General features: G+C 35.6%; 1 long non-coding RNA gene across 2 annotated transcripts; it reads left to right on the plus strand.

The window, feature by feature from the left end:
• Positions 1 to 5,497: 5,497 nt before the first annotated feature.
• LOC126952007 (uncharacterized) lies at positions 5,498 to 52,317 on the plus strand. 2 transcript variants are annotated; one of them, XR_007724764.1, is made up of 5 exons: positions 5,498 to 7,141; positions 8,733 to 8,802; positions 15,864 to 15,990; positions 31,890 to 32,026; positions 51,521 to 52,317. It is a non-coding gene; the product is annotated as an uncharacterized LOC126952007 (long non-coding RNA). The 2 variants fall into 2 exon arrangements; XR_007724763.1 differs by lacking the exon at positions 51,521 to 52,317 and adding an exon at positions 37,840 to 37,950.
• The last annotated feature ends 19,772 nt before the right edge of the window (positions 52,318 to 72,089 follow it).

Raw genomic sequence — 72,089 nt, forward strand, 5'->3', positions numbered from 1 at the left:
GCACATTGCTCTTGAAATTCAGATTAAATACATGCCCCTTTCTGCCATTTGAAAAGCTGCTCCTGGTGTATAACTGAGTCCTGGTAAATTCTAAATGCCTAAATATGGGAGACTAAGTGATTTTGTGTCCCAAGCTGACCAAACATGGAAAAAAGACAAAACAGATACTGAGGGATAAAAGGAGGCAACTGATTATTTTATGCTTATTCTTCTAATTTAGTTTTTTTACTCTTTTCCATCCCGTTCTGTTCCTTGAGATGCTAAAAGTATCCCCTGGGCTCTCTTTGCCGGTAACTTCTAGTTGTATTTGACCAATGGCAGGGAAGGAAATGGAGGAGAGTGTGAGATTATTTATTAATTCCCGATATTTTCTCTCTGCTAAACCAAAGTTTAGCAGTGGTGGTGGTACTCTTTCGAAGGCCACAGTTGTTCTTCATATGGCTGCAACTCTAATTTCATGTAACAGCATCTCCTTCTCACCCATTCAGACTTAAAGCTATTGTTGACTTCCCCCGTTTCTATTCCTTGGAATCTTCAGCATTCTCTTTTGTTACTCTTAGCCATCTTTATACCTCTATAAATAGTTCCTTTATTCAATTCTCAACCATTACTACTTTGGGTATGCAAACAGTTCCCCCATCCCCTAGAATAAATGACAGAGCAGAAAGAAGATCGTATCAGGTCACATATGGACTTTTTAGTAAGAGATAAATAAAATCTATCTCTTTTAAAGAAACTGTCACTTTAGGGTTTTCTGTTATGTGCAGTCAAACATTGTCCTCAATGCTGTAACACCTCACTTTGATAATTCCTCCTTTCATTGTTTGGAAAGTGCTGTTCGCCATTTCTTTTTTATTGGCATCGTCCTAGCACCCATTATGTCCCTTGGACACCTCTCCATCCTCTGAATGTCAATAGATTTAGTGTCTTTACCCCTCATTTTGAGTTAGAATTTCTAACTGTACCATTATCTTCCATTCATGTACCATCTACTGTTCTTCATCTAAAATTTAGCAAACATATCCTGAACTCAGTAGTTATCAATATATGCTATTGATAAGAATGGTACTTACCCCATTTATTTAGGAAGAGTCAAACTTCACAGCCTTCTAAGTAGAGAAGACTTCAGTGGTTTAAATATTTTCATTCTGAATTCTTGCCATAAGTGTATTTTATGAGACGATTATTTTTCCCCTGACTCTGCTTGGAAAGTCAGAAACGAGCAACATGGAAGAATGTCACTTTAGAAACAAGGCGGAAGAATATCATGGGCAGATGCTTTAGCAGAGAACAAATAAGGGATATGGCAAAGTCCCAGTCCCTGCTTCATCTTCATCTATGGTCACGTGGTGGGCCAAACTTTGGAGTCTATAGCTCCCGAAGACCTACCTGGAAGGTATAATCTGTCAACATCTGCTCACTCGACTCAAATGAAATGTCCTCTTATTTAGTCCCAACTATCCCTCCAATAGCTTTAGATAACAATTGCCAGCCTTTCACTGCATAGTGATTTTGTCTGCGTGTGTGTGTGTGTGACTGGCACATATTTCATGAGACTAGAAGCAGTAGAAGGGTCAAAACTTATCTTGGGCATTTTTGTATCCTTAGCAACTAGAGCATGCCTGGCTCATAGCAGAAAGTCGAAGAAATAAATCCAAACAAACAAGTGAATATATTCAAGACCTCACTCAAAATCACAATTCTTCATCACCTTCAAACCTGCCATAGTGTTTGCTCCCTCTGTGATTCCATAATAATTTGTATATGATTCTCTTACAGCATTTTCATGTGACTTCATAATTATATATGTAGCCTGTGTAATGGTCAAGCACAATAGCTATACTGCTGAATGTTTAAACCTTGGGCTTTGAATCACAACTCGACTGCTACATAGCTATCTCATCTTAGTTAAGTTGCTTAACATTTCTAAGATTATTTCCTTGTTAATAAAATATATGTAATTTATTTTTACACAAAGAAAAGATTTATTATATACCAACATCTAACAGGTGTAGCTATTGGCAATAGACTTAAGAGAAAAAGAAAAAGAAAAAAAGAAAAGGAAAGTATGGAGATGGGGAAGAAAGAAAAGGTGGACAAATTGCTTGTCCTCATGAATTGTGCATTACAAATATGAATTTATTTATATTTTTCTATGCCCAATTCTACATCTCCAAAGCAAACAATATGATTTCATATATTTATAAGTAGTCTGAAGAAAATAAAGCAAGGTAAGGGCATAGAGCTTGACAGAGATTTCAGAAAGTCCTGATGTTTATTGGAGAAGCTGATTTAAGGATTGAAGTCCCCCAAATCATTAGGGTTGTGCAAAAAATTCAAAAAAGTTTCTTCTTCTCAATGCATGGTAGGATTGCACTTTCTTTTTTTTTTTTTTTTTTTTTTTTTTTTTTTTTTTGAGACGGAGTCTCGCCCTGTCGCCCAGGCTGGAGTGCAGTGGCGCAATCTCGGCTCACTGCAAGTTCCGCCTCCCGGGTTCACGCCATTCTCCTGCCTCAGCCTCCCGAGTAGCTGGGACCACAGGCACCCGCCACTGCGCCCGGCTAATTTTTTCTATTCTTAGTAGAGACGGGGTTTCACCATAGTCTCGATCTCCTGACCTTGTGATCCGCCCACCTCGGCCTCCCAAAGTGCTGGGATTACAGGCGTGAGCCACCACGCCCGGCCAGGATTGCACTTTCTATCTTCTTTGTATCTGGTTATGGCCTTTTCAGTCCATGAAAGCTGGACAGAAGGGAGTTGCATGCAGAAGCTTTGAGAACCAACTCAAGATTTGTCCCATCTTCTTCACCTGTAGAAATTATTTGGAAGCATTTACTGAGAAGTTCTGGCCTTCATGTTAACCCAAACTGGACAGCACACAATTTGAAGATTGTTTTAGTACTGTGTAAGCTCTCCTGTCTTTACTGATACAAGCCTTATCACAATGCCTGAGCCCCAGAGACTGCTTGATAAATTCTTATTATCATCGTGGCTGACATTATTATTATTATTGATTTTATTATAGTAACATTCGTATTACCTATGTAGAAACGTAGTAGAGGATAAATATCCTTCTCTTGAATTGGTTTTAAGGCAGGAAAATGCAAGCCTTTTGATCCTATCTTTAATTAAAATTACCTGTCAGAGGCGGCAGAGTGGCAACACTTAGATCCAAAGAGGAATCCCTAGTGGGAAAAATTAAATGTATGCTTTCAATGTTGTATTTTAATTGATTGGCACTGTAAAACTGGATACATATATTTTTAAGCTATTTGGCTTGGAGACCTAATAAATCTAATTATCAATGCAGAAAACTTTAAAAAATCAAGTATATAAGTAAAAAATGTTAATTCTTTGAAATACTATTAAGAATAGTAAAAATTGTCACAAAATGTCAATATAAACTAAGAAATATTTTTAGGCACAGCTTAAATTATAGAAGAAAGCATTAAGTAACTTAACTGGACAGAAATACCAGTTTTAACTGAAATGTACTTCAGTTTCATTTAAACCTTTGCAAGGGAATCGTAGGAAAAAATATAACACATAACTTTCTCTGGTGGCAGAAATTGCTAACAGCATCACAGTAAATCTTGTGTGAAACATGTAAAAACAGATCTGGAGGGGTAGGGAATGCAAAACACGTCGGAAGCAATTTTTCAGTGAATAAAATTAAATCAAAGGAGAAAGTAAATTTATTGGAACATAAATATAAATGATAAAATGAGAACTACATTTTATAAAATAAGAACATGTTTCTTCATAAGTATTTCAGTGGTATCTACAAAATCAAGTTCATAATTTTAAATTCTATAAGTGGAATGCTAAATATCCTATTTCTGATGCATACTAAAAACTAGTGAATTTGGAATATTATTTATTTTCTAGAGCTCACTATTTGCCACAACAATAGCTGCAGGGAAAGCTTAATTGAATTTGCATATGTTAGTAACAAATACAGTACAATCACAATAGTAGCCTTGATAGGCTTGACTTGAAATCGTGTGCTTTGACAGACTTGATTTGAGAATATGCAGGTAATACTTTTTCTATGCCGTAGAAATAACGAATGCAAATTCCTTGCTCCTAGAACTGAAAAAGAAGACATTATTCAATTGACTAGGACACAGAGTTACTGTCCTTTTATTGTTTGACATATTAACCTAAATAGAACAGATTTGTGAAATGTGTTCCAGTAAGAAAGAAAAACTACCTTTTGCTTCACTTTGAGATTTATTTATTTATTCAGAGCTCATTGTACTGATTGTGTGCTATCAGGAGAAGGCTTAACCCAGAAGCCAAGTTTCCAACAAGCAGTTTCTAGATATCACATGGTTTGGTTTGTGTTGGTACTAAAATAAAGCACATGGAAGTAGTATCGTGTAGTATTTGCCTTTCTTTGCCTGACCTATTTCACTTACCATAATATTCTCCAGTTTCATCCAGGTTGTTGCAAATGGTAGAATTTTTAAAAATATTTGAATAATATTTCATCATATGTATTCATTCATCCATTGATGGACATTTAGGTGGCTTCCAGGTATTAGCTATTGTGAATAATCCTATTATGATCAGGGGTATACAAGTATCTCTTCAAGATCCCAATTTCGATTTCACATTTCAAAAGAGGAATTACTGGAATATATGGTAGATCTACTTTAATTTTTTTGAGGAACCTCTATGCTGTTTTCCACAGTCATTGTACCACGTCCCGTCCTCTGGGAGAACTGAGCGGTATTAGTCAAAGGGTACGAAGCTTCAGTTGTGCAGGATGAATAAGCCCAAGAGCTCTGCTCTGCTGCGAAGTGCCTATGTTTAGTAACACTTTTCTTTATACTTGAAATTTTGCTAAAACTGTAGATCTCATATTAAGTAATCTTATCACAAAATAATAATAACAATAATAAAGACGTGAGAGAGAAATGTTTGAGGTAATGAATATGTTTATGGTATAGATTATTGTGATAGTTTCACAGATGTATATTTATTGCCAGATTTATCAAGTTGTTTATATTAAATATATACATCTTTTTATGTGTCAGTCATGTATCTCAATAAAGTGGCATAAAAAATTAAAATAAAATAAAACACAAGATCATACACAAACTAGCCTATCAATAAAAATAACCTAATTCTTAATTTTGCATTAACAAACTTATTTTAATTATCTGTATATCTATTTCACTTGATAAACAGCTTTTAGGTTCCAAAAGTTAAATATAATATTTTAAAGTAATAAATCATAAAATATAACAATTTTTCATGTGGTGCTATGGATATATATCATATATTAAATCATGTGTGGTATGTGTATGTATATATGTCTTAAATTTTATAATTTATATATTATATTGGAAATAATAAGAACAAAATTTGAACTAATTTAAATAGGATAAACATTGTTTTCTTTTATTCTGAAGTGAAAATATAGATCAGACCCTTTTCTTCAGTTCACTGAGGTTTCCTCAAATGGCTTGACACTACTGAATTAACAAAGTTAGACTCTCCTCAATTTTTTAATGTATTAAAATAAAAGTCTCTTCCACTAAAACATTCACTAGAATTATCAAATCTTCACCAGTGAAGTGCAGTCATTAGATAGATGGATGGGTTTTTACTCCTCCTATCATTTTTAATTGTCATGGAATTACATTTATCCTCCCTAAACCAGTACAATGTATGCTTTTCTTGGTTCAGTAGAAAGGGATGCATCCAAGGAAAGATAAATTATTCCTTTATCACCAAAACATTTATTAAATGTCTATATTTTTAGGGGGCTGTGCTGAGTGTTATAAATGGGAATTAATTAGGCTAAATTCCTGCCTCTATCTCTATTACAACAGAAGATAGACAACAACGTTGCAAGAATTTTAAGGCCATTCATTCAACATGGGGATGCGTTCAACATGGGGATGCAAACAGATAAGTTTTTACCATGAACATTTGCATCCTTGAGCACAGTATATTAGTGTACTGGGTGAAAAGGGTGATGCATGCCATGTGATTAATTGCCTCTCACCAAACATGGTAAGAAAGATCCCTGCCAAAATCCTATGACTCGACAGAGTGCTGTCCAAATGAGATCATGATAAGAAGGAGTAGGCACAGTGGGTTTTTTTTTTAATCATCCATATCCAATCTCAGAAATTACTAAAAGAAAGGGATTTCCAGCTTGCATCTGCTTTATACATTTTAAAAATCCTTTATATGCTGTGGGGAAAAATGTTAAACAAGGAATAAACTAGTTATTGGCAAACATCACAGAGAGGCACACTAGAGTAATGGAAACGTCTCATACTCATAGAAATTTAAGCACATGCTTAGAGAATTATACACATTTTGTATATTACATATACTCAATGCACTAACATATTATTTACTCTACCTATATTCCCCATCTCTACATGGGAAGATCCTATTAATCTTACCACATCTCTCTCTCAAACTCATTCCTTCTTCATTTGTTTCAGGACAATCAAATTAACATAAGTTGTGAATCATTTTGTTCTCGATAATTACAATAACCTCCTAGTCATTTTTTTGATTTTCCATTATTGTATTTCATACAATATTGCTTTTGAGGAAGAAACTCACTTTAAAGCAAAAAAAGTACAAGAATGGGCTCATGCTCATGGATTTCACTGATTTTACTATGTACCCCACCAGTCTGAAGCAGCTGGCTTGATAGAATGATGGAATGTCCTTTTGAAGACTGAATTACAGCACCAGCTAGGTAATAATACCTTTCAGGGCTGGAGCAAGATTCTCCAGAAGGCTCTGATTCAGCGTCATTATATGGTACTGTTTCTCTGATAGCCAGGATATATAGGTCTAGGAGTCAAGGAGTGGAAATGGGAGTGGCATCACTCACAATTACCCTTGGTGACCCGCTAGCAAAATTTTGGTTCCTGTTTCTGCAGCTTTAAGTTCTGTCAGCCTAAAGGTCTTAGTTCCACAGAAACAAATGCTTCTACCAGGAGACACAACAATGATTTCATTGTATTGGAAGTTAAGACTGCCACCTCGCCATTTTGGGTTCCTCATGCCTTTGAGTCAACAGGCAAGAAGAAAGTTGTGGTGTTGGCTGGGATTATTAATCCTGACCATGAAGGGGAAATTGAACTAATCCTCCTCAATAAAGGTAAGGAAGGGTATGTCTGAAATCCAGGAGATTTCTTAGTGTGTCTCTTAGTATTATCATACCCTACAATTAAAGTCAATGGAAAACTGTGACAATCCAATTCTGGCAGAACTACAAATGGCCCAGACCTTTCAGGAATGAAGGGTTAAGTCACCCTATCAGGTGAAGAACCATCAACAGGTAAAGAACCAAAATACATATATTTTTCTCCTTGGCGGTAGAAAAAAGATACCCCTTTGAACATGATTTTCTTTGAACATTCATTAAGTATCAGTGTATTACAAACCAAAATATTCCTTAGCCTTTATTTATTTCATTTGGCATCTAACCTCATAAACTATGGTTTGACAGATGATCCAACCAAATTATTGTACATTTTAGTTAAATATTTTAGGATAATGGTTCATAAAATAATCATTGGGATCAACTACTCTGAGCTGAGCATCTAAAAAGTCTTGGTACAAAAGTTCTAAGCGATCATATCCATTCTGCACCGTAGGGGAAGTAATCACAAATTTATTTCGGTAATGTCTATGTTAGTCAGTATTTTTACTTTCCTGCTATTCAGAAGACTGAATATTAATAAACATAAATATTTGTGATTGTTAGAACCAAATGCAAAATGAAGCAATGTTGTTTCTACATTTTTATGTTGAAAATAAACCAGATTTAATTTTTACCCTACATGGGATAGGAGAGAATACACAAATCAATTTCATTCTGAAATGAGACAAAGAGATTCTGGCATTTGTTAGGACTGTCTAAAAGTAGAAAAAAAAAAAAAAAACTAGATATTTGCTTTAATGGGATAATACTGTGTTTTCATAGGTACCACAAAGCTATTTCCATAGCTTTCAGTGGGGGCATATTGTTTTAATCGCCTCTATAGTGACTGCTATGGTTTTGTCTTGGTTCACTCACATTAAGTTGCCGAATCCCTATTTGTGTACATAGACTTGCATTTATAAATATATGCCTGGTGTCTGTTAATGACCTTCCACTGACCAACTCTGCACAAATATCTCTTATCTGAACATTTAGAGCAAAGTTTGGTAAACAGTGCAAAATTCAGGAGAGAAGACATAAATCAAAACTAAAATAATAAGTTCAAAGCCTTGAACTCTTGCAATATATTGTTTTTCAATCTTGGGAGTCATTGAAATGATTACAGAGACCCAAACTATTTGAAATGCATGTCTAAAATCTAACCGGGATGCAACCACATTTGAGTAAAAGGCTATTAAAATGATGAAGTCATTATATTGTATCCAAGGATAAAAGACATTGTAAATATTTAGTCTTTCACAGTCACAAACCACTTAAATGAATGAATATAGTCTATTCAATGGTTTCTGGTTCTAATTGCCGCCAGGAAATGTCAAATTCACATGCTGTCCCAGAACACAAGATTTAGCTTTTGGATTTTTAATTTAGCTAAAAGATGTGTAAAAGCACACAGTCATTCAGATCTCTATAGGCTCCAAATCTGTGTAAGATTATATACAAATAATGTTTAAGCTAGCATTGGCAATCACATTGGCTAACTAACTTTAATGTAATTAATTGTATTTTTGTTTTTTATTTTTTTTAGGGAGAAACAAAAATAATGAAGGATGAAAATTTGGAGAGGCACTATTTTCAGTAATAGTCTTATAAATGAGGTAAGGCTCAAAGTTGCCAAAATGGAATCTGGAAATAAAGATTCATCAGCCTTATGTCTAAAGTAAATCATAATTGTTCTGAAAATGATTAACGCTGGGTGACAGCCAATGTTCCTTTGATAAAATAGTACTTAGTCTGATGCTACAATTGAGTAGACAGGAAATGGCTCACCTTTTGGTAATGAATTAACTCTTTCGTACAGGCCTATAGTAATTCCAAAACATAAGTTACAAAAATGGCTCAGATGCCAGGAAATTACACAGAGTTTCCCAGGATAGCAGACAATTGGGTGTGTGCATTTTCTTTTTACTTTTTTATTTTTCTTTGCTTTTTCTTCTTATCAGTATATTTGACAAACAATGTACCTATTGCTCAAGGAGCTTCCTATAATTTCTTTGCGGATTTGGCTGCATCAAAGTAGAAGTTAGTAAACAACAACATAACAGTAGTATTCAGTGACTTTTTACTTTGAAAAATTGCACAAAATATTTTTAATAACTTTGTAATAAGGTGGGATCCAGGCAGATCAAATTCTCATAATTTGTCAAAGGTAGCCATTAAAATTGTAATAATGTATTGGAATTTCTTGATTCCTGGAGTGCAAAAAACTATTAAGCTGGGTTTCTGTCATCATACAGTGTATTTAAATGCTTCTTTTAGACATGTCTTTGCATTTCACACCACACTTCCTATATGCAATATTGCCAAGCTCAGTTTCTTTCTTCCCATGGGCATAACTTAAATGCATCTAGAAAATGATCTGAACTGTAGAGTGCATATCATTTTAAACTGGAGAGAAGAATAAAGCCTTGGAGACAGCACAGTATGTGGTTGTAGTAGTCCAAGTTAAAAATGACCTAAGTATCAACGAGGGATTTGAATGCTAGACTAGTGTGGTTATTAATGGACAAATACTCTTTCCTCAACCAAGGAACTGCTTCTATTCCTTGTAGTTATGGGAATAGGAAATGGAAAGAGACAACACTTTACTGGCAGACACATTACTGACCCTGCAGAGGCAGCAAGAAAAACGAGCAGAGAAAGCTTCAGAGAAGAGAGTCCTGACAAGCAGAATGATTGCTTCAGGAAGTACAGGATTCCTTGGACATGATGGTGACTGGGTTGGGTAACCACCTAACAGAGTAGAATGGATCAATCAATGGGTTGTTGAATCAAATCATCCTAGAATGTTGAAATCACTGGGAAAGAAGCAAAGGCATCCTGATTCCTGCCATTTCTGACTCATGGGTATTTGAGAGAGCCAACCTCTCACTTCACTTAGGACACATTGACAGCCATTTGCTAGCCATATATCTGGCATGGTCTTGAATTCAAATATTCATTCTGTAATCAGAAAATGTCTTGATGTTTTGCTTTCATAAGTATAGCTATCAAAATAATATATTAATAAAATGCAGTTTTTAGACCACTGTAACTCTTCAAGACAGTTCTTAAAATAAATAAAATGATTAGGAGGTTTTTAAGTTACAGATTTTAGCAAATATATTTAAGTTAGAAAAAACAAACATTAAATATATGTTTTCAGATTTATATTTAGCTTATTTCACATATCAACTTTGCTAACTTATAACAGTAATCAAATTTTATGAAAAAACATATTTGGAACTAGGTTCAATACAATCTAATGCATAAAAGACACGAAGGAGAAATAAATAGTGGAAGAACATAAATACAAATGATTAAATAAGAAAGCAAGCCATGTTATTACAGGCTAAATAATACCTAGAAATGGTCCCCACTTGAAAGCAGATACTTTGTTTTTCCTCCTCTCTCTTTCATTATGCTAGAGGGAATCTAGAGCATAGTTGACCCTGGAAACAAAGACAAAATTAAAGGAGTCAGACAGAGGGAAAACCAGTACTCACCTCTGCTATCTTGAACTTGAGAGATAAGTAGAAAGTTTCTGAAAAAAGATGACTTTTATAGAACTGTGTTTTTTAGATGCTTAAAATTCTTCCACTAATCATGCATTCTTCCACTTGTGATATATTATTAAATTCTAGAACAGAAATTTATCAAGGCTTTCTGGGTCTTCAAGAAACAATTTATATAAATGAAACTGCCCCTGGAAAGGATCATAACATAATCAGCAGACACTTGGCCAGTTTTCTTTATAATAATGTAAGAAAATCTATGTTTGCTGGTAAGGAAAAATAAGATGGTCTTCTAAGGAGCTGTGAATAAAGAAAATTAGGTACCTGAATTGGGAAGAAATGAAAATAGAAAGGTATCAGAGATGGGCTTTCCCTGGATCTATGCCTTTTCTGCAGGTTACTTCACTCTACGTATAAAGGGGTCCAGCTCTAGCTGTTCTTCCCTAATGATATTATTGGCAGTCAGCTGAATGTCTGCACAGAGAATGTCACAGTCACGGCAGGATTTTTTCTGTATTGAAAAAGCAGAAACCAAGTTCTTGGCACTCCATCAGAAGAGATGTGATTTCCTAACTAAAGCAGAATGCTCAATCAGAAGAGTTTTTGGAACTTTTCCCTCTGCCATGGAACCTGGTGAATGGTTTGTGTTTTTCCAAAATTACTTGAAATTTAGCTGCTGGGAGGCTATGCCGGCCGTTCCAATTTTTCTTTCAATTTTGCATTTTATTGGATGCTTCCCTCAAGTCTTCCAGCATAGTTCAGTCATTAGTCAGAGCTGGAAGGTTTATTATTTATTTTGACAGTCACCAGCCTATTTTGTCAAACCATACACATTACTGCTCCATTTGACAGGTGTTACTCTTAAAATCCTTCAGTTTATTTTCCCCCTTTGTGTGAGGCTTCTATGTCTACTGTCTTGTTTACTTTCCCAAAGGAAGCACAATACATTTTCTGGTTGATAAAAGCTTGATTTTGTTGCTACTTTTCGGTGACAGATTAAGCAGCCATTGGTCAAAAACTTTTTTTCTTGATTTAATCAAAAATTTGGTGAAGTGTTTACACTAGGAACCATTAGGAAATAAAATAAAACAAAGAAAGAATAGTGAATGTAGTGTAGGTAGAGGCAGAAAAACATTGCCATTTTACCTGCAATGTGCGTACTGCAGGGGATATCGAAGTTAGAATTTCTTAAGAGCTCTAAGGTTAATTGTGTATTACAAACTGCCATAGAAGAAAACAGAGGGAGCTCTGATGACATAGAAGAGAGCACTATCCAGATTAGAAAGTCAGGTAGGTCCTCCTGGAGAAGACGACAGCTAAATTGATTTGTGAAGATAAATAATAATGCAGACAAAAGGAGATGACAGGATGGGCAATCTGTGTGGATGCCAATATAGGAAGGATGGTGAATCTGATTTGAATATATTGCTTATAACATATCACGAAAACATTTGTGTGTGTGTGTGTGTGTATATATATATATTTTTTTTCTGATGTTTGTGACTCATCTCTGTTACCCATTTAGTTCTCTAATTTCCTTTTCTGCTCAAATGTTATGTCTTCAGGAAGCCTTCTCTGACCACCCAATGTAAATACTTCTCTACCACTTCCTTGGTAGCTCTCCATCTTTAAGCCTTGCTTCGTGTTTCTCTTTTCCTTTCTTTTCTTTTCTTTCTCTCTTTCTTCTCTTTTTTTTTTTTTTTTTTTTTTTTTTTTTTGAGACAGAGTCTTGCTCTGTGGTCAGGATGGTGGGCAGTGGTGCAATCTTGGCTCACTTTAACCTCCTAGGTCTCCCAGGTTCAAGCGATTCTCCTGCCTCAGGCTTCTGAGTAGCTGGGACTACAGGTGCACACCACCACACCCAGCTAATTTTTGTAGTTTTAGTAGAGACATGGTTTCACCATGTTGGCCAGGATGGTCTCGATCTCTTGACCTCGTGATCCACCGTCTAGGCATCCCAAAGTGTTGGGATTACAGGCACGAGCCACCGCCCCCAACCTGCTTTATGTTTCTTATGGGAATGCTTCATTGTCTGTCAAGAAGGAAAGCAAATATTTAATAAACTAATTGTTGTTAGTCCCCTTCTGATTCTTAGCTGTACTGTGCAACACACTACTTTAACGCTCAGTGGCTTAAAATGCAACCATTTATTAGTCATGATTCTGTTTTCCAAGAATGAGAGCAGGACTTGTCAGGGATGGCTCATCAGTGTTCTGTGATCTTGGCTGCATCTACTCATTCAGGTGGTAGTTGGGGTATAGGATCAAAGGTGACCTTACTCACATGTCAGGAACCATGGTGCTGGGCTGCTGCTGGGGTCCTTTTATTCACATAGCCACTTTCTCCAAGTGGATAGCCTAGACTTCTTTTCTAGAAGCCTTAGGATAGCAAAATAATGAAATAATCAGGTTCTATGTCTCTTAAAGTCTAGGCCCTGAACAAGCACAATCTCACTTCCACCACATGGTTAAATCAAATCCAAAGCCTATCCAGATTGAAGGAGAAGATAAATAAATTCCATTTTTTTTAAAAACATGAGGAGTAGCATGTACCTGCAGGCAAGGGAGGGATTGTTACAGTCATTTTTGCCAACTATTCTGCATACTCTCTAGAATTCAAACTGCTCAGGGACATAATCTAGTTGTGTGGAATCAAGAATATAGTTGCTCATTTATTGACTTTTCATCATGTCCACATTGAAGCACAATTAAGTACCATATTCACATCTCCAGTCCTGATTTATTTTTTATTGTGACAGGTTCTTGCTCTGTCACTCAGGCTGGAGTGCAGTGGCACAATCCTGACTCACTGCAACTTCAGCCTCCCGGGCTCAAGCCATCCTTCACCACAACCTCCCAAAAAGTTGGGAAGTTGGGAGGGACTACAGGTTTATGTCACCATGCTTGGCTAATTTCAATTTTTTTTTTTTTTTTTTGGTTGCCCAGGCTGTTCTCAAATTCCTGGGTTCAAGTGATTCTCCCACCTTGGCCACTCAAAGTACTGGAATTACAGGCATGAGCCACTGTGGTTGGCCCTCAACATATTTTTAAACTAGAATTTTTAAAAAATGGTCTCTGTTTATTGGACATTTATATTTATATGCCCTAGCCTTGCTTCAGAAACAATAATATAACAACAAATTCATCTTTCCTCCCATTTTATTTTTTTCTTCCAATTTTTTCTGCTCTGTAAATGGTATTCTTTCAGACTTTTATTATCACCAAGGATTTAAAATGTGAAGTTACCTTTCTCTCTCTCTTTCTGTCTTTTGTTTTTGCAATCAGATGGACCCAAAATCATATTTGAAAATTGGTTCTACTATGTACTGACAATGTGAAATTGAGTAAATCACTTAACCTTTCTGAACCTATTTATTCTTCATTTAAAATTGACAGAATATCTTCATCTCAGGGTTGTTCTGCAGATTAGTTAAAAGAAAACTTTGTAGACAGACTGAAGAAGATGTTAAGCACTCACTAAATGTAAATTTCCAGCTTTTGAAAGTTTTTTTTTCTAGTGATTATGTTCTCCATGTGCTATTATTAACATTTTATAGATATTCTATGTCTCTACAACAAAAGAGTAAACTCCTTGAAGACAGTGACTCTAGAATTCTTAGGGTAGGGTCCTACATACTTAGAATTTGGAGGATGATAAACTCTGTCAAATGAATCACACTAACATCAATTAGAAAGCATGAACATTTTGTGGGGGAGAGTAAACATAAACTCACTGCTTTGTTGAAAATTAGGCAATGTAGGCAATGTATATTGTCATTTTTATTGTTGTTAGTTTGCATTCTACATTATGCTGTGTTCTCTATAAAGCAAACTCTCTTTTAAAAGAAAAGTCCGTAAGAAAATAAGAGGGCTTGTGTAAGGGGAACTACTGATTTTGACAGTCAGAGGAGAGTTTTTAAGACAAAATACCAGATGTTGGAGTGATTTTGGTAATGACATCCCTTTTAGCGTTGCATGAAGATCTTTATACCTCCTTTTTAAAAGTTCAATAATATCACAGCAATACATTTTTAAGCAAATATATTTTAGAGACCAAATGCTTTTTTTTTTCTTCTCTGAAATATGATTATTTCAATTACTAGTAGCAACAATTAATCACTGACTGATTCATCAGCTTGCAGCTGGGATTATAGAGCTGACTTCCTTTTTTTTTTTTATTCCTGTTCTACTCTGCTCAGCAGGGATTGAGTGATAGCAAACTAATAACCTTTCCCTACCCTTAGTACTTTTTCTTAATACTAGCAAAGAAGAAAATTTTAAATATTTTCTCAAGTTCATTTTTAGCCCACACAACTCATTTTTATTAAGCTTTACTGAGATATACTTGACAAATATTTTATCTATGTATATAATGATGTAATGCTTTGATATACATATATGTTATTAAATGATTTCCAAATCAAGTTAATTAACATATCCATCTACTTATGATTTAGTAAATTTCAAGTATACATTACTATTAACCTTAGTCATCATGCTGTACATTAGGAATCCAGAAATCATTTATCTCATCATTGCAATTGTAAACTTTTTGTAATTATGTATCCCCATTATTTATCCCCATTTCCCACACCTCAATCACCTATTTGCAATTATATATCCCCAATATATTCCCATTTCCCCAACCTGAATCCCTGGTACCCAACCTTCTAATCAGTTTTTATGAGTTCAACTTTTTTAGATAAGTGAAATCATGCAGTATTTGTTTTTCTGTGTCTAACTTATTTCACTTAGCATAACGTCTTCTAGGTTCATCCATGTTGTTGCAAATGACAGAATTTCTTTCTTTTTTAATGCTGTGTAATATTTCATTGTATGTATATATTTTATACATATATACACACACACTAAAATGTCTTCATTCATTAATTGACAGACACTTAGGTCATTCTCATATCTTGGCTATTGTAAATAATGCTGCAAGAAACATGAGAATGCAGAGATCTCTTTGAGATAGTGATTTTATTTCCTTTGAGTATATTCACAGAAGTGGAATTACTGGGTCATATGGTATTTCTACTTTTATTTTTTTGAGAAACCTCCATACTGTTTTGCATAATGTTTTTACTAGTGTATATTCCTCTCAATAATATATGAGTTTCCTTTTCTCCACATTCTCACTATACTTATCTTTTGACTTTTCAGTAATAGCCATTGGCAGTGGAGCAAGATGGTGGAACAGAAGCCTACAACTTTTATCCCCCCGTAGGAACACAAAATTTTAACAACTACCTAAACAGAGGAAAGCACAGTCACAAGAATTAAGAATCAGGTAGGCCATCACAGTACTTTGTTTTAGCTTGATATTGCTGCAAGAGAGGCATTAAAGAGGGTAGGAGAGACAGTCTTAAATTGCCAACACCATGCCTCCCCCATCTCCCAGCATGGTCCTGTGGGGCAAAAAGAGTCTGTCTCCTTTAGTGAGAAACAGGGCAGTGACTGAGGGACCTCACACTGAACTTCATACTGCCCTGTCACAGCAGAAAGAAAAGACATGCTGGGCTTAGCCAGTTCCCAGGCATGAAGGGAGCCATAGACTGGCCCTAGACAGAGGCAAATTGCCCATTCTAGTGGTTGCAACTTGAGTGTATTGGCAAGCCTTGCGAATGGAGGCCAAAGTTCTCTGGTGTCCTAGCTAAACCAGAAAGGCAGTGTAAGAAACAAGGACTGCAATTCTTAAGCAACGCCTAGTTCTGGGTTGGGCTCAGAGCCAGAGGACTAGGGTGGCACATGATCTGGTAAAACAAGAGCTGGGGCAGCCAAAGGAATACTTGTGACACCATTTTCCCAAATCTAGGCAGCACAACTGATAGCAATGAAGGTGACTCTTTCCTTCTGCTTGAGGAGAAGACAGTAAAGAGTAGAGAGGACTTTGCCTTGCATCATGCATACCAGCTCAGCCACAATAGAATAGGGCACTGGGCAGGGTTGTGAGGCCCCCATTCCAGAACTCTAGATCCCAGACAACATTTCTAGACACACCCCAAACCAAAAGGGAATCTGCTGCCTTGAAGGGTAGGACCCAGTCCTGGCAGGATTCATCACCTACTGGGGCTCCTTTAATCAGTAGGTCCTGAACAACCAGCAAGGATACCCAGGTAGTACATGATGGACCATGGGCTGTGAGACATGTTGGCTTCAGGTGAGACACACCACATTCCCAACTGTTGTGGCTACAGTGAAAGACTCCTTCTGTTTGATAAAAGCAGAGGGAAAAGTAAGAGGTCTTGTCCTGCACCTTAGCCACAGTGGGATAGAGCAACAAGCAGGCTGTTGGGGTCCCTAAGTCCAGGCTTAGGCTCTCAGTCAGGTTTGTGAACCTTCCCTGGGCCAGAAGCCTAAGTCCCAGGTCTGGTAGCATTCACCACAAGCTGACTGAAGAGCCCTTGGGGCTTTAAGTGAGCATCAGCAGTGACCTGGCAGAATCCCCTGTGGGCCAGTGATGGCAGTGGCCACAGGGAAAGGCTCCTCTGCCTATGAAAAGGGGAAGGAAGAGCAGGATAGACTTTGTATTGTGGTTTGAGTGTCAGCTTGGCTACAGTAGAATAGAACATTAGGTAAATTTCTAAGGTTTTTGACTTCAAACACTGGCTTCCAGACAGAATCTCTGGACCAACCTGGGACCTGAGGAAACTCACTGCCCAAAAGGGAAGGACAGAAATGAGGCTGGCTTCACTACTTGCCAATTGCCAAGCCCTAGAATCTTGACCGAACATAGGTGGTAGTTAGGTAGAGGTTACAGTGGGCCGTCGGTGAGATTGAGTGCTGTGTTGACTTCAGGTCTGACCCAGTGTAGTTTCAGTGGTGGTGACCACTGAGGTGCTTGCATCTCCACAGCCCAGTTTCAGGTGGCTCACCACACACACAGAGAGACTTTGTTTGGGAGAAAGTAAGTTAAGAGAACAAGAGACTCTGCCTGGTAATCCAGAGAATTCTTGTTGATCTTATCCAAAAATCACCAAGGAAGTACCTCTTCTAGTCTGCAAGAACCATAGCATTATTGGACTTGGGGCCTAAATCCTTTCAAATACTTGAAAAATCTTCCCAAGAAGGACGAGCACAAACAAGCCCAGATTGCAAAAAATACAATAAATACCTAACTCTTTAATGGCCAGACACCAACAAATATCTACAAGCAACAAGACCATCCAGGAGAATATGATCACAGCAAATGAACAAAATAAGGTACCAGGGTCAATTCTAGAGAAAGAGAATTTTTCTGACCTCATGGAGGTCACAGAGATATGTGACCATTCAGACAGAGGACTCAAAATAACTGTTTTAAGGAAAATCAGAGAAGTTCAAGATAACACAAAGAAGAAATTCACAATTCTATCAGATAAATTTAACATACAAATTGAAATAATTAAAAAGAAGTAGAAATTCTAGAGTTGAAAAATCCAGTTGACACACTGAAGAATGTCAGTTGTCAGAGCCTCTCAATAGCAGAAGAAAGAATTAATGAGCTTAAAGACAGGCTATTTAAGATACAGTCAGAATAGACAAAAGAAAAAAGAATGAAAAGCAATGAAGAAGGCCTACGAAATCTAGAAAATAACATCAAAAGGGCAAATCTAAAACTTATTGGCTTTATAGAGAAGGTAGAGAAAGTGATAGAGGTAGAAGGTTTATTCAAAAGAGTAATCTTTTTTAAGAAAACCTGTTATGTCTATAGTCTGAAATTATTGAATATTGCATTCTTAAAAAACACACATTCATAACAATTGTACAATGTAACTTTCTATTTCACTCTAAAGCATAAAAGCCAGAAGATGTATTTCTCAGATTTTCAAATGACATTCCAAAATTATATATTCTTTGCATATTTTATCTCATTTGACAATACAAGAGCAACAAAAGTAAAAAAAGAAAGAATAATATCATCAGACAACTTCCCAAACCTAGAGAAAGATATCAACATTCAAGTACAAGAAAGTTATAGAACATGAAGCAGATTTCACCCAAAGAAGACTACCTCAAGGCATTTAAAAATCAAACTCCTGAAGGTCAAGCATAAAGAAAAGGTCTTAAAAGCAGCAACAAAAAAAGAAACAAATAACATACAATGGAGCTCCAATACATCTGGCATCAGACTTTTCAGTAGAAACTTTACAGGCCAGAAGAAAGTGGCATGACATTTAATGTACTGAGTTAAAACAAACAAACAAACAAAACTTTTTACCTTAGAATAGCATATCTGGGAAAATATCCTTTAAACATGAAAGAGAAATAAAGACCTTCCCATACAAACCAAACCTGAGGAATTTCATCAACACAAGACCTGTCCTACAAGAAAAGCTACAGGGAATTCTTCAATCTGAAAGAAAATAATGTTAATGAGCAAGATGAAATCACCTGAAGATATAAAATTTACTGGCAATAGTAAGCACACAGAAAAACCAGAATATCATAACACTATAATCCTGGTGGAGAAACTAAAGGGGAAAAACTAAATGATGAATCAATCAAATTTTATAACTACAACTTTTTAAGACATAATACAATAAGTCATAAAGAGAAAAAACAAGTTTAAAAAGTTAGAGGACAAAGTTAAGGTGTAGAGTTTGTATAGTTTTCTTTTGCATGCTTGCTTGTTTGTTTATGCAATCAGTGTTAACTTGTTAGCAGTGTAAAATAAGGGATTGTAAAATAGCATTTGCAACCCTCATGCAAAACTGAAATTGAAAAACATACAACGGATACACAAAATATAAAATAGAAGATATTAAAGCACAACACTAGAGAAAATAACATTTGCTAAAAGGAAGACAAGAAGGAAGGAAACAAGAACACAAAACAAATAGAATATAAATAACAACATAGCCAGAGTAAGTCTCTACTCATCATCAAAATAACATTGAAAGTAAGTGGACTAAACTCTCCAATCAAAAGACATAGAGTGGCTGAATGAATAAAAAAAGAAGACCTAATGATATGTTGCCCACAAGAAACACACTTCACCTATGAAAACTCTACACACAGACTGAAAATAAAGGGATGAAAAGAGATATTCCATGCCAATAGAAACCAAAACAAAGCAGGATTAGCTACACATATATCAGACAAAATTGAATTCAAGACAAAAACTATTAAGAAAAGATGAAGAAGATCATTATATAATGATAAAGGAGTCAGTTGAGCAAGAGAGATAATGATTGTAAATATATATGCACCCAACACTGGAGCACCCATATATATTTATAAAACAAATATTACTGGAGCTAAAGAGAGAGATAGACTCCAATACAATAATAGTTGGAGGCTTCAGTACCCCACTTTCAGCATTGGACAGATCTCCCAGACAGAATATCAACAAAGAAACATTGAATTTAATTTGTACCACAGGAAAAATTGACCTAATAGATATTTATAGAACATTCTATCCAAAGTCTGCAAAATTTATTCTTAGCACATGAATCAATCTCAAAGATAGACCAGACCATATGTTATGTCAAAAAACAAGTATTAAAACATTGGAAAAAAGTGAAATAATGTAAAGCATTTTCTCTGCCACAGGAAAATAAAACTAGAAATCAATAAAAAGAGATTTTGGAAACTATACAAAGACAAGAAAATTAAACAATATGCACCTAAATGACCAGTGGGTCAATGACAAAATTAGGAAAGAAATTGAAAAAATTCTGAAACAAATGACAATGGAAACAGAACATACCAAAACCTATGAGATTCAAATGAAACAAGCACTAAGAGGTAAATTTATAGCCATAAGTATCTACATCAAAAAGTAGAAAAAAATCAAATGAATAACCTAATAATGCATTATAAAGAATTAAAAAATCAAGAACAACAAAACCCAAAATTAGTAGAATAAAATAAATTATAAATATTGGAGCAGAAATAAATGAATTTGAAATGAAGATAACAATTTAAAAGATTAACAAAATAATACTGATTTTTTAAAAAGATAAATTGACAAACCTTTAGCCAGATTAATGAAGACAAAAGGAGAAGACCCAAATAAATAAAATCAGAGATGAAAAAGGAGACATTACAACTGATACTGCAGATAGCCAAAGGATCATTAGTGGCTACTATGAGCACCTATATGCAAAAAAATTGGAAAATTTGGAGGAAATTGATAAACTCCTGGACACACGGAACCTACCAACATTGAACCATGAAGAAATCCACAACCTAAACAGACCAATAATAAGTAACGATATTGAAGCCATAATAAAAAGTCTCCAGGAATGGTTTCACTGCTGCATTTTACCAAACATGTAAACAGGAACTAATACTGACTCTACTTAAACTATTCCAATAAATAGAGGAGGAGGGAACACTTCTAAACTCGTTCTATGAGACCAGTATTACCTTGACACCAAAGCAGACAAAGACACATCATAAAAAGAACACCACAGGCCAATATATCAGATGAATATTGATGCAAAAATTCCAAACAAAATACTAGCAAACAAAATTAAACAATAGATTTAAAAAATCATTACAATCAACTAGGATTTATCCCAGTGATGTGAGAATAGTTCAACATATGCAAATCAATCAATGTGATACTTCATATCAACAAAATGAAGAAGAAAACAACCACGTGATCTTTTCAATGATGCTGAAAAGCATTTGATTAATTTAACATCTCTTCATTATAAAAACCTCAAAAACTGGGTATAAAAGGAACTCACCTCAATATAATAAAAATTGTATGTGACAAACCCACAGCTAGTATCATACTGAATGGGGAAAAAATGAAAGTCTTTCCTTTAAGATTTGTAACATGACGAAAATTCCCACTTTCACCTCTGTTATTTGACATAGTACTAGAAATCCTAGCTAGAGGTATCTGACAAGGGAAGGAAATAAAGGGCATCCAAATTGGAAAGGAAGAAGTTGAATTATCCTAGTTTGCAGATGATATAATCTTGTATTTGAAAAAATTTAAAGACTGCAGCAAAAAACTATTCAAACTGATAAACAAACTCAGTAAGGTTGTAGGATCAAAATCAACATACAAAATTCAGTAACATTTCTGTATGCCAACAGTGAATTGCCTGAAAAAGAAATAAGGAAGTAAGCCCATTTACAAGAACCACAAATAAAATTAAATACCTCATAATTAATTTGACCAAAGTGAAAGATTTCTGCAATGAAAACTATAAAACACTGATAGAAGGAATTGAAGAGGATCTCCAAAATGGAAAGCTCCTCCAGGTTCACGAATTGGAAGAAGCAATATTGTTATAAATTCCATATTACCTAAAGCAATCTACATATTCAATGCAATCCGTATCAAAATATCAATGACATTATTCTCAGAAATAGAAAAACAATCCTAAAATTTATATGGAACCTAAAAAGACCCAGAATAATGAAAGCTATCCTGTGCAAAAAAAAAAAAAAATTATAACTGGAAGAATCACATTACCTGACTTCAAATTATACTACAGAGCTACGGTAATGAAAACAACATGGTTCTGGCATAAAAACAGACAGAAACCAATGAAACAAAATGGAGAACTCAGAAACAAATCCACACACCTACAGGGCACTCATTTTGACAAAGGTTCAATAATATATATTGGGCAAAAGACAGTGTCTTCAATGAATGCTATGACGAAAACTGGATATGTATATGCAGAAGAATGAAGTAGATCCTTATCTCTCACCATATACAGTAATCAAATCAAAATGGATTAAAGACTTAAAATGTAAGATATCAAACTATGAAATTACTACAAGAAAACCTTGGAGAAACTCTTCAGGACCTTGATCTGGGCAAAAATTTCTTCAGTAATACCCCATAAGCACAGGAAACCAAAGCAAAAATGGGCAAATAGGATTACAGCAAGTTAAAAAGCTACTGCACAGCAAAGGAAACAGTTAAATAAATGAAGAGACAATTCACAGAATGGGAGAAAATATTTGCAAACTACCCATGTGACAAGGCATTAATAACCAGAATGTATAAGGAGCTCAGACAGATGTTTAGGAAAAAATCTGATAACACAGTGGAAAAAAAAAAAAACCGGCAAAATATTTTAATAGACAGTTCTCAAAAGAAGATATACAAATGGCAAGAAGGAATATGAAAAGGTGCTTAACATCATTGACCATCAGTGAAATGCAAATCAAAACTACAATGAGATACCATCTCACCCCAGTTAAATGGCTTATATCCAGAAGACAGGCAATAACAAATGCTGGAGAGGATGTGGAGAAAAGGGAACTATCCTACATTATTGGCAAGAATGTAAATTAGAACAGCCACTACAGAGAATGGTTTTTGAGTTTCCTCAGAAAGCTAAAAATAGAGCTACCATATGATCTAGCCATCTCACTACTGGGTACAGACACAAAAGGGAGGAAATCATTATATCAAAGAGATATCTTCACTCTTATGTTTGTTGCAGCACTGTTCACAACAGCCAAAACTTAGAAGCAAGTTAAGTGTTCATCAACAGATGAATGAATAAACAAAATGTGGTACTTATGCACAATGGAGTACTATCCAGTCATAAAAATGAATGAGATCATGTCATTGACAATAACATGGATGGAATTGAAGTGCATTATATTCGTTAAGTGTTGCCAGGCACAGGAAGACAAACATAGTAGGTTCTCACCTGTTTGTGGGATCTAAAACTGAAAACAATTGAACTCATGGATATAGAGAATAGAAAGATGGTTACCAGAAGCTGGAAAGGGTGATGGAGTGGTGGTGGGGATATGGGAATGGTTAATGGGTACAAAAAACAGTTAAAGAATAAATAAGACCTAGTTTTTGATAGCACAACCATGCAATTATAATTTAATTGTGCATTTAAAAATAGTTAAAAGAGTATACTTAGATTATAATACAAAGGATAAATGCTTGAGGTAATGGATACCCAATTTGCCACCATGTGATTATTACTCATTGCATTTCTATACCAAAATACCTCATGTACCCTATAAATATATGAACAAATAGAGTGAGGGTTCTCAATTAAATATTTCATAGATTTGTAAACTATCCACAAATGCCAAGAAACAATTTTTGTTGTGAGGAATTTTCTATACCTTATATCAGTTTCTTTAAGATATTAAAATAAATGTCCTTAGCGGGAACCAGAATCTTTCTTAAGGACAGCACTGAGTTACTTACTACATAATCACATTAATTTACTCACTTAATAATTTTAAAGTCCAGCATCAATTGGAAATGGTAGCTATAAGATCTTTAGACTAATTTTTTTTTCACTCTTTACAAAGTAACTGAAATCATAATTAGTAGACATTAGGAATATTATACTTGTCAACAACTTAGAAGGGTCTGAGATTTTACCCTATGCACATGACAACTTAGCTTGCCACAGTTTTATGTGTGGTGGCAAAAGACAGGAGATTTCTGGGCCAGAAACAGCAGACTTTATTACTAATAGCAATACCAGCAGTCAGAATATCAGCATTTATTTTTGCCCTCCACAGGCTAAAGCTAAGAGAGCTGAGTGCCTGCATACACACAGTGGTTTACATTATACAGGAGGAAGTCTGAACTTAGGGAAATCAAATCTTTAAGGATGGGCAGTAATCTGCCTGATCTTTGCCTCCCCCCAAAAAATACTGTCTTTGTCATACTGAACAATAAACAAAACTTGTCTTTTACTTTGTAGGGGGAGATTATCATTACCTTCTTAGTCTTTTGCTGTACAATCTCCCTTGAAATGATAGTCCAGAACAATGGCTATTATTACCTCTGTTCTCTAAATGTGCAGACACATGTGAGACATATACAGAATTGTTTTTTGGCAATATTGTCTTCTTTACTCAATGCTATCTTAACTTTCAGCAAATTTTTCTATGAGTACACCAGTCTGACAGTCACACTAATTAATGTGACTGATAGAGGTTGGAACTAAATGTGTTCATTTTTTCTCATACAGCATTTAATTAAGGTTACGATCATTAGGACTTTGAGCAGCATTATGAGGCAATCTGTAGTATTGACATCAGCTGTGCTCCTCAGGGTCCCAGGCTCAACCAGCTGACCAAATCTCATAAACCATTTGATCTACTTTAGAAATCCAGGTGTCACTCTCCTTAACTTTCCATATTGACCTTCCCACTTGGCCCAAGGCACTAATCCAGGTACAACAGGATGTGTTAGAGAATAAGAAGACTCTGCTTTGGCCTGCAAAGAGAAAATCTAGGGCAAAAATTGTCAATAACAAGCATGCTCACTCAGTAAAGACTAAACCAGATATATCCCAGGACCAAGGACCAAGGTGGTGCCTTGATCACTTTAACTAATATCAAAGACAAAATTTGTATTACCTTTTGAAATTAGGTGATTCCTATTGCAGGAAAACCTGCCTGTAGGGTGGGTATAAATAGCAAGTCAGCTTTCCTGGGAAGCACCTCTAAGTAACCAAGTATAGCTCATTTTGTAGAGAGAGGGCAGTCATTTGAGGGCTATGTGATCTACTGCGGGTGTTTCCTTAAACACTTGAAGGTATGCTATGGCCACTTTTAAGGTGACAATCACCATTTTGGGAGGAGAGACAAAGGGAATGCTTGGCTTTTACAAAAGAAATACAATCCCAAGAGTACATGTGGCACCCCTAAAAATAAAGTGCTGTTTACAATCACTCAGACCATCAAAGTGGGATCTACATAATGTAAGAGCACAGGTTGACATTGCTCTAATATCGCCTCCTGGCCAGCTGGCACTGCTTGGTTTCTCAATTTGGTTTGAGTAACTGAGTCTCTTTAATGGGTCTGAAGGTAAGGTCATAGGCAGTTGGTCTACTCAGTTCTGTATTTTCTCACTATCATCCAGATGACTTTCTCTACTCCACAAAATGGCAAAACTATCACAATGGGAACGGGGTGAAGCAGATAACTAGAATTATTGATAGAAATTTTGCTGGAAAATATAGGGACTAGGGCCATCATTTGCTCTTTTGATAGATTTTTTGGTAAGGATAAAATAAATGGAAATTAATTTGTCATCAGGGCTGCCTAGTGGAAGATTACCAAGCGGCATTACAGACACAGAAATCAATTAAATTTAAGTGTGTGTTACAGTTTAGGAGAGCCACTCAAGGTAATTTTTCTTGAGGAGGGCTCCAGGTGTGGTCAGAAAGAAAAAAATAATAATTATTAATGTCACTACCTCATCCATGGCTTCTGGGGTCTAAGATTTTCCTTCTCTAGGTGCCAAAGTTGTTACTCTTTCTCTGCCAGCATAAAAGATCTGTGTCCTATTTTAATCTTCATAAAGAGTCCAGGTGGTTTAATAAGAATTAAGTTTGAATCCCTTAGGCCTCCTTTTGCCCAGGGAGCCACACAGAGTGCATACGAATCAGTCCAGCTTGGGATTGCTACTGGGAGAAAGTAACAAGTATCATGCCCAGTAACAATCAGAGCAGAATCTCAAACTTTCAAAATATGATTACATGACCTCTTATCTTTTTCACACTGATCATTACAGAGGAAGTAACTGAAAAGGAATGATGTTTCTAAGTAGCGCTACACTCAGTAGCCAAACTGCTTTATTAAAGTGTGCGGATAAGGAAAAGTTGAGGAAGGTATAGTCAGAAATCTTTTTGAGTTGATTTTTGAGAAGGTCATTCCAGTGTTCTCCAATACCAGAGTCCCGTGAATGTTAGGGAATGTAGGAGGTCCATTGTATAACTTGAATATTAGCCCATTATTGTATACATTTTTGACAAAAAAAGTACAAGCATCAGTCTCTAAATTGTCAAGACATCTGAAAATATGACATAGACCAGTTACAAGAGCCACTATTGTGTGTGAACTTGGCTGATCAGGCATGGACCAAGCATTATAATCTGAAAAAACAAAAAAAAATCACCAGCTATGAGGCCTTGCTGATACCCTTGAGAGAAGACAACATTCTGGTCTAGTTAATGTGCCATAGCAGGGGAGTGGAATGCCCAGTGTGATGTGGTCTCTCCTACCATGAAACAAACATATTAACTTCTGGCAAGATATATATGCCTGGTATACAGTGGTAGACTGTGCATCATAAACTCAGGGTATTTTACTTTGTGCTCGATCTATAATGACAAATGTGTTGCTATGTCTTTTATGAGAATGGATCTAGACAGCAATGGTGGAAATCTGAGCAATGCAGGCTCAATTAGCAGACTGACTTCACCTGGTTTCCTCAGGGAAAAAATCCTCATTATACATATCTCTACGAGTGACCCAGATGGTTCTATCAGCAGGGTGATTTGTTACCACAGTTTGTAGTCCTAAAGAGAGGCTTCTCAAGTCTGTCAGTCTGCAATTTACCAGGTAGGAGAACAAGTAGTTTAGACCATTAGCAAAAGCTCAAGAGACAGCAAACATAAAATAAGGTTATTCAAAGGGAATATTATCCTCCTGAATTGAGGAACAATGTCCATGTTCAGTCTGAATAGTTGGTATTGCAGTCAAACAGCTGTAGCAGTCCAGAGGACACCGTCAGGTTCCTGCTGAGATGAGCCTTCAGTGAATCAGGCCCAGGAATTTAGGGGAACCTCTGTGAAGCAAGGACCTCATTATGACAGCACTTTGCTTCAGCTGGCAGAGTGAAGGATAAAGATTTCCTCAAAGAGATACTAACCTCTTTTGAAAATGAAAGGCAAAGATGCCACTGGGTCCAAACCAATAGCATTCTTGAATGTATTACCTTCATCTGACAAATGAGGTTTGTCGAACCCTTCCTTGTCAGTCATTGTTCATCACTGAATCCAAGTTAATCCAACCCCAAATGGTAACATTAGGCTGGAAAGTCACAAAACCTTCATGGATCAGGTATTTGGTTTTGACTAGTGTCCCATGCCAAACTAAGTGCTGTTTTTCAAAAGATATGTACTTTGCACCTGTGCCACCAAGGTGATGAATCCAAAACCCAAGGGACTCCTGTGGGTATAGGGGTGCTTCGCTTTTCCAAACACTCCAATCATCAAAATCATTAGCCACAGAGAATTATAGTTCAAAGAGATCAGTTGTGTAGAAAACATGCAAAGCTCACTGGGCAATTTTAAACATAAGCTTTTGGTCTGGGCCCCACTCAATGGATGCTTATCTGTGGACTAGTTAGTATCATTTTCCAAGCAGAATGCTACTTGAGGCATGTACTATCTCCAGTATCGAAAGAGTTCAATAAATTGCTGGATCTCTTTTTGGAGATGATGTGGCAAAGACACAGTAGGTTTTATTTTTTTTTCTTGACAGCCAATAGGATTGAGAGCCTTAGTATGCACTCATATAGGGCCAAAATATTAATACTCCTTGGCTAGCAGGTCCCTACATTTTATTGAAGTATTAAACCTCAGTAGCCACCCTTGTTAGTAGAAATGTAATATTACAACAATCAGGGCCTTGGACACTGAGAATTCTGACTAGTAACCAGCAGGATATCATCTGTTTAGTGAAAACTTCAGACATCAGATTATGGAGACATTAATGTTATTCTGGCCCACCCCCTGATAGCAAATGGCAAGGTGCCTCTTTTAGAGTACTGCAAATGTATATCGGAGGCCTTCCTGCATGAAGGCACATTTGTCTTTGTCCTTGGGTGCCAGTGGGATAGAAAAGAAAGTGTTGGCAATATTCAACATAACATACCAAGTGTCTTCAGTCTGTGCAATGGCTTTTGAGGCTGTAGCAGCAATGACTGGATATAAATTTTGCAATTATCAACAACCTGTGAGCCCCCATCTCCCACTGTCTTTTGCATTGCCCACGTGGGATTGTTAAATTTTGCAAGTCTTACTATCTTTGCTTCCTTTAAGACCTTAATAAAGGTTGTGACTTACATGTGCCTTCCTTGGATTATATATTTTTTCTGTCAGACTATCCTGAAGAGGATAGACAGATTAATTGGGAAATGAGTTCCATGTCCTACTAGTCCTTCTCTCCGTATAGCACTTTCTGAATGGTATAATTCAGTAAGGATTTTATAAGAATATATAGTATCCATATATAAACCATTAACATCATTATACAGTGAATTTGAAAGTGAAAACCACAACTATACATTAAATTTGCCCAAACGGTGGTATCCACAAGGCCGTATTAGCTGCTCTTCTCCACTGTATACCCAGCCCAAAAATCTCGTTAACTGAATTGGAGCATCTCTATAGACACAGAACCCCAACAAGATGCTGAGTTGGGCACCATTCCCCAAGAGAGCCGTGTAAGTTTGAGTTCCTGCCTTCCCCCAAATTACCTAGCATACCGAGACAGGCACATATGGCCTCTGGTCTTTCTTTTGCACAGGAATGCATAGAACTTACCCCAAAATCATATTTCTTCATAAAGAGGCTGAGAATGTGGTTGTGGAAAAGGAAGAATGAGAGGGCATGACATATTTATCTTCAACTGTGAGCAGAATGGTGACCACATATAACTTAACCAAATGAACTTCCAATGTTTTTAGTCCACCCAATGCCCTGTATTAGCAGCAACATCATCCTTACTGACACCATCTATTTTAGCTTTGTGGACCCCTTGATTCAACAGCCACATTGTTTTTAGTTACCACATTGTTTTCTGTTTGGGGCTGTGGAATTTATTTCCTTTGGATTATTTAGATTTGATGTACAGAGTGGTGTCTTTTTCTTTAGAGTCCACCTTACTCTAGAACATTTGCAGTACCATTGCCAAAATAACATCTCTTAATATCTTAAGAAATAACATCTCTTAAGATCAAGATTGTGTAGTTTCAACATAAGGCCTAGGATAATTTTCCAAGATGGCATGGCTTCCCGCAAGAATTTATCTAGATTTATTTGGGTGTTTTTCCCATTCCTTAGTGGATCACTTTCATTATCACTATAAAGTCCATCCAGTGCATGCAGTAAATAGTAGCTAATGCCTCACCTGTCGTTTTCCCAAGGAGTCTGCCTTTGTTTCGGAAATCTTCCTCAGAGAGCCAGAGTTTCCACATAGAAGTCAGGACACACAACAACAATAGCAACAACGACAAAACCCTGAAAGGTTCTAGGTTTGACAGTCTAGACTACAGGAGAGACTAAGCCATAAAACACTCATCTGTTGTTATTCCTCCTTAGTAGCATTATATGCCCCACTCCTTCATCTCCCAAGTGAACCAGACACAATTTTAATGGTTTGCCTGATTTCTGCACATAGTGGTAATAAATTTCCCTCAATTCTTCCCCAGTGCATCTCTGTTGTCTGAAAGGTGACAGAACTTTCTACTGTCAAACCCCAGGACAATCTTACTACTAGTTATTACAAAGCTGCAGAGGTGAGGATTATCACCACATAGGGCATTCTCTTCATCCACTCACACAAAAATTAGCAGGGTAGTTGTCTTTGTACCTACTTCCCAGTGCTTTGTCTGAAACTATCTATTCAACTCACTTTAATTAAAAGTCGATGAAGTGAAGGACACTGTTATGCAGGTGACCATATATGAACCTCCCTCTATTCCTATTAGTTGGCCCAAAGACTAATCCTTCCTAATCTTTCTTTTTGCAAACAGAGAACATGCCTATGTCAGCATCCCATTTTTACCACCAAATTCCCAGGAAAACCGAAGGGTTTTGATCTTTCTCAACTAGCAAGTTATGCTGTCAATCTTTCATGGATACTCAGAGAAAAGAAAAAAAAAGTAATAAAGCCTTGGATAAGAAACAAAGGGCTTTATTATTTACAGAGGTTATAATAGCCAGTACATCAGTATTTATACTGGTTCTCCAAGCTCCAGTTTCCATAGGATAGCACAGCAAGGTTCAGGTAACATCTTTACATGCAATAAGTTACCCTACAGGAGAGGAAGCATGAGTTAGGGAAATCAAATCTTCCAGAGTGGGCAGAAAGCATCTCTGATTTTTACACAAAGAGAAACATGTTTTTACTATATTGAACAGTAAGAAAAATAGAGCAAATAGAAAAAAAAAAGAGAGAACTGACCTTTGCTTCAGATAAAAACACTCTCTCTACCTACTTAGGCTGTTTACTATACTAACATTTTTGAAATAATAATCCTGAGAAAAGTTGGACAGTGCCTCTGCTTATAAGACATGAAGAAATGTAGGAGACTCACGGAGAATTGTCTCTCCACAACATTACCCTGTCAAAATATATTTATATTAAAAGCATTCTCTCTCTGTCTTTCTCCCATCTCTGCATCTCTCTCTCTCTCTCTCTCTCTCTCTCTCACACACACACACACACACACACACACACACACAGAGAGCAAAAACTGAAGTATTTTGTGGGTATCTTACAGCTTTAAAAGTATTCCCCCAAATTTTACAATGAAATATCAAGATGTTCATTTGGTGGGAACCTTAGAGTTTTAAAAATAGTTCACAGAAAAAAAAAACTCTACTTTTTCAGTGATCATTAACAGTAAATGGAATGAATTCTAATCATATTAATATAATAGATAAGAATTATGACTGTAGAGAATAAATGGGAGACTGATATGTGGCAATTTTAAAAGAAAGAATTAGGAGCATTATGTGTAGCTAAGCAGATAGCTGGCTAAGGAAATGGGCTGCAATGAGAAAGTCTAAAGTATATTTGAAAAAAAGAAAACAATTTGAGTTAAATTTATAAATGAAAAGAAATCCAGTCAGTTAAGGTGATGGAGGAGGAGTGAGGGTGAAGCAGTCCCGCTTCACTGAGCAAGATAATAGTCTACTCAGAGCATTCTGGACCCAGGAATTTTAGAGCCTAAAGATTTAAGGTGGCTATAAAAGAATGAATTGTAGTAGTTGACATAGGAAGGATGAATAAGGATATCAATTGAAGCCTACTCAATGTAAGAAAAATCTGGCAGTGTTTCAGAGATGATGATAGTCAAAACTATATACAGAAGGAGAAAAATTCTCTTAGAATTTTTCAGTATGGAAGCCATTTAACTCACATGGAAGTGAAGGTCTTTGAGACAGTCAGCTATTCCACAGGACATAAAGATCTGCTCTAGTGGGAGGTAACAGATATAGCCCTCCCAGCTTCTGTTTGAAGATATATGCAGCACAAGTTTAGAAAATGCCCATTATTATATTATTTTTATTGTACCATAAATATTCATAGCATCACACCACAGAGGAAAATTGTGCCAAAGGAGAGATAGAATTCCAGCACCAATGAGCTTATGGAACAATGTAATATGCAGAAAGAACAGAAGGAGAAATGTAATATACTGACTTTTAATTTTTGTTTCAGACTGATGCTCATGGCTATCTAAAGCCATCCTCATCAGCAGAGGATCAAAACAAATTGTATCAGTACAGAAGGGAGGCACACCACAAAACTAAACCCCATTTTTGACAGGCTTATTTACTGCAAAATAGGATGAAAATGTAAGTATTACCACTTATAATTATGCTGTGCAGTCAAGTTTTGTCCTCCCTTTTTAAAAATGCATACATGTATTGTGGAAGAGATGTTGGATAATACCAGTTTATTCACTCAAGAAAAAAAAAAGAAATCTTTGTATGCTCTCACACAAGGTGTACACATAGGATGGGCACTAGCTTTTGATATTCCCACCTGGATCTGGTTTGAAATTGAGAAAGAAAAGGGCCAAATGCAGAAGTAAATACATCAAGACTTAGTCTTTCCTAAAACACATTTTGCGTTACAAGCATAACCCCATAAAGAAATACATTTTATTTGGGCTTGATTTTCTTAAGAGCCACCTACTGCAATTGTGTGATGTGATGTTGTCTATGAAGTCTATCTTGGAACACAATCTACAGTAATTTGGATCTGTATTATAAAAGCTAAGCACATCTGGAAGGTGAGTTTGTGAAATGACATACCTTGCATTGTCATGTAAATAGCAAAGTGGGTTTTCTGTTTCGAATTGCAACTTTGGAATCAAATTCGTTTTCAGTAGTTTTGTGTAGACATGAGTAGACATGAGCATATAGCAGAATCCATTGACTGAATTCTAGGAGCGTGAGTTGTTTGATTTTATTTGCAACATCTATAGGGAAACTACTTATGAAAGTTGCATTGTCAAATAAATAGTAATATAATGGCTAATATTTATTCAGTTTATTTCTACAATGGTACTATTATCAATCATCTTTATTACATAGATGAAGAAATGTAGATTTAGAAGGTTATGTGACCTTCCTGAACTCATAAACCTGTTAAATGATATTATCAGGATTTAGATCAAGTTCTCTCTGACCCTGAAGTCCAAGTTCTTCATCAAGATCTATGCATGACCTTGAGAAAACACATTCTAATATTCTGCAAGAAATAAATCTAAAATTGATTAGAAAAAGAGAGATGAGGCATGAGATTCAGTTAATTCAATTTGTTAGAGCATATTAATAAAAAATGTTTTCTGTTATGCTCTCCCACATTGGGAAGTCATTTTTATCCATAAGCCTGAGTCAGTGTGCAAACCAAACCCAGAAAGCTAACCTGCAAATATTATACAAGATGCTGCCTTCAAGTGGGACCTAGTAACATAGTTTGTGGTTCAGCATGAAATATCACCTTTGTCAAAATCTCACACTTCAGTATTATAATCCCAGTGGTAACAATATCCCAACTTTATAGCTTTGTGTCTCAACAATAGCTTGTTTAAATAAATAATAATTTTGCAAATTAAAGAAATACTTTAAACTTTTAGTGTTAAATATGAAGTCTATGTTTAGGGATATCATTGAGTACAGAGCAGTCAGGAGTGAGAATACTTGGGTTTCAATACATGTTGATCAGAAATAACAGTTTTTTAATCTTTGAAAAACAGTTTACTCAATAAAATGTTTAAATGATTTGTATCACAAATGCAGGTAAAAGCTGAACAATTACATTATTTAATTGTTTTCCAATATCTCAATTAAATTCCTATGAAAATAAAATGGGCTTTGATTAAAATTTCGATGGACCAAATTAATCACTACTTTATTGGTTGAGAAGATGCACTCATATTCATTATTCACTCAACCTGTCTTAATTTGGTATGAACTGCACCCTGGCCTTGTGCTAGGTGTTAAGTACATAATGATATGCAGAAGACAGACATTCCATTAGGGAATCTACAGTCTAGAAGGAGCCAGACAGAAGAATCACTATATCCTGACAAATAAGAAACTTCATATATCCCATGTTGACAACTTGAAAGCTTATAACGTAGTAGGGCAAATGAGATAGGATGCAAACAGAGAGGTGGGTAATGATGGATCATACATAGTTTATAAAGAAAATAAAAAGCCTTTATTCTTTAAATTGAGAGCAAAAGAAAGTCAGTGCATGTCATTAACCAGAGATTGATGTAATCCAATTTATGTTAAATTTTGGTTCTCTCTTGTTGCCACGTGCCGAATGAAATGTAGGAGGGATGGGTAAGAAGGGAGATCAGAACTAGGACATTGCAATGTCCCAATAGAGAGCATCAGTAGTAATATGGTAGATGATTGTGGCTCAAATAGGGTTGTTTCTAGTGCAAATGAAGATAGTGAAATATGAGAGGTTAAACAGTCACAGCACAGAGATCAGTCATGAGGGGAAGAAGGATAAACTGAAATGAGTGTGAGTTATATGGCAAGGAGAAATTGCTAAGGACAACATTTAAGTTACTAGATTGTGCAACTGGCTGTGCAGTGGTACCATTTATTGATATTAAAAAAATCTGAAAAATGACAAAGCTTAAGGAAGAGAAACTATAAGTTTGGTTTTTAAATTGCATTTGAATTGGCTTTTGCATTGTTTGATTGAATCTCTAAAGTGCAGTGGACCTGCCTTTGAAACATTTAAGTGAAGATATTGACTAAGCTGTTGCATACATTGATGTAGATCTCTAAAATGAGTTCTGGAATACTGACTAACATGGACGAACCTCCTATAAAAAATAAAGTAAAAATTAACTTGGTGCTATGTGAAATCCTATTATATCCAGGAAAGTCATCCTAGAAAAGTAAAAAAAAAAAAAAAAATACTTGTTAATACTTACCACTTGGTTTAAAACTCATTACAGAAAGCAGGAAAATATGAATATGTTGGGGAAAATTAACATAAAGAAGTCTCTTTATACAAAAGTGAAAAACATTTTAGAGCCAATGCCATGCACACCGAAGTGTAAGTACACTCAAAGGATTTTTTTTTTCCTTATTTTTTTGAGTTGTGTAGGCTTGAGTATATACTGATATAACATGCCTCATTTAGATATGTATTTTTATCACACCTATAAATATTAACTATATATAGTGCACATGAAAATGAAATGCTAATACATTTATAAAAGTATAACATGCTACTAAAGATAACCATTTTCCAAACACTGCATAGTCCCAAATTATTCTCTGAAGATTTCCCATTGTTTTTTAAAAAAGTAGAAACAGAACCAATAAGACAGTAGTGAATATTTTAGTAACACAGAATGCCTAGTTAAACAGAATTTGTATTTTAAAGATTTATACTTGGGCTTTTGTAGTGTTTTCAGAATTAATGTCCCAAACTAATAAATTCAGATGGCTACAGATAACCCCAAACTAACCACCTGCCTCCACTTACCCATTTGCTTTTTTTCTTATAATACAAACATAATAAGGTGTCAGACATACCTTACAAGTTAATGCAAGTAGATGACATATGATCTGTTAAGCTTGGGGAAAAAAGGAGAAAAATAAAACTGTTAAAGAAGTAAGGCCTCATTTGAAGAAGGCAAAGAAGGAGAAAGACCATTGATAAAAGCAAAGTAAGGCACCTGGAGGACATGTTTGATAGAAAGTAAAATAAAGTGGAAGGGAATGAGTTCAAAAGATTGTCAAGGATATCATCGCTAGGAAAGGAAGAAAAAGGAGAGCCACAGTAATAGTAAGTACCCCTCCCTGCAATAAAAGAAACACCATGTCTTTGGAAAAACTCAACTAGAGATATAGTCTAGTGAACTTACCGGACTACAAAAATAAAGTCCTTCAGATATTCAAGCAAAAATGTCAATTCCCTTACTCTATCAGCCAGCAAATATTTGTTGACTGCTTACTCTGTGTTAGACATTATTCCAGTTGTTGTGGAAAGAATGGTGAACAGAACAGATAAAAGACCATGTTCTCATGGCGCTTATGCAGAAAAAAATATCAGATTGGCTCCCAAGCCTCTTATTAGTCATTATTAATGCCTGAAATCTGTGGATCAATGCCTGAGATGACTTTGGAAAAGAAAATATGCCTAAAGAGCTCTATACCCAGCTAAACTGCCCTTCAATATAAGGAAAACAAACAATTTTGAACATGCAAGTATTCATACAATATTGTTTCTATTAACCATTGTTGAAGAAACTATTGGTAGATGTAGTCCATCCAAATAAGAAACGAATAGAGAAACTAAGGCAAAGGGGCTGGTGGCATAGCATTGAAACCAACCACAAATGACTGGGAATAAAACAAATATGGTGATTATTGTAGAAAATAGAACATAGAATATTTAAACCCTCGTTGAGGAAATAATACAGCTGTTCAAATCTAGTAAAATATATTGTAAAACTGAATAAAATTGATTTTAAAAGTATAATTTACTATGTTTGAGCTCAGAGTGCTACAAAATTTTACTGACCATTGCCATTAAAACAAACTCATGAAATTGTAAAACACTACCTTCTAAAATAGCACTAGGCCCAATTGAATCTGTGGATGAATTCTATTACACCTTAATAAATGGATAATCTAAAGTTATCTAATATATTCCAGAGCACAGAAGAAAATTGGATACTTTCATATTATGTTGAAAGCATCATAACACTGATATGCAAATCTAACAGAGAATAATAAAAGATAATTATAGATCAGTCTCATGTATGGTTACTGATACAAATGCCTGAATAAATTTTAGTGCATTACTAATGTGGATTCATATCATAGAGGCAAGGATGAGTTTGCATTAAGGAATCAACTGTGCTTAATACTTGGTTTGGACCTTTTCCCCCATTTTATTTCACTTTCCTTCTATTTGGACAATTTGGAAAGCAAACAACACACTCTCAAGATTCCCTTATAATTAACATTCTGGATGTGAATTTGATTTATGCTAATATAGAAGGAAAAAACAAGGAAAGTCAATGCCATCTGATTGGGGCAGTGTTGATAGAAAAACAGCCTCTGGTAGGAGTGAGTGTTGGCAGGAGCTCTTCCACTTTTGGGTCATTAGTTTCATGGGTGTGGTGGCTGCATTGTCCTGACTTTGGATCACAGGGGCAGTTATGTGACCTAGAAACCAGAACACCTGCTAGCTCCTTGACTCTCCCTTTACCTATCTCAGCCAGGCATATCTGATTGCTTACACTTGCCTTTGTTTGCCCCTCCTCTCCTGCTACAGTGGTATAGAAGCCTCTTCTCCTAACTGTGGTTAAATCCACAACATTACCTCTGCATGCCGCTCCTATTCCTTCCCACCTGTGTGGGTTACTCTTCTGATTGTGTCTACCATGATTTTGAATCTACCAAATTTTCCTATGAAGATTTAAACATATTCAAACAACTCTTAGCTTTAACAAATTGTCGTCTACTACTTCCTTACAACCTCCAAAAAGTTGTTTAGGTCAAGCTGAGCTTATTAGGCAGTAAGTGCTCACAGCAAGAAAGAATACTACCTTGACAGAATCTTCACGGTGTCTGAATGAGGATAGGTAAGGTATGTATTCATAGAGTTTTAGGGCCTAGGCTGAATGTTTTTGCAGTGGATTTCAAAAGTAGAAAACTGGTTGGAACTGGGCAAAGTTTATGACTGGATTGGTGAGCAATGCAAGTCAAATATTAAAGCAAGTTTTGGGCAAGGTATTAGTCTTAATAGATAAATTATTTTAGATGATTCAGAGTCATCTCTCACAGGAGGAAGTGGCTGAGTTTATTATTCCTTGTCATCAATATTGTTTTACTTAGGTACAGTCTGGTCTTGGTATTGTTTTACACAAGAGTAGAAAATTCTGCTTCATGAATACAAAGAAGCAAACAACAGCTCTCAAACTCTGGTTCCTTTTATTTAGCACACTCTTTCTCTTCCTCTTTAAAATTCAAGTTTTTGGAAGTGCTATCTATTTTCTTTTTCTCCCCAGATACTGCAATCTATTAATCTGCTTCTATTTTGGTAAAGTCACTAATAATAATTAACAAGTGTATAATTTTCACTTCGTTTTCTTATTTGGTCTTTCACCTTTTAGGCACTGCCAAACCCTTGTTGGAAACCTCACCCGTCTCTTGGATTGCAGGATGTCATCCTCTCCTCCTGTCTGCCTGCCCCTTCTCAGTTTCCTTTACCGAGTTACTCTTCTCTGCTATGCACTACATGTAGATGTTTCCCAGGGCTCTACCTGATAAATCAAATTATATCTATTGAGGTCTTCTATTTAAAAGAATTAATTGGTAAGTTTCAACTTTCTACCCAACCATCACTCAATATATTTAGTTTATAAACCCAGTTTATTATAGTTAGTTATTGTTTACATTATAGTTTTAAATTTAGAATTAAAAATGTATAACTAGTATATATTTACAATTATTTTGACTTAGTTATCTGATTAGCCTGCTTTTTAATGCTCAAAACAGTACTATTAAACTCTTAAATCATTTTGATTTTTCTTCTGGTCGTCTAAGCTATACTTTTGAATTCACATGGGAGAGTAAAGAGGGAGAAATATGGAGATAGTATACATTCAGAGTTTTGCATCTCCAAAAGGTATTTTTCCTCTCTTTTTTTCATATTAGAAAAACAAAGTGGTTACAGGCTTTCTAATTCCAAGAATGCTCTACAAACATTTAGGTGTAAATTGTTTCTTCTATAAATTAATGCTCTAGAGGATAGAAATTCAATTTTTATTCCTTTCTGATAATTTTCTTGAACAATTATTCCTCTTCTCCCAACATTAGGTTTTGTACTAGGCCTTGAAACTCATATATTTCCTCAAAATATAACTAGGTTTACTTGCTTTTGTTCTCTCCCATCTTTCCATCCTTCCCTTCCTTCCTTCCTTCCTTCCTTACTTCTTCCTTCCTTTCTCCCTTCCTTGCCTCCCTCCTTCCTCCTTCCTTCCTTCACTCCTTCCTTCTTTTCTTCTCCCTTCCTTCCTTCCTTTCTTCCTTCCTTCCTTCCTTCCTTCCTTCCTTCCTTCCTTCCTTCCTTCCTTCCTTCCTTCCTTCCTTCCTTCCTTCCCCCTTCCTTCTTTCTCACTTTCTTTTTTCTTTTTCTTATTTCCTTTCTTCCTTCCCTCCCTCCCTCTTTCCTTTCCTCCCACTTCCTCCCTCTACCTTTGCCTTTGCCTTTGCCTTCCCTTCCCTTCCCTTCCTTCTGTTCTCTACTTTTTACTCTCTCTCCTTCTGTCTTTTTGTTTTATGCTTTTCTGTTATGTTATTGAAGGGACATTTTGAATAATCAAAATCAGTCTTCGATTGAAGAAAGCTAGAGATTTTAATGTCCAGAAAACATTTTTTTTTTTTTTTTCAGTGAAATGATATGCTGTGTTGGAGGTCTCAATACTGTAATGATGTCATTACAAATTAACAAATTAATTTATTTGCATCTGCTCTCAAGCAATATTCCTACAGGATATGTGTGTGTGTCCGTCTGTGTGTGTGTTTCAAAAATTGTCAAACTAATTTACATTCCCACCAACGGTGTATAAGTGTTCCCTTTTCTCAGCAGCCTCACCAACATTTGTTATTTTTTGACTTTTTAACAAAAGTCATTCTGACTGGTGTGAAATGCTATCTCAGTGCAGTTTTGATTTGCATTTCTCTGATGATTAGTGGTGATTAGCATTTTTTCACTGGCAGTTTGATGATCTCTCAAAGAATTGAGAGTTGAATTACCATTTGATCCAGCAATCTTGTTACCAGGCGTATATCCAAAGGCAAGTAAGTCATTCTACCAGAAAGATACATGTACCCATATGTTTGTCACTATTTACAATAGAAAAGGCATGGAATCAACCCAGGTGCCCACCAATGGCAGATTGGAATTAAAAAAAAAAAAAAAAAAGTGGTACGTATACACTATGGAATACTATGCAGCCATTAAAAATGATGAAATCATGTTATTTGCAGCAACATGGATGCAGCTGGAAAACATTATCCTAAGTGAACAAACACAGAAACAGAAAACCAAATACCACATGTCGTCACTTATAAATGGTCATAAGAATGGTAACAATAGACACTGAGGAATACAAGAGTTGGGAGGGGATTAAGAGTGGAAATAAACTAACTTTTGGGTACTATGCTCACTACCTAGGTGATGAAACCATTTGTACTCCAAACCTCAGCATCACATAGTATACATTTGTAATAAATTGGCACATGTAATTCCCTGATTCTAAAATAAAAGTTAAAAGTAAAGAATAAATTGTCAAACTGATTTTATGTTTTCTTCTTTGGCTTATTTGTTACTATTTTTTTAATTGATTTTTATTTCTTATCTTTTCTAGGAACAGTTTATATTATGGATATTAATCATTCACTAATGTTTTTCTTGCTTCTCTTCAGGCCACTTTGCTTTTGACATTTTAATGATGTATACAAGCATAAGATCTTAAATATTTTTGTGGACAAATTTATCATTGTTTTTTATTTTTTTCTTCCTCCAGAAGATATTGCTTATGTAAAGTTTCTGTAAGCACTCTTCTATAGTTTATTCCAGATATTTATGTGTGTATTTATATTTAATGTTTTAATCAATCTGCATAACTTGTATGTATGTGCATGTGTGTGTGTATATACTGGGTGAGATAAATCTCTAACATGATTTTTGTCTTTGACTCCATTTTATACAGAATGAATCTTTCTCTTAATGTTTAGAAAAATCATGCTTACTGGTAGCAAAATTTGTATATATAATAGATTTATTTCACACTCTCTGATATGGTTTGGCTGTGTCTCCACTCAAATCTCATCTTAAATTCCCATGTGTTGTGGGAGAGACCTGATGGGAGGTAACTGAATCATGGGGGCAAGTCTTTTCAGTGCTGTTCTTGTGATAATGGATAAGTTGCACGTGATTTGATGGTTTTAAAAATGGAGTTTCCTGCACAAACTCTCTACTCTTGTCTGCTGCCACGTGAGATGTGCCTTTCACCTTTGCCATGATTGTGAGGCCTCCCCAGTCACGTGGAACTGTAAATCCACTAAATGTCGTTCTTTGTAAATTACCCATTCTTGGGTATGTCTTTATCAGCTGCGTGAAAATGGACTAATACAGTAAGTTGATGCAAGTACAGTGGGGTACTGCTGAAAAGATACCCCAAAATGTGGAAGTGACTTTGGAACAGGATAACAGGCAGAGGATGGAACAGTCTGAAGGGCTCAGAAGAAGACAGGAAAATGTGGGAAAGTTTGGAACTTCCTAGACTTGTTGAATGGCTTTGCCCAAAATGCTGGTAGCGTTATGGACAACAAAGTCCCAGATGAGGTAGTCTCAGATGGAAATAAAGAACTTGTTGGGAACTGGAGCAAAGGTGACTCTTGTTATGTTTTAGCAAAGAGACTGGAAGCATTTTGCCCCTGCACTAGAGATTTGTGGAACTTTGAACTTGAGAGAGACAATTTAGGGTATCTGGCAGGAGAAATTTCTAACCAGGAAAGCATTCAAGATGTGACATGGGTGCTGTTAAAGGCATTCAGTTTTACAAGGGAAACAGAGCATAAAAGTTCAGAAAATTTGCAGCCTGGCAATGTAATAGAAAAGAAAATCTCATTTTATAAGGAGAAATTCAAGCTGGCTGCAGAAATTTACATAAGTAATGAGGAAATGAATATTAATTCCCAAGAGAAAGGGGAAAATGTCTCTAGGTCATGTCAGAGGTCTTCACAGCAGCCCTTCACGTCATAGGCCTGGAGCCTAGGAGGAAAAAGTGGTTTCATGGGCCAGGCTTAGGATCTTTTGCTGTGTGTAGCCTAGGGACTTGATACCTTGCAACCCAGCTGCTCCAGCTATGACTGAAAGGGGCCAATGTAGAGGTTGGGCCATGGCTTCAGAGGGTGCAAGCCTCAAACCTTAGCAGTTTCCCCATGATATTGAGCCTGGGAGTGCATAGAAGTCAAGAATTGAGGTTTGAAAACCTCTGCCTAGATTGCAGTGGATGTATGGAAACACCTGGATGTCCAGGCAGAGGTTTGCTGCACAGGTTTGCTGCAGAGGTGGGGCCCTCATGGAGAACCTCTGTTAGGGCAGTGCAGAAGGGAAATGTGGGGTCAGAACCCCTACACAGAATCCCTACTGGGGCACTGCCTAGTGGAGCTGTGAGAAGAGGGCCACTGTCCTCCAGACCTTAAAATGGTAGATCCACTGACAACCTTCACCATGCACCTAAAAAAGCCTCAGACACTCAATTCCAGTCTGGTAAAGCAGCCAGGATGGAGGCTGTACACTGAAAAGCCACAGGGAGCTGCCCTGACCATGAGAACCCACCTCTTGCATCAGCATGAGCTGGATGTGAGACATGGAGTCAAATGAGATAATTTTGGAGCTTTAAGATTTGACTGCCCTGCTGATTGCACCCTTGCATGGGGTCTGTAGCCCCTTTCATTTTGGCCAGTTTCTTCCATTTGGAAATGCTGTATTTCTCCAATGCCTGTATCCCCATTGGATCTAGGAAATAACTAATTTGCTTTTGATTTTACATGCTCATAGGCAGAAGGGAGTTGCCTTGTCTCAGAAGATACTTTGGACTAAGAACTTTTGACTTAATGCTGAAATGAGTTAAGACTTCAGGGAATGTTAAAACGAGATGAATGGTTTTGAAATGTGGGGATATGAGATGTGGGAGGGGCTTGAGTGGAATGATATGGCTTGGCTTGTCCCCATTCAACTCTCATCTTAAATTTCCTTGTGTTGTGTGACAGACCTAGTGGGAGGTAATTGAATCATAGGGACAGGTCTTTCTTCATGATAGTGAGTAAGTTTCACAAGATTTGATGGTTTGAAAAATGGGGGCTTCCCTGCACAAGCTCTCTCTCTTCTCTTTTCTGCTGCCATGTGAGATGTGCCTTTCACCTTCCACCATGATTTTGATGCCTCCCCAGCCACGTGGAACTGTAAGTCAATTAAACCTGTTTCTTTGTAAATTTCCCAGTCTTGGGTATGACTTTATCACCAGTATGAAAATGGACTAATACACTCTTTATTCTGTTTTACTGACCTATCTGTTCATTACTGTGTGTGTGCTACAATGTTTTACTTGCCTGGCTTTTTATTATGATGTGATATTTTCCAGACCACTAATTCTCAATCTTATGTCAGTTCATATCACTAGGGAATTTTTGGAAGGTGTGAAGTGTTTTACAGCATCACAATGACTGAGGGTATATCATTAGCTTTGATAAGTGAGGGCCAGATATGTTAACATATTCCAATAAATGAAAAAAGAAAGTGCAACCCAACAAATAATTACCTTTACCAAAGTGTCAATAATACTTCTGGGCCAGGCATGGTGGTTCAGGGCTGTAATCACAGCACTTTGGGAGGCGGAGGAAGGCAGATCACCTGAGGTCAGGGGTTTGAGACCAGCCTGGCCAACATAGTGAAACCTCATCTCTACTAAAAATACAAAAAAAAAAAAAAAATTAGCCAAGTGTGGTGGTGGGCGCCTGTAATCCCAGCTACTCAGGGGGCTGAGGCAGAAGAATCTCTTGCACCCGGGAGGCTGAGATTGCAGTGAGCCAAGATTGTACCATCGCACTCCAGTCTGGGTGACAGAGCAAGACTCCATCTCAAATAATAACAACAATAATAATTATGTGAGAAATTGGTTTCAAGGAAAAAAGCAGCAAGAAATAAATCAAATAAAACCTAGTTTAGAATCAGTTTATCAAGTACAGTTTAAAAATTTGAATTTGATTAAGAAATCTTTAAATTTATTAGCTGATTTTGAGGAGAATAAACAATTACAGATAACTAAGAATTAAGATTGATGCTTATCCACGAAAAAAGCATTCTTGTTTTATATTTACAGAAAGTTGTATTTTTCCCTCCAGTTAGATTTTACACATTCTTCTCAGAATAATCTAAAGGAAATTTAGAGATTTTGCTATCACTGTAAATGATTTTTTAAAGTTTTTCACTACATTTTCACTCTGTATATCCATTAGATTTTCTAGTCATGATAGCTGGTGCATCTGACTAGTAAAGACATATATTTTTGTTGTTGTTGTTGAAATTGTACTCAGTTATTTGTCTCGGGTATGTCTTTATTAGCAGCATGAGAATGGACTAATACAATTCCTTTCACCAATGTTTTACAGTTTTCAGTGGACAATCTTTCACCTCTTGGTTAAATGTATTCCTAAGTATTTTATTTTATTATTCAATATTATCATAAATGGAATTCTTTACTTGATTTATTTTTTTGGGTAGGCAACGCTGTGTGTATAAAAATGCCATGGATTTTTATATCGATTTTATATTCTGCAACTTTACTGAACTCATTAATTAAAGCTAACAGTTTTTCAATGGAATCTTTGGCATTTTCTACATATAGGATTATGTATTCTGCAAATAGAGATAATTTTACTTCTTATTTTCTGATTTGGATACCTTTCGTTTATTTTTATTTGTCTAATTGTTCTTGACAGTACCTCCAATACTATGTTGAAAAGAAGGAACTAGAGTGAGCATGCTTGCCTTGTGCCAGATCTTAAAGAAAAAGTCTGTTTCTCTCCATCAACTATGATGTTAGCTATGGTTTTTTCATAAATGGCTTTTATTATGTTAAGGAACTTTCTTTGTATACCCAAATTCTTAGAAGTTTTTATTAAGAAATGACGTTGAAATTTGTTGAATGCTTTTGCTGAATCAATTGATATGATTATGTGGTTTTTGCCTTTTATTCTATTAATATGATGTATCACATTCATTGATTTGCATTTGGTAAACCAGCTTTGCATACCAGGAATAAATTCCACTTGATCATAATGCATAATTTATCTTATGTGCTGTAGAATTTGATTTGCTAATATGTTATTGAGGAATTTTGCATTAATGTGCATTAGAGATATTTGCCTGTAGTTTTATTTTCTAGTGGTATCTTTGGCTCACATATGATAGTCATGTGGGCCTTGTAAAATGTGTTAGGAAGTATTCTACTGTTTGGAAGAATTTTAAAAGTATTGGTATTAATTCTTCTTTGAAAGCTTTGTAGAATCCAAATGTAAAGCCATCTGGTCCTGGGCATTTTTTGGGGGAAGCTGGGGAGTCTTTTAATTACAGCTTTAATTGATTCTTTTGTTATAGGTCTCTTCAGGCTTTATATTTCTTTTTGATTCAATCCTATTAGGTTGTAATTTTCTAGGAATGTATCCATTTTTTGAGGCTATCAAACTTATTGGCATATAATTTTTCTAATAGTTTAAGATCTTTTTTGATTCTAAGAAATCTGTTGTGATACATCCAATTTTACTTCTGATTTTGCATATTTGAATCTTCTCTCTTTGTTTCTTAGGTAATTTAGCTAAGATTTTGTTAATTTTGTGTATTTTTAAAAATAACCATTAGTTTCATTGCTATTTTTGTATTATAGGTTTTCTATTCCTTATTTATTTTCTGTTATTTACTATTTTATTCATTTTGCTAACTTTTGATTTAGTTTATTTTTTTTCCTAGTTCCTTGAGGCATAATATTAGGACGTTCATTTGAGAAACTATTTTTTTTTTTTTTCATTTTTTCTTCATTTCTGAAGGACAGATATAATGGGTATAGTATTCTTGGTTGACAGTTTTTGTTCTGTTTTGTTTTCTCAGCACTTTGAATAAAACATCTCATTGTCTCCTGGCCTGCAAGGTTTCTGCTGAGAAATGTTCTGATAGTATAAATGGTTTTCTGCTATGTCACATGACACTTTTATCTTGCCACTTGTCAAATTCTCTTTGTCTTTGACTTTTGATAGTTTAATAATAATGTGCCTCAGAGAGGACCTTTTTGGGTTGAATCTGTTTGAGATATTTGAATTCCATGGATCTGGATGTTTATATTTCTTCCAAGACTTGGGTTTTTTTCAGCAATTATTTCACTAAATAAGCTTTTTGACCTTATCTTTGTCTCTCTTCTTTCTAGAACTCCCATGATGTGAATATTTATTTACTTAATTGTGTCCCAGGAGTTTCATATGCTATTTTTATTATTTTTTATTCTTCTTTCTTTTCTCCTGTCACTGAGTAATTTCAAAAGACCTTTCTTTAAGTTCATAGGTACTTTCTTCTGCTAGATCTAGTCTATTGATGAAGTTCTTGATGATATTTTACGTTATAGTCATTGAATTTTTCAGCTTCAAGATTTCTGTTTGGTTCTTTTCTATGATATTTATCTCTTTGTTAAATTTCTCATTTAAAACATGAACTGTTTTTCTTATTTTTTTTTTAAATTGCCTTTTTGTATTCTCTTTTATCTTGTTGGGTTTTCTTAAGAGTATTATTTTGAGTTTTTTTGGGGGGGGAGTTTGTAAATTTTCTTTAAAGTTCAGCTACTGGAGAATTATTGTGTTCCTTTAGGGGTGTATACTTCTTTGCTTTTTAATGTGGTTTGTGCCCCTATGTTGATGTCTGCATAACCAGTACAAAAATTACATCACCTCTCCAAATTTTAGAGTGGCTTTCACAGAAAAAGATTTTCACCTTCAGATGAAAGATGCCAGATGGAGAGGGTATGTTGACTGTTTCTGAGTGGATGAGATAGTATGGCATCCATGCAGCTCCTTCAGTTGCACTTAAAATCAGAGATGACTTTGGATGCCTCAGTGGCGTAGGCTGTAGGAGTCTATGGAAATGGATATGGAAATGTAGGTTGTTAAGAACCCTGGTGGCAAGGACTTTTGGGATTCCCCTCTTCTCATTTTTCCTTACAAGAGACAGTTTTGGTTCCTTTTTGGGATCCAAGGGGGGTCCCTCCCTCTTCAATACCACAAAGGGGATCCCTCTTCATGTTGATTATGATACAGCCCACAATCAGCTGCAGAAGTTATGAGTTCTAGGCTGAAAGTGCTCAGAGTAGTTGTAGTGCTGAGTTTCTGGTCTCAGGGTCCAAAGAACCTATTGTGCCACCTGGGTCTCAGGGCACAGGTTCAGTTTCTAAGTCAGTGTGGGATGCAGATTGCCTACAAAGCTAGGGTCTGTGACTCTGAGCACCCCCAGCAGCTCAGGCTCTGGGGGACAAGTTTTAGCTCTAATTCTGTCCCTGAAGGGCAGGGTATAGCACTGCCCTGGCTCCAGGGAAAAGAGGATTCTCTGAAGATTTGAGCACAAGCAGCAGGGTACAGCTGGAATTTGAGAATGAGATCCAACAGGTCGCCATGGCTACTCAGTCACCAGAAGATGCAGCATCACATAATGATGACTCTGGATCTAAGACGGTGGGATACAGCAGTATTTTCAGGTTCAGTGGCAGCAATAAACTCAGAATGGCAGAGAAAGCTTTGACTTGAGCCCTCGGGTACAGGGGACAGCTCAGTGATTATTCCATTCCCTGGGTAGGAGGTTGTGTGAGCAGCTCAGACTCTCGGGTGTTATTCTAATTCCAGAGCAGCAGGGTATTACAGCAGTTTGGCTGTATGGGAGTGTGTCTCAGCTCAGTCAATACTCTGTTTCCCTGGGATGTGGGGTACCATGTCAGGTAAGTTCTGGGATGCACAGAATGCTTGACTTGGCCAAAGCACCAATTCCCCATGAGTCAGGGTTCCATTTCAGCTCAAGCACAGGAAGGGTGTGAATGCTCTGGGCAGCTAAGTATTGTTTCCCTGTGAGGCAGCACACTGCTTCAGCTCAGTCCCTGAGGGTCACGGCACAGCAGTAGCTGAGAAAAGCAGATTGAATGGCTTCATGGCAACTTGTCCCCATATGTTAGCATGTAGTATAAGCTTGGCCCACGAGTGATGAGCCACGAGGTGAGAGTGGTTCAGAGGTGACAAAGCCTAACTGATGGAAGGGTATCTTGATTATTTGTCCCAGAGCAATGTTTATGGCTCCAAGATGGTGTAGTATGATAGTGGCTTCGGCCATGCTGGGTGGTAGGAGTGGGATGGACACACTGTTGATGCCTTCTCTGGGTCGGGGGGTGGGGTGCAGCTGTGTGCATCCCAGGCAGCTCCCTCAGCTGGGCTTAGTGCTTGTGAGAATTGCAGTAGTCCCTACTGTGAGGATTGTAGGTACTCAAGGTGGTGATGGGGGATGATGGGGTCCTCTTGCTTACCTTTTCCCTATAGGAAGAATTTTCCCTTGGTTCCAAGCTGATTCCATCTGGGTGATGGAGTGACAGAGGTGAGATGTTTCCTTCTGTTCTTTGTGTGGCTATCCTGGGTTTCTTTGATCTACAAAGTTTCTGCTCTTTCTTTCGTGTACTCCAGTGCTTTCTTTCTGTTATTTTCATCAGAATGTACTCATTGTTTCTGCTGTCTTTGTAGGGGAGATGAGTGCTGGGGGCTTCTAACTGTCCATCTTGCTCTCAATCATTTTTTTTGGAAGTGTTTTATTAGGCTTACTTTAAAAAATTTGTGTTTTCTTAACTCCTTTGTTTTCTTTTGAGATAGATAATCATGTTTTCTGCAAGAGTAATATTTTCCTATCATTCTCACATGTCCTATATGTATTAGTTTGTATAATCAAATTAACTAGAAGCAGAAGCAGTAGCCACAGTGGCATCCTTGTCTTGTTTCTCATTTTAATGGACTCTCCATTAATATTTTATCAGCACACATATTGTGTTTTGGTTCTTATTAGATATGCTTAGGTAAATTTGTTTCTATTCTTAGGATATTAAGTATTTTTATTAAAGAAACTTTAATCCAAAGACAAGTGTTTCAGCTTTGAGAAAAACAATTTTGTAATGATTATTGCTTAATTTGTTTAGGATAAGATAAAAAGTGGGAGATACTTAATTGACCAAGTTGTTACAGTGACAGTTTAAAAATTGATTACAGTAACAGTTGCGCAAATGCTTCCTTCTCTTTGTACTCATACCTTTTTTAATTACTTTTTCTTCAAAATTGAGGTGACTTTAATGTTGCTATTACTTTAATAGTACCACAAATAGTTAACTAACACCTATAAAGTACATACTACATGCTGGGCACTATTCCATGTGAGATATATATATATATATATATATATATATATATATGTATGTATGTATACACACACACACACACACACCCCCACACCAATTTTTCCTCAAGGTATATATCATTTGGTAGAGACATTATTGTCTTTATTGTAGAAACATTGAACCAGTTATAGTAAAGAAAAAGTAATATTTTCAAAGCCATCCAGCTGATTATTGGCTGTAATGGAAGGTATCGGGTGATGATGGCACATTAGCCAAATGCCTCTCAAAACCCCTCCCTATTTAAATCTCAGATAATTATTTCCTCTATTATATTGCTGCATATTACCAAAAGATGAACTTCTGTTTCTCTCCGGTTTGTTTTTCATTTTTTCTCGTGCATAATAATGATCTGTGTTTGGATTTGTGTCTTTTGGATCCACCATATATTATTTTCTGCTATATGTAGCAGTGGTAGTATCCAGCAGCAAATCTTCTTGATAGCACTGGTAGTACCTATGGGGCATCCAAACAAGAGTATTTCTTCATCACAATCTTGGCTGTGGTTCCCTCTACAAAGCTTCTGTTGTTTTCTGCCCATTTCCTTAGCAGGTACCCCATCATGCCAGCTAATTCTGTGAGCTACCCAACATTCTTTCAACAAATTTATATTCTCCTTTTGTTAGCTAGAACTGCTTTTTCTGCTCACATCCAAGATTTTTAACTGAGAGAGAAATTGTTACCTGGGGATGGGGTGCATCAGATACTTTCAAGGAAATGTGGAAACTGTTAATTTGTTCATCTGGCATAGCTGGGGCAGAAACCAGTCAAAATCTTGCTTAAATGCCAATGCAGGAATTCAGTAATAGTGAAAAAGCTAATCAAATTGTTGTCTGTAGTCACCTGGCATCAGGTGCTCATTGCAGTGATGGCTTTTGGGAATTGAGGTGCCCCCACCACAGAATTGAGTTGCCCCCACCACAGAATAGTGGGGTGTACATGAAGAATTTATGGACTTAGAGAAAGGGTAGCTGTTTTGAACATCAATGGACAGCTTAAAGAAACAGAATGACAAGTTAAAATCCTTGAATTCTAGGCTCACAGCACTGACTGAAATCCAGGGAGTTTCTAGGATCAAGATAAAAGGGTCTCTTATCTTTTGTTGCTGCAGGGACTGAGCTGGCAAAAAACAAAATGTGGTATTAGAGATAGTAAAATTAGACTATCAGTTGAATTCAGAGCTTTTCCTCGTCTCTTATGTAAAAATTAGAGAATTGGTAGGGAAAGAGTATTTTGGCACCCTGAACACTAGCTCCCATTGTTAGCCCATTGACACTGAAGAATACACTATGAAAATTCCTTGTACCTCTTCTTAAAGGCACCCATCGCGACTTACCAGGGGAAGAATGCACTGGGAAAATGGAAATGCTAAGATCTTTTCGAGATTCTTAGACACAGCATTAAACACATTAATCTATTTTGCCCATTGGGAGGATTTTCTCTCTAAAACCTACTGGATGACTTGTGGAGCTCATGGGCAAAATAATGCCCCAAGAAGGCCAGTTTTCTCTTGTGCTTTGATAATAGTTTCAAATTGCCTTAAATGTCAACTTGCCAGTATTTATGGCAAATAGCTGCCAGTTTGCCTAGAAACTAGATAAGGGATCTCAAAGGAACTGAACTGGGGGACTAGTGGCAGATTTTTTTTTTTTTTTTTTTTTTTTTTTTTTTTTTTTTTTTTTTTTTTTTTTTGCGGGGGGAGATTGGGGAAGAGAAGCATGGAAGAATTTCTTAAAATAGGCTCAGAACATAAAGAATATTCATGCTACATGTTAATCCAAAGGACATTTCTAGCCAAACAGCTCATAATATTTAGATGGACGAGTTAACCTAATCTCTCAATGTAGGTTGTCTTCCTTCTATAGAAGCTTTAGAATTTAATGAACAAAGTGACCATAGTTGAAAAGATAGCAGCTACTCAAGCACAACAACACAGGATTCCCTTTACCTGTGTACCAAGATATTTTACCAAAAGTAGTAAATGCAAACCTATAATACTATAGGATAATTGTTTGGACAACTGTTTGCTTGGAATCAGTTGATGATTGTTTTACTGCTTTTGTCATGGAGAATTCATGTAATGCCTCAAGTCAGCATCATTATACCTTACACAACTGAATGCTTTATTCAATGTCACTGTATTTCTCATAGTTTCTTCCAAACAAGGAACTCTATTTCCTATGAACAAAGCAGGAAAATGGGATAATGCCCTTAGGTTTGTTTAGTCTTATATACTTTTTTGAAGAATAAGTTAGGTATCATGTCATAGGATATTACCTATGATTTGAAACATTTGAAACGTACACATTTCTATTTATTTCACAGTCAGTATACAATAGAATTGAAATTAGTACTTCTCCAAATTAAACCTAATTAATTATTCACAATATATTTATTCCTATCTCTGAAATAATGGGAACTACTGGTTTAGAAACTAGTAATGTTCAAGGCAGAAATGTTACACCAGGGTATTCAGTGATGGTTGCATGGAGTAAACATTGCCAACTGGTCAATTCAGAATCTCATGACCTGAGTCAGCAAACAATAAAATGGGTTAGTGTGTTGTATAGGGTAATTGATATTGAAAGTCAAGAGGAAAGATAATTTATGATACATCAGGAAGGGTGGGTCTCCAGTTGGTTCCATGGGTAATTTTTATGTGACCATATTTATTTGTAAAAGATTGAACTATACAGATAAAACTAGTAAGAGTTCAGAACCCCTGGGAATGAAGGATTTTCATAAATCTACTTCTCCTTTCTTTCAGTTGCTACTGTGGCAAGATCAAGACTGGATCTAGGAGATCTCGGTTCAATATGAAGATTATCCAAGGATTCTAGTGTTGGAGCTATATGCTGTAACTGAAGAGGGTTAAAATTGTCTCCTTTTGGGACATTGGTAAACTGGACTTTTGCTATGAGAGGAAGTTTCATGGTATAAGACAGGAAGTTTTTTTGATTAGAATGGGCAAAAGATTTTATATGAATTCCAGGTTGCTAAAGAGATTATTGCTAGTGGGAATGTTGTGAACCTATCATACACATGTTTACCTTATTTGGGATGAAAATCCATACTATGGGCTGGGCGCGGTGGCTCACACTTGTAATTCCAATACTTTGGGAGGCTGAGGCAGATGGAACATGAGGTCAGGAGATTGAGAAGATCCTGACCAACGTGATGAAATCCTGTCTCTACTAAAAATACAAAAGTTAGCTGGGCATGGTAGCATGTGTCTGTAGTCCCAGCTACTTCATTCCACTCCAGTCTGGGTGATAGAGCAAGACTCTGTCAAAAAAAAAAAAAAAAAAAAAAAAAAAAATCCTTGCTATGTAAATCTTGGAGGAAGCCAGAAGTTAAGGTCAGACTAACAAGGTCGTATATTCTTCTTTGTTTCCCCTGGCACCCAGAGCAGGGCAACTGACCTAGGTTCAACCTACTGGATGGCCCACTTTGAATTTTCAGGAAGTGATACAAAATTTTAAAAAGGCCTATGAAAAATTATTGACTATCACTGTGTTCATGGCAGCTGTGCCCGGTGACAGTGGGTCTAGTTCAGTGGTATTCAGGAACAACAGTGAGTGATTCCTGTGTTGTAACCAGGAAATTCCTCTAGTGGAAATTACCTGTATTTTCTGATGTTTGACCTTCCTATTTTCCCAAATACAGTTATCAAGCTTTTGAGTGAATTCTAGTATCTACTCAGTAGGCTCCTGTCTATTGAATCTTTTCAGGATTCAAATCCAACTTCAACATTACCTCCAATCAAATGCTCTCCCTGGACTCTACATTGGTAATTGAAATGCCATTCAAAAAACTTCAGATTATAGCTTCTGTCATGGCACTTCTCATATTTTGTTATAATTGTTTTCTTTGTCATGTTAATTTCCCAAGTAGAAAGTTGAAAGGACTAAAACTTTCCTGTGGTTAAAACAATCTGGCCTCATATAAGATTTGTTAAAGTAGGAATTCTACAACTGTGTTTCTAATCAATCAGTATAGTTGACCTCTGGCTGTTACCTTACATGGGTATTAAGTTATTGCCTCTCAGCTCAGACTCTTTCTTCTACACTCTGCTCTGTGAAGCTGGACTAGAAATCTGCAAGCTTCATGTCTGCTTTGCCAGCTGCCTTCCTCTTAGTCTTGGCTAGTAGAAAGCACTAGAGGGAGCTGTAAGGATGGAAGAGGGAAAGAGACTTGCTCCATCTTGTTTGTTTGGTGCTGGCTTCCCGTTTGCTTCCTGTCATTGAGCATCACCTTAGCCTCATCTCACCTCTTCCTGCTGGTAGCAGCAGTTTGTCTCTGTAGAATGTTTAATTGACTTTGCAGTTCTTCAGCATTTGCAGAATCAGTCTCAATGTGCTCCTGCAAAAACAGCAGCCCCTGATGCTGTCAATCAGCATTCCTCTTCAGAGGCCTGGGTCCTCGTCCCATAAGATATTTCCCTCAAGCAAAGAGACACAAGCATGGGTGAAGCAGCACGCTTTATCCGAGATCTGAGTTTCAGCTCTGCAGACCCTCCTCCGAGATTGTACATTTGCATACCCAGTCCTAGTAGGGTAACTGCAGTCTATAGAAACTCCTTCCATAACAATGCAATTATTTTTCTTTTTGCCATTTTAAGTCTTTAGTACCTAGTTAACACTTATTTATATAAAACCATTTCTGTTAAAATAACTGACTTGACTTTGTCTTATGAATGGACCCTGACTGATACACACTCATTCTAGGGTAGTATATGCAAAAGCATGCTTGATGGTACCCTGAACTGTTCTGGCCCATTTTAACCATAAGTAACCATGAAAAGTGCATCCTTCTGCATGTGATATATTGACTCAGAAAACTAGAAAAATCCAGGTGCTTAGGCCAATTTGAATTGTATTTTCAGTATTCAAAATGAAAAGATGTAATGAGGATGTTCATGTTTTACTCTATTTTTGAATTGCTTATTTACAAAAATAATCATGTCAGGGTGTTGCATAGAACAGGTTATGTACTCAAATTGGATAATTTGAGATACTTTGAGATGAAATTAATAAAATGATGATCTACAAAAGCTAGAGCAGGGTATAGAGAAATCAAAAGAGATTTCAATACCCCAGGGCCAGTTGTAATGGAGAGACCTGTTATCACCCTTATATCTGAAAGGACTAAAACCCATAGAGCGATTTGTGCAGCAAGAATCACCCGTCAAGAGCTGTGACCTTTGGCAGAGGTATACAATCAACCTGCAGAAAAGGAGCAAGGAAAATAAATTTTCCTACCTACCTCTGATCTCCTGCCAGGGATATCCATTAGCCAAGCTCAACTAGAAACTGCAGGGCAAGGGAAACACTTAATGCCGTTCATAGAGATCATTGTCCTGTGGGTCTGCTGGGGAGAGGTGGAGGGCAGAAGATCTGAAGGAGTGAATGGAACACAGCTTCAAAAAATGGGTTAATTATAAGCATAAATGAAATATTTTTAATAATGGAACATTTTCAGGAAGAAATCTTTTTGAATAAATGAGGAAAATATTCTGAGGGCAGGGAGGGAACGTGATGGGAAGAGAAGAGAACATTTACAAAGCATTTCTGGAAGCATAGAAGTTAAATATCAAAGAAAAACACTCTGTCATCTGAAAACATGAGGGGAATTGGAAATATAAGTGTTCTAAATAACATTTTTACTTTTAACAATAAATACAGATTTTTAACACACTTTTATCTTGATTCTGGGAAGCATTTTAGTGCTCGGTAGCATTAAGAAACACTGAAACACTGAAACAGGTTGACAAATACCTCCAAACATATATAACATGTGTATGTATGTATGCTTTAACATTTCAAAATATAATGTGGTAAGTTTCAAAGCATTTATAATTAATTAAGCTGTTTTCACAGCCCTTTAGAAGAATATTTTTCCAGGAGAGCTGACTGCATAATGCTTTGCATGATTTATTTATAGACTACTAATGAAGACATATCTAATCATCATAATTAATTGGTATTTTTGTGCTTTGGGGCCTAATCACAAAATCTTTTACATGCTGGCTGAAAGTAAACCTGGCTATGGGGCAAATATTTAGGACAAACCCTGCTTGTTGTTTTTAATATACAGCTCCATTTTATTGATTTGTTTATTCAACATTTCTGACTCTGATTATACAATGCCAGGATAAGTGGCCCATTTGGTCAATTTAACTTTTTAAAATACTTTCTTAAACAAACAAAAAGAAGACAGAGGAATCATATTTGGCATAGTAGATAAAAACTTCAGTTTTTTACATTATTTATTGTGTTGTATTACTATCAGATAGTGATACTGTTTATAAGAATTTTGATTACCTTGAAGTGAAAGCAGAATTATTCTCTTCTAATTTACTTGTTAATTTTCCTTTCTCTTTTACTCATATGAAAAGTAACTTGAACTCACTGTTATGAGCCAAATTAAGGTTTTTGTTTTGTGTATTTTTTATAGGTATTGGGAGTTCCTGAGGAAAACTCTCAGAACACGCACTTTCATGTTTAGATACTGAAATAGTGAGAAATTACACCAAGAACAAAGGTGAATATCAAATATCTCTTTTATTTTGAACAGAGGCCAGTTTAGTATGTGGCTTTTATGCTTTTATATGCAGCAAGCACTAAAATTACACTGGTGTTTACTCTGTGTCCACAAACAGAAACATATAGAAGGCTGAAACAGAAACATATAGAATATAAGCTCTGCCCGGGAAGAGCAGGGCAGAGCTTATATTCTCTTTGATCAGCTTCCCAGAGAAAAAGAAGGCTGGAGTGAAGCCAGGTATGTCCAGTTATTCTTTCCCAAATTTATAAATGTCTTAAATCACTCCACCTTTCATGGACAGAATGAGCAAAGAGAGGGGACTAGAGTTTTACTAATTAATCTCCTCTCAAAGAAGAGTTTCAGATTAAAGATTTCAGTCTATTAAAAGGAAAGAAGGAAAAACAAATATTTTGTATTTTCCAATGGCTTTATTCAGTTTAAGTGATCCTTTGAATATTTTAGCATTAAAATATCCTAAACATTTCATCTGATATATTTAATCCTATCATGAATCCCAAATATCACCTCAGTGTTTGCTTCAGGAACCCAACCTGTGACAGGTGCCCATTGTTTTATGAATATGAGCATGTTCTCCTTAAAAAGAGACAATACTTCAAACAGATTATAAGACAATGATTGAATATTAATAACAATAGTGATAAATTAGAATATAACATGATGTATTTAGTTTTTATTTGAAACTTATCTAAAGTTCCGAACCTTCCTTTGCTTTATAACTAAAACACCATTTATTTGAACTCCTGCAAAGGATAGTGAGCTTTCTGGATGGTGACTTCTACTGAAGTTTCTGGAATTGGAATAACTTTCCTAACTAAATTAGTATATTAACTAATTTTATTTTTTGTGATTCTTCTGTTATCTATGATTTTCATTTAAACTGACTACCTAGTGATGCAACATAATTCACTTGCTTCTGCAAACATTCTGATTAAATCAGTCATTATGAAGCCCTTCTGAGAAGCCACTAAGACAAGAAAAAGTGAATATTCCATCAATAAAAGGAAATCAAAGTGAGAGATGGATAAATATCATTAGTATTAATTAGTCTAATATAATTATTTAAAAATTTAAGCAACAGAAAAATATAGGGCCCAAAAGATCATATTTCTAAGTTAATGAATTTATGAACATGAGAATTGTATAACTGTTTGCATTAGCTTGGGCTGCTATTAAAAAAATCATAGACGTGGTGACTTTAGAGCAGACATTTGTTTCTCAAATTTGGAAACTGGAAAGTCTAAATTCAAGGTGCCACTAAATACAATTTCTGGTAAAATTCTTCTTTCTGGCTTGTAGACAGCCATCTTCATCTTCATCCTGTGTCATAACATGACGGAGACAGATCAATTTTTGCTTTTCTTCTTCTTATAACACCAATAACTCCATCATGAGGGTCCCTCATAACCACATGTAGCCCTAATTACCTCCCATTGTCTCCATCTCCAAATACCATCACATTGTGCATTAGGACTTCAACATATGAGTTGAGTCTTGGGGAGACTGAAATCAGTCCATAGCACCAGTCACAAAAAAAAATATTAGAGATGAGCAGAAAAAATTTGCTTTTCAGATTATAGAGAAACACTTGGATTCCAGCAGGTATCATCTTAGGAATGCTGAACTTAAGATAAAGAGACAGGGGGCTGAGTTCCATTGTGGGACTGAATGCCTAAAACTCTTGAGATGGCTTAAAAAATGTCTGTAACTATACCTTCCTCAGGAATAAGATAGGGCTACTGAAGATCTTTCATAGGGTTGTGTGTATTTCTAAATGAGGTAAGATATATACTCTATGTGTTGAAACAATAATAGAAAATTAAAGGTAAGATATCACAACGTAATTTCTTCATTTCAGATACCGACATTATATATATGTATATACATATACATATATATACACACACACACTACATTTTAAAGGAGTTATGAGAAAGATGGAGTATTTGAGAAATGAGCAATTTTGAGGAAAGAAGAGCTAGTCTATATGAAAGATGTTTAGGGAACTATATTTTAAGCCTTCCACCACTGACTGTCTTATGAACCTTCCCACACTCCTTATTGGATATTGTTCTTCCTGAGGAAGTTTGCTTTTCCTCTTTAAAATAATACCTGTGAAATTTTAAACTGTACTTTTGCATCCAATTGTTTGAACCATTTAAGTAGAGTTGATTGATTTCAGAAGCAGTGCTATTAAAAATGATGAGTAATTTGTTAAAGAAGGAAAACAAAACACGCGGGAGAGAAAACACAGGGTGAGACTGGAAGAGAAATACAGAATATTGAGACCCCTGTGATGGCGTTAAAGCATTGGGTTAATTACTCCTTCCCGGAAGTTAAGATGAGAGCTACTGGCTCAAACGTGTGAGTGAGTGAGGACAGGGAACACAAATAAACCTAACAGTAATTTATCTTACAAGTGTGAGAAAATACTGTCTCCTTAGAATGTGTAATGTGTATATTTCTTATTAAGGATTGATAGGTAACCTTTAGAAACTGCCCAATTAGCATTAGAAATTGATAGTGTGGGTCAGGTGGGGTGACTCACACCTGTAATCCCAGCACTTTGGTAGGCTGAGGCGGAAGGATTACCTGCTGTTAGGAGCTGGAGATCAGCCTGTCCAACATGGTGAAACCTCGTCTCTACTAAAAACTACAAAAATTAGCTGGGTGTTGTGGTGGGCTCCTGTAATCCCAGCTACCTGGGAGGCTGAGGCAAGAGAGTTGCTGGAACCTGGGAGACGGAGGTTGCAGTGAGCCGAGATCATGCCATTGCACTCCAGCATGGGTGACAGAGTGAAACTCTGTCTTAAAGAAACAAAAAGAAAAAGAAATTGATAGTGTGGGCTGGTTGTGGTGGCTCACGCCTGTAATTCTAGCACTTTGGGAGGCTGAAGCAGGCAATCACGTGACATCAGGGGTTCGAGACCAGCCTCGCCAACATGGTGAAACCCCATCTCTACTTAAAAAAAAAAAAAAAAATAGCTGGGTGTGGTGGCACATACCTGTAATCCCAACTACTTGGTAGGCTGAGGTAGGAGAATCACTTGAACCCAGGAGGCAGAGGTTGCAGTGAGTGGAGATCATGCCATTGCACTCCAGCCTATGTGACAAGAGTGAAACTTTGTCTAAAAATAATAATAATAATAATAAAGAAAGAAATTGATAGTGTGACACAGCACATTCTTGATTAATACTAAAAGTATGTAAATATATATATGTAAATATATATATAGAGAGAGAGAGACGGAGTCTAAAAGCATATATTTTCTAAATGAATACTTCCCTTATTTTTTATTAAAAGTACACATTTTCTCCACTTCCACACTGTATAGTTTACTGTGTTAAACATTTGCCCACCATTTTTTTTTAAAGGATGTAGAATATACAAAAAAACTCTTCATAGCTTGAAATGTGCATAGGAGATAGACAAGTTTAGCTACTGCAGGATGAAAAGACTTGATGTGCTTTATGCCATGTTTATTTATTCCAACTATAAAAACAGAAATGATCCGCAAAATAGTTTGATGGATAATGACTGAGGTTGTAAAAGTGATTGTGACTAATGGTATTTACCTTGTTTGGTTAAGTTAATTGAAAATCAAGGTGAAATTGCCCTCTAGATAGATCCTATATTTTATAGCATTTGTAAAATAATAAAAAGGTTATGCCATCCTCAATTCTCAAAAACTTGTATTGTTTTTGAAACTGTCAGAACATATTTTCCATCTGTATTACAGAAACAGGTAAACAATCTGATATGATGACCTCATTGTGTTTGTGTTTGGCCATTACAAGTGTTGGCAGTTCCCTGGCTTCTGTTTGGAAGTAGTGTGTCAGTTGCATCTTATAATACGTTTGCCTTTGGTGAGGCATCAGAAAACATGTCACATATTGGAGATTTATGTACTATAAAACGTCTCAGGAGCTTAACTTCACCATTAGGGTTACTCCTGTATAAACTTTGATAAAAGTAATATCTTTGCTCCCTCCCAAGATAAATGAAAGAATTTAAGCCCACTTTGAGAATTCTAAGCTTTTGTGGTCAGTCTTCTTTTGTCCTCCAAGTTTGTAATTAATAGGGTTTAAACAAAGCTGTAATCTGGTGGATAGTTTGAGCTTTTGACTTAATCGATCAGTTGGAAAATTATTAGCTAGTTCCTTTACTTTACTTTTACCCCACCCTAGGATTTAGCTGTCTATCTGAGTAACGTATTTGCCTGGTTTTATGTATTAGCATACTCTCAGTTGAAAAAGCAAATCCGAATATGCACATTGATAAAGCACTTGCACAATAAAAGGGGCCATAAAAATATTTATAATGCTTCTGAGATGTATTAGTCAATAAAATGAGTTATTCATTGAAATTTAATAGGGTGCAATCTCAGATGGAGTGCAAGCTCCTATTGAAAAATTGACACATTTTCTTGCTGGAGGGAAGGATACATGTACGTCTAGCACTATGCAAGTTGTAAGGATGCTGGGAAGCTGGCAACTGGATGGAATCCTGAATCACATCTTACACAGCTGCTGCTTCACTTTCTCTAAGAGCAGGGCTATGCTGATTAAGCCATAAGCATTTGCAAAGACTTTTTTTTAATTTTCTTTTATTATTTTCTGGCCATCTGTAAATCATAGAAGAACAGAAATAGGTGGCTTTCTTCCTTCAGCAACAGATCACCAATCCAAATACTCCTCTCTCACATAAAATTTTGCCCTGGTCAAACTCTTTTCTATTCCTCAATCAAATTCTACAGTTTCTTTTTTCTTCTCTCTAAAATGATTTTTATCAAATGTTCATTTATCAAAAGGCATCAGTAACCATTTTTTTTTCATTTAAACCTTTACTTATCACTTTAATTTAACTTGTTCTTATATATTTATAAATTCTTAGAATGCTTTACCTATATTATTGGAATTTTTCACATATAACCTTGCCAACTTATTGTAGTCATTTAAAAGACATATCTCTAAATTCTTTGATACTCCTCATTGCAAAATACACAGCTTAATTCATTTCCTTTTGAGTGAGGACTAGACTTAGTTATTCTTTTCTAGTGAATAGCATATGGCAGAAGTAATAAGATTTCACTTGCAAGATTATGTTATAAAAATCTGTGGTTTCCTTCCAGAATTTTATTTCTTTCTTGCTCTTCTCACTCTCTTTTTCTTCCTCTATTTCCTGAATTACTCATTCTGGGGAAACCAATATTGTGGCTACTCAGGCAACCTTTGGAGAGGCCCACATCGTGAGGAACTGAAACCCACCAATATCAGTTATCTTGGAAATGAATGATATTCATATTCACTCCTCCCCATTGAACCTTGAGATAACTATCGCTCCAGTCAATATGTGGCTGAAACTTTGTGAGTGATCTCAAGACAGAACCACCCAGCTAAGACACCTAGATTCCTGACCCTCGGACACTGTGAGATAATAAATGTTTACTGTTTTATGTTATTGAGTTTGGGGTAATTGGCTTTGACAGCAAAAGACAGCTAATACACTTGTATATCTTTACTTTCTCTTTTACTAGCTTATGAACTTTATGAAGAAAAGGATACATACTATTGATGTTCTATTTTTAGTCTAGATAATACATGCCTGCAGATGTAAAAAATAAAATCTCAAAAGATTAAGCCGATAAAAGTTTATTTGTACTAATATAAAGCCTAATATGGGCAAGGAGATGTAATAAAAAGAAACAAATACATATATAAGATAATTTTTATGGTAATTAATTATCTGAAAAATATAAAACACCTGTAGTAACTTAACAGAATTACTGACAAAGGGAAGACAGAAGGTACATTTGGACAGAGTGGTGAAAAATCCCCACTACTAGAAGTTAATATTAGAGTTGAAATCTGAACATTGCCAATTAACTCTGCAAATATTCAGGGAAGAGCATTCTGGACTGAAGAGCAAATACCCCAGGTAAGGACCTTTCCTAGCTTGCCAATAGGAAACAAAGTGAGCTGGTGGGCAGGAACCTGTTAAAGCAGTATTTTGTAGGTAATAATGAAGAGGTTGGAATTTATCGACAAGTTTCATTGGAACTCGCATTTGCTGTAAGTCAACACTCCAGAGAAGACCACGGTCAGCTGTGAGTTATTATCAGCTGACACAACAGCTGGGCAATGAGTGGAAAAGGACATCAAAGTGGATCAGCAAAAGCGTCTATGACAATCACATTGGCCATTGAATGGAGAATTAATTGTGGTGGTGGTAGTGTGATTGGGCAAGTGGAGAGTAGGACAACCAATTAGTAGACTGTTGTAATACCACAGAAAAGGGGAAATCATTCATTAAACTGGCATTAGATGTAGAAAAGAGGAGTTGATTGAAAAAAAAAAGATTTAGGATGTATTTTGGAAGAAGAGTCATGAGATGAGATGTTTAGATTTACGTCTCCTTTCAGAATACATTCTAAATCTCTTTTCTTTCAACTCTTCTTTTCTGCGTCCAGCCCCAGTTTAATGGAAAGTGGATAATGAAACATGACCCCCTTCACCACCTTTTTGTTTTGTTTTGTTGTGTTTTTGGTTTGGCCTGTATTACTGGATAATGCTCTTTACAGAAAAAAAAAATTAAGGAGATACAAAAAATACCATATCTTTCCAATATCTCCCAAGATAATTCCATTTTCAGAAAGACACTTCAGTTTTGTATATCACTTGAAGAGAACAGGGTAGAGAGGGTTTCAAGGGGAGGAAGGAAAAGTGGAGAAGGGAGCCAGAGGTCAGTAAGGAAAGGAGTAATTAAAAAGATAATAAGGTAAAGAATAATACAAAAAGAAAGGAAAAGAAATAAAATATGTGAGGCATTAAAGGAAAAAAGAAAAGAAAGACCAAGGGTAATCAATGTAAAGTGGTTAAAAAAGAAAAGTAAAAATGAAAGCAATGAAAGGAATAGAGTTAGATGTCTCTGAGACTCTTCGGGGGTCTGTAAGGTCCTCCTTTGTCCCAATCCATGTCTGTGTGAGGGCAGATTTTCTTCATATAGTTCAACCAAATAACATATTGCAACAGACCGAATGTAGAAGCAGGTATGAAAATCTAGCTATTTTCTAATAAGTGAGGCAATGCAGAGATTTACAAAACTGAAAAATTATGCTACTCTTATCATTTTCTAAGCAATACAGTTATTTTAATAAAACACATTATATTGATTTTAACAGGTAATGAATTTATGTTATTTATAAGAATATTTTAAAACTGAATTCAATATGTTTTCTAATAAGGAATATGTGTGTGTGTGTGTATGTGTATGTATGTGTGTGTGTGTGTGTGTATATATGTGTGTGTGTGTGTGTGTATATATATATATATATCTCCTACAGAAATAAAAGCTCTTTGGGATCTAGTTTTTAAGGGAAAAAGTGGTTCTATGACCAAAACATTTGAGGATTATTACTGTAAAAGAGATCGAGGTTTTATGGCAAGTATTAATTAATATACTCTTCTGCCAAGCTGCTCTTCATCTGGAAAAACAATGTGTTATCACCTGTTTATTTAGTAATTATAACTCAGAGATTTCACTCTGAAAAGAATAGCCAAAATTGCCAGACAAGAAGTAAAATAAGTTTGTCATTTAATGACAGGAATATGTTCTGAGAAGTGTGTCATTATATGATTTAGTCATTGCGGAACATCATAGCATGTACTTACACAAACTAGATGGTACAGCCTAATACACACCCAGGCTATATGGTGTAGCCTATTGTTCCTAGGCTATAAAACTGTACAGCATGTTACTGTACTGAATTTTATGGCCAATTTAACACAATGGTAAGAAATTGTGTACAATTATGTGCAATTACCTACAGATATTAAAAAGTTATAGTAAGAAAACAGTATTAAAGACTTAAAATATTACACTTGTGTAGGGAACTTAAAGCTTACAGGCCTGGAAGTTGCTCTCGGTGAATCATTGAATGAGTGAGTGGTAAGTGAATGCGAAGGCCCAGGACATTAATGTACACTTTGCAAACTTCAGAAATATTGCAAACTTTGGCTACACTAAATTTATAAAGAAATTTCTTTCTTCAATTATATATTAATCTTAGCATACTGTAACTTCCTTTCTTTATAAACTTAACTTTTTGACTCTGATAATAACACTTAGTTTAAAACCAAAACACCTTGCACAGCTACAAAAATATTTTCTTTCTTCATATCCAAAATACGGTAGAAGAATTTGGAAGAACCCTTGGAAGTAGATGCTGTGATAATTAAATGTAAATATCAAAATTAGGTATAACAAATTATATTAAAAAATCAACAAAAGCCCTGCCATTCAGTGTTTAAAAACAGGTTCTATAAATCTGAAGAGAAATCTTTTCCCATATATCAGGTACTATAATAAATTTTGGCAAAAAAGGCTCTGATAAATGTAAAAGGGAGTATTAGTCATTGTCACCATGATCCCTGATAAGTGAAGACATGCAAACCATAAATGTACATATACAGAGACACCAGAATGTCATTAATTTGGATTTGCAAAAGCAGACATCTTCTTATTCTATTCTACTAATGAAAGGGTTAGCTTCTATCTAGTTCAGATGTGTGCCGTGAGTGCACAATTAACTTCTACTGAGATCCATAATCATGGATTGTTTCCAGTTTTAAACACTGTTTGTCAAATGATGATTTTTGTATACAATTTTAAGCCATGAGAACTGATTCTTTTGGAGGGAAGTGGTAAAAATCATTTAGAAATTAGACTTAGATTTTATTTTTACAAAAATTTCTTAGACATTCTGATGTTTTAACACATTTGGATAATTTTCATTTACAACTTTTAAGCTTTGGACAAAAAAATCTCGTTAAAGTGACAAATAAATTATAGGAAGGAAATTCAATAAGACAAATTCAAATAACATAAAGAGTTACTCTTAATGCAAGGTAAGAAATATGTACACAAATATTTATAACAATATTTAATCAAAATTTACTATGTATAGGTCTTTTAACCTACCTAAGGATAATTTATAGTAAATAATATATTATTAAAATAAAATATGTTTTTAAATATATTAAATTTCTTCTAGATATCTTCTTTTCTCTATTAGTATGCATAGCTTATTCTTTTTTCCCTCTTTAATTTCAGATCTCATTCTATTTAAATCATACTAAATTTTCAATTAGAGAAAAATTTCATTGCAAAGGTTTTACTGAATTGCTGGGGGATATTAGTCCATTTTAACTTTGAAATTAAATTATAAACTGTTTTGTTACATAATAAAGAGAGCTTACAGAATTTGGACAGTGATTAAAGTAATTTAAAAATATGTATTCAGTAGTCATCTCATTAATTTCCAATTCTAAACTGTGGCTAAATACCACCACTGTCCTCTCTCTCTCTCTGTCTCTCTCTCTCTCTCTCTCTTTCTCTCTCTCTCTCTCTCTCTCCCCCCCATCTTAGCCACACACACACACACACAGACACACACACACGCACATGCGTGCCAAATATGGAAATGTGAAGACAGAGGTTCAGCTAGGTTAGGTAACTTTGCTAAAATCACACAACTAATCTTACTTTGAACTCTGCTTTACAGTGAACAAATTAAATTTCCTATTGCTTTGAGAAATTGAACTGAGTGCGGTGGCTCACGTCTTTAATCCCAGCACTTTGAGAGGCTGAGGCAGGCGGATCACGAGGTCAGGAGTTTGAGACCAGCCTGAACAACATGGTGAAATGCCGTCTCTACTAAAAATACAAAAATTAGCCGGGCATGATGGTGCATGCTTGTAATCCCAGTTACTCGGGAGGCTGAGGCTGAGAATTGCTTGAATTCGAAAGGCGGAGGTAGCAGTGAATCGAGATCGATCTACTGCAATCCAGCTTGGGCTGTCGACAGAGTAAGACACTGTCAAAAAAAAAAAAAAAAAAAAAAAAAAGAGAGAGAGAGAGAGAGAGAGAAATTGAATGAGAAAATAAGACTTAGCTATAGTAGCTGAGTGTTCAAAAAAAAAAAAAAAAAAAAATCCCTGAATCGCTCTGAATTCTAGCTTTCTCACTGCAAAGCAGGTTAATATTATCTACTTTACAAATATGTGAGGATTATATTCCAAAAGCTCCTTCTTACCCAGGTGTATTTTTCTCTGTGCTTTTCAGAAGGATTAGGGCATATAATGAAAAGCCAGGAGGGGAAAGACACTCATTTGACATGCACTAGTGTGAAGAGAACTGTACTAATGATAGATCTGGCTACAGAAACTCAATTGGATAGTTAAAAACAAATGTTGTCTCTCCCAGTAGTGATCAATTAGGGCTTTGTGACAAAGAAAAAGGATGCCATACTCCTAGAATCTAGATAGACAACTATATTTGTTTTCTATTGCTGTATAGCAAATTTTCATAAATGTAATAACTTAGTACTCATGTATTACCTCAGGGTTTTATTTTGTTTTTGTTTTTGTTTTTCCCTGAAGTTTGACCACACCTTAACTGGTTCCTCTGGTCTGTGTCTGACGAGGCTGACATCAACGTGTCAGCTGCGAGACTGCAATCTTATCTGAAGTTAAAAGTCCCCTTTCAGCTCCTTGGTTGTTGCCACAATTCATTTCCTTGTAGTAGTAGGATAGAAGGTCTTGATTTCTAGAACTCATCCACTATTCCCTGCCACATGACCCTCTCCACAACATGGCAATTTGATATTCAAAGGCCAAGGAAAGCAAATCTACTACTGCTTCTTCTCTTTTACCTCTAGATTCTTTTTTAGAGGGCTCATGTCATTATGTCAGACCCACCTAGGATAATCTTTCTTTTGATTAACACAAATACAACTCAATGGAAACCTTAATTATATCTGCAAAATCCATTCGTCTTTGCATTATAAAGTGACGTAATCTCAGGAGTAATCTCATAATATCCATAGATCTTATCTGTAATTTAAGGGGAGAGGTTAAAAATTGGGACCATGTTACAATTTCATCATTGTAGGCATTGGAGTTGTCTTCTTATTATCCATTTCACTTCTCTCACTTACATATCCGTCATTCAGTTTGGCTATAATACCTTGTCTCCTGGAGTGAGTCCTGATTAGAAAAAGCAAGGGACTTTCAAACATTTTTAACTTGGCAACCCATGATGATAAATACATGCAAAAATACATGTTGCATTACACTCTAATGCAGATACACACACACACACACACACATATATGCATATAACTGAAAAACACTTAGCTTTACTATGTGCAATTCACTCTATTCTGTTCTATTCTATTCTGGTCTACTTTCGTCTACTCCATTCCATCCTATAAGTAAACGAATGCTAGTTACACTTCAACAAATTGTTATAAAAAACCCATCAGTGCATCACCCTAGAAGCTGAAAAGCACTGGAGTAAGCCATTCATTGTGATTCTATTATCTGGCCAGTGACTATTTTAAGAAAGCTGGGAATTTTGCCCCCCAAAACAAAGGCGGAATAAAAATTCAGAAGTAATGAGTCCTCCAGTGGATAATTACTTGGTGAATTTGAGTAGATAAAAGCAAATACCTCAACCGGAATCTAGAATAAATGAGAATGCATGTAAAAACATATGCAAATATAATGGAAGACACTTTATAAAATTATTATGTTGTTATCCCACCATGGCTGCCCTGGATCTTTAGTAAACCTTAGCAGAGTTGATGGTGTCCCTACTCATTCTATATACTCATCTCAAGTGACTAAAGCAAGAATTGTGTCTGAAGCCTTGTCTAGCTTCATTTATTTTATGCTGCCATGCTTAGGAATATAATGGGAGATTTAGAAGCCAAGTCGGTGTCAGAATTGTATGTGCACAGCGGCAGTACCGTTGTCTGAAATTCTGATTCAGAGGATCAGGTTTGTGTGCCAGGTGAAGATTAATTGTACAAATGTCAATCTTCTTGGGGGTTCATTAAATTATGATACTTAATTAACATCAATGTCAGTGAAAGAAAAAATACCCAAAGCTTCCCTAAAAGCTGTTCATATTCAAATATATGTTGATTGACGGAAGCCTATTGTTTCCCAGTGCCTAGTAATGTTCTTCACTGCATATATTACCTGGAGACTTCCCCAAACACTGAGATATTTGGAACTCTAATGAAAAAATAGCTTCTATTGTTAGGTGTAAAGTGCAATTTTATGAGCAGACCTAGTGCCTCTCCTTATCCATCCATTGAGTGTGTATCTACGACTTGATTGATTTCGACACATTCTTTACCAGCCAGTTATTGGTTACAGAATCCCATGAATAAAAATAAGAACCTATTTGTTGGTTGGCATATCGTAACATGTTAGCAAGACATGCTTTCAATTTATAAAGTATAATATTGACTTCATTCCTAGGTAATATAAAATGACAATAAAATGTAACTATGTGATTTATTCATTTAAATAGACTCATCCAATATAATTTAGAGTAACTTTGTAAAATACTTAGCAAGGGATCACTAAATAATGAAAATGATTAGGTCAGGTATAGTGTTAGATGTTACAGAAACCATGCTGCTGTCAAGTAGGGGTGTTAATGGAAACATGAATCTAGTCTCATCTTTCTTGAGACTTATTATTGGTTACATAAAATGCATTAGTTCTATGATATTTGTAAATAAAGGAAGGATTCTAAATTATATTGCAGATTAGGAAGCAACATGAAGCCATGAAACATAGTGAACAATTCCATGTTTATGGTGAATATCCATGATTATTTCAATGCATATTTGTGTGACTTGAGATGGGTAGGCTTTAGGAATTATGATCCTGTAGCAGGATAGGTAGATACCAGGGTAAAGACAGAAGACAAGCTAAACAAAAATCAAATGTATTCATTAGGAATCACAAAATATACAGTATATTTTTATTTAACATATGAATACATTGTTTATCAAGACTTCAGCATATGGCAAAAATGAATTATTTCTTTTCTTCTACCTCTAAATGACTTTAAAGTCATCGAGAATAATTCACTAGGGAACAGGCCTAGAAATAGAAAACAAAAATAGAAAAAATCATAAACAAGAGATCCTACAAACCAGCAATCTAAGTCCTAATGAGAAAGAAAAACTGTAAGAATAGATAGAAATAAAAGCTACAGTTGTAATATAATGTTAACCTCCAAACAAAATGTAATTAAGTGTAGACGCAAGAACCGGTTCCACAAATAGCTATCCATAATCATATACAATTGGCATGCCATTATTTTCTATTAGAAAAAAAAACATGAGAATAAAATACAATATTAAATGATAGAATTGAGTTCCTAATTAAGTCTTCAGCTGAATTAAGTAAGCATCTTCCTTTCACTTTTTCTTTATGTCTTGTGTATAGGCTGTTAAAGATGCTTGGCATAATTACAGTCAAAATAGATGTATTTTTGCCTGTTCTGAACAACAAGAAGTTTGGCAGGAAATTAAGAGCCCAAACCACAGCCAAACTGCTGAATCCTTGAATCATTCAAGGATTCAAGCAAGAAAACCTATGGCCTAAACCGGAAAAAGATATTAATTGTACATTTGTGACCTCTTCTTTCTCCAGCACATAGTTTACAACAACAAATTCCTGCCACATAAAAAAGAATCTGCTTACTGGCACCCAACCATAAGCAGTTTAGCCTGATGAATATGTATTGTAAGATTCTTATTAACATTCCTTATATTCCTACATTTTAAATAAATTATTAAATCCTTTACCATTTGTAAAGGGTGACTGTTTCCCCTCTAAACTGGTCACATTTCATTAGATCATCACACTTTGGCCTTCCTTAATAAGCACAAAATCTCTATACTGCAGTTTCTAAAAAGTCTCAGTTTCATGGCTGAGGGAACATATCATGGGATATGAAAGCTTTTGCCTCTAAGTTTTACATGTAAATTCAGTGTCTATTGTCAGTGATCAAGTATTATGACATCTCATGATCATTCTAGAACTGACATAAAATATTTAGTTGCCTCAATTTAATTTTTAGGAAGATGTTATTTTTATTACTTTAAATTAAAACCGTAATTGACTGAAAGCTTCAGCTGGGTCTACAGTTAAATGCATTAAGGCATAAGTTTTGCTCAGAGTCTTTGCTATTTATGGAAATTCTAGTTCAGTTGGGAAGCTTGTGCTCCCTTCTACAATTTCTAAGAATTGTAGGAAAAAAAAATATATCAGAACTCAAAGTTTTCAAATGAGATATGACGATTATTATAAAAAAGTTAGAAATAGTTTAAGCTATAAACTTTTGAAGAAAGTTATGATTTACCTGTACTTGGGACTTCTGGTTCTGGCCATGATGAAGTAGCTGATATTCTTATGATAGGAGTCTTATCATCCTATAAAAAACAACTACAAATATTAAAATTTTACATGAAGTAACTTTTTCAAGGTTAGCAAAAACAGAGGGTAATATTACTTCAGAGAAGGTGAAAACATGCTTATGAGATATTGTCCTATGTTAAATATTCAAAAGCCTAGCATCTAAAAATATTTTTCTTAATTTAGTTTTTTTTTTTTTTTAACTTTTATTTTAAGTTCAGGGACATATGTACAGGTTTGTTACATAGGTGAACTTGTGTAATGGTGGTTTGTTGTACATAATTTTTCATCATCCAGATATCCTTAATAAGGATAACGGAGGCCATTATCCTTAACACAGTGACACAAGAACAGAAAACCAAATACTGCATATTCTCACGTATAAGCGGAAGCTAAATGATGACTACATTTATATATTTCAGTTTAGAAACATTGTCAAATCATTCCAGAAATACAAACTCACAATTTTTTATAACTACATTCATAAAATTATTATTGTTTAATGACAACACTTATTATATTTTTCCTCAGTAGAGAGATATTAAAAGCAAAATGAAAAATAATAATAAAATAAGGGAATTAGAACTTTGCAATGTTTAGAGGCAAAATTTTTCTCAGCTTTTTTTTTTTTTTTTTTTAGCTTGGTAAACCAACTTCTCATATGATAGTATATTACTTCTCATTGCCTCAGCAAAACTATTTTTGAATCTACAAAGCCTTTGCCACCATCCTATTCAGGGAAATCTATCACAGTTTTGCAAATCACTCAAATTTTGCAGAAAATTATAATGCTGAAAATGATCACACAAGGCTTCATTTTAGCTTCAGCCTAGTTCTGTTCTTGGATATCAGAATATATTGCAGGTGCTTAATCCTAAAGTGACTCTATACAATTTGCTTCTTTCTATCAATGAAATAGTTATTTCCTTTAAAAATAATCAATCTCATATCAATCATATGATTATATTTTATATACTTTGTATAGTTATAATATATTAAAATGTTCTTTTTTACATTATTTAAAAAGTTGATATATATGGTGCTTATATAAAATTTAATAGTGAAATATTACATTATGAGGATACTCTAACTCTAAATCTATCTGCCTTAAGATTGAACAGTATTATCACAATTTGCTAGAAGGTAATGTAAGGTAAGCAGTTTGAAAGTAAGGAAAAAATTTATTGAATGAAGTTACAAATTGATCCATAAAAGATAAATGATGGACTTGGGAAATAAGGCATATTTTGTGCAGGTAACAGCTAATATTATTGTCCATGGCTTTACATATAATTTTGGAATTGTCATAGAAAGAAAGTCCTTTTTTTTTTGCCACTAACTACTTGCTTCTATCAAAACTTGAAACTTATTTTAAAGATACCACTTATCATGTACTTTTAAATTGCTTTTCAGCAATGCATATTTTAAAATATCCTAAAGAATACTTCTTCAAATACAAGTCTAAAATATTCCAATAACTTTATAAAACTACATACAAATGAGGAAATAGTCCTAGTAGGACACTGAGGTAAAATTAACAATTAGAAGTTAACATGTGAGGTACTAAAAGTTATTGAAAATAGATTTGTTTTATGTGGGTTTTTTGACTCCTAAAATATTAATGTACTGATTACTATAAAAGTTCTAGACAAACTGTATGTAAAGTTTATAAATCACCAACTAATTTTTGCTATAACTATACATATTCTTATATAGATTCTCACTTATCTACCACAACCAGATTTCTGTTTTTATAATCCAGAGAGAAAACTTTGCTAAAATTCTCATATGAGATAGGTATAGAATAAAGCAAATATAGGAAACCTTTGCTGCTTCTTTTCACTTTGGCTGGCATGAAAAACTTAATGCTGAGAGAGTTCTATTCTTCTGAAAACGGTAAAGAGCAAAAAATTTCTGGTCATTTTCCAATGACTCCTGCTGCTAAGTTGGTATCATTAGAAACAGACCTATTTTGATGCTCATGCCTGTAGTGATTCTTGCATATTTATTTCTTAATTATTTGGATTAACTATAAGAGGCCAAATGCATTTGAGCTACAGTTTTTCACAATTGTGTAGTTTCCAAAATATTCTCCTCTGCTCATAAGATATATCCTCAATGGCCAAATCTTTTGCAGGAAGAAAATTCTGGTAATTAACTTACTTCAAACCGAAGAGCCAAGGTAAGCCTTGAAAATAAGTTCTTGGATCTTGTGGGAAAATAGGAAATGTCTAATATTTTAAAGAATAATATTGATATAGTGTTAAATAAACCTAATACCCATTTATCCTACTTGCGAGCTTTGTGCTAGTTTTATCATAGCCCTAATTATTAGATTTATCAACTTTTAAATGAATTTGTTTATTTATCAAGGAATTTATTACTTCCAAGAAAAAAACAAACAAACAGCATGTGAAGAAAAAAAAAAAGCAAAGTATGGTCATGGTAGAATATTAACATTTTTATTATTAAATATTTATTCTTAAAAT

Source organism: Macaca thibetana, chromosome 4 (assembly GCF_024542745.1).
Source record: "Macaca thibetana thibetana isolate TM-01 chromosome 4, ASM2454274v1, whole genome shotgun sequence".
Classification (NCBI taxonomy): domain Eukaryota; kingdom Metazoa; phylum Chordata; class Mammalia; order Primates; family Cercopithecidae; genus Macaca; species Macaca thibetana.